Source organism: Miniopterus natalensis, chromosome 4 (assembly GCF_054644295.1).
Source record: "Miniopterus natalensis isolate mMinNat1 chromosome 4, mMinNat1.hap1, whole genome shotgun sequence".
Taxonomy (NCBI): domain Eukaryota; kingdom Metazoa; phylum Chordata; class Mammalia; order Chiroptera; family Miniopteridae; genus Miniopterus; species Miniopterus natalensis.
This window is the reverse complement of record NC_142084.1, coordinates 33471542-33543630: the sequence shown is the minus strand read 5'-3', so window position 1 is coordinate 33543630 and position 72089 is coordinate 33471542. Positions and strand designations below refer to the sequence as shown.

The 72089-nt window shown below is 34.4% G+C and overlaps 1 pseudogene; it reads right to left on the bottom strand.

The window, feature by feature from the left end:
- Window positions 1-53923: 53923 nt before the first annotated feature.
- On the bottom strand, window positions 53924-55803 carry LOC107529749 (exportin-4-like; annotated as a pseudogene).
- Between the last annotated feature and the right edge of the window lie 16286 nt (window positions 55804-72089).

Here is a 72089-nt window from a genome sequence, read left to right as displayed (position 1 = left end):
TTAATAAGCATTACTTTCACTGGTAGCTTAATAAAACTTACACCAAAGGTAGAAATATTTCCCTGGAAACATTTTAGTCATTTTATACAAAGTTATAACTTAATTAATCCATAGGGTTGGAGAAATAAATCCTGCCTATTAAAATTTTTAGGATTTTTTAAACTTTATTGGTATAAGCATCCTAAAGAACTCAATGGATATATTTAAATTATACTCTGTTAAATTTTCTACGTGATCTCAATTAGGGTTTTTATACTTCTAAAACATAAAATGATATAATAATAACAAAGAGTGCCAGTAAACAAAAGAAAAATTTTCAAGTCACTTACTAATTTTGTATTTGTGCGTTATGTTCCCAAATTGTTAATTAGAGTATAATCAGGGTTTATGGATGTTTAGAAATAGGCCAAGATGAGATGCACAAAATCCTTACAGGAATTATGAACACTAAGACAGTGTTTACGTATGGGATCTGGTTTAATGATTGTAGGCAAATAATTTTGCTAAGTAAAGGAAAAAACAAACATGTTTCATAGATATGGAAGCATTAGGATAATAACCATAATAAGTAGTTTAATGATAGATTCATCAAAAAATTCAAAGTAACTGTAATTTAAGAATGACTCCTACTTAAGTTAACTTTTAGTAGTTACAAAAATATAAGCCTTTCTCTTTTATTTGTTCCTACTGTGGGATATTTAAAACTACTCATTTTTAAATCATTCAAAAATGAATACAAAATTGTTGCATGGTTATGAAGTATAAATGATCTTATTCTGTTAGTTTGTCTCATTTAGAAAACTTATGTAAATCAGTTGTGTAGTAATCACCCTGAATTTGCATGTTTAAAAAGTAAATATTCTCAATACATTAAATAATTTAAAGATTAAAAATAAGCAAACATTTTCTAAGTAAGAAAGAAATAATCAGTGTTACTGATGTTCTCTATATAGATTGTAAGAATCAAATGTATGTAGTCAATTATGTGATTAAGGTTATAAAATAATTTCTTTAAAAGATTAATAGCTATTGATAGCTTTGTTCTGACCGATATAGAGCATCTTTACTATCAACAATCAGATAAATCATAAACATTGTAGCCATTGACATTATTATCTATTTTTATCATTGTTAATTAAAGAACAGCAATCAATGGCCATTGTGTTAGGAAGTAATCCTTATTTTCTTGTTAAAGAAGAATGTTAATTTAATTCATCAAATGAATTTTTTTGTTTGTTCATTTCCATATATAAATTTTAACTTAACTTTCATTTGAAGCTATGATTTAATATATGGAAATGCTTACAATAAAAAGAAATACAATTTCAAAATCTGAATAAAAAGAGTTAGCAGTTACATAAAATCTCTAAGAACCACATCATATATGAATATGTACATATTTAATAATATAACTAATTCTATCTGAATTTTAATCAGAAGTTCTGATTATCATAGAAACATATTTTTTAAATGTATATGTCAATAACTCAAAGATGAGATATTTATTACACTCTTCTATATTTTGTAAAAAAGATGAGCCCAGAATCCTGTACTTTCTCCCTCTGGTGTGGCTCATCAGTGAAAAACTTCAATGGTCTTGTTTTGTTTGGTCTTTTATAAGAACCTGGATGAAATGGCCAACAGATACATGAAAAGATGCTCAACTTCTTTAGCTATTAGGGAAATGCAAATCAAAGCTACAATGAGATACCACCCATACCTGTTAGGATGGCTGTTATCAGCAAGACAAGTAATAACAAGTGTTGGAGAGGTTGTGGAGAAAAAGAAACCTCATTCACTGGTGATGGGAACATAAACTGGTACAGCCACTGTGGAAAGTAGTATGGAGGGTCCTCAAAAAATTAAGAATAGAACCACCATATGACCCAGCAATCCCTCTTCTGGGTATCTGCCCTAAAAATTTGAAAACATTTATTCACAAAGATATATGCCCCTCGTGTTCATTGCAGCATTATTCACAGTAGCCAAGACATGGAAACAATCAAAGTGTCCTCAGTAGAGGACTGGATAAAGAAGATGTGGTTCATATATACAATGGAATGCTGCTCAGCCAAGAAAAGATAAAATACTGCCATTTGTGACAGCATGGATGGGCCTTCAGAATATTATGCTAAGCGAAATAAGTCAGTCAGAAAAAGCTAAGAACCATATGATTTTACTCATGTGGGATGTAAAATTGAAACTCAGAGACAGACAGCAGCATGGCGGATCCCAGAGGGGAGAGGTGGTAGGAGGGCGACGTCGTAAAGAGTGAAGGAGGCCAGTATGTGGTGATGGAAGGTGACTGGACTTTGGGTGGGGGGCACACAATGCAATATACAGATCATGCATCATAGAAGTTTACACTTGAAGCCTATATAATCTTATTAACCAAAGTCATCCCAATAAGTTTAGTTAAAAATAAAAGAAAAATAAAAGAACTCGGCATTTGAAGAGAAAAAAACAGAAATAAGAGCACACTTTAATAAAGTTTTAAATAAAATATTTTGTTAATAAATTTAATGCTAAAATATTAAATTTTATTACATATTCTCTAAACTTTCTGCATTTTAATCATTTTACTTACGTTATTTTATTTTATTTTAGTGCACTGATATTCAGTCTCTTAGATTTTACAGTTTTGTTTTATTCTAAATAAAGTTTATTAAAGTATAATTGGCATGCAATAAATGCCTACATTTTATGTCTTATTCAAAGATTTTTAACATATACCCACTTAACTACCACACAAAATAAAATAGAGAACATTCTTATCAAGCCAGGAAGCTCTCATGCAGCCCTGTCATTATTCACCCACCTCCAGGCAAACACCAAGCTGAGTTAAATCCCTGGATCTTCATTTTGCTTATTCTAGCAACTTCACATATATTATGTGTTCATACATATTCATATGATGTATTATGTATAATATTCTGAATATTATATATTATTTGTGCCATTGTGTTTTCCCAACATAATTGTTTGAAATGTGCCCATTTATTAGTATTTGTGTTTCTTATACTGAGTAAGTTTAATGTACTTTTTCTGAACATTAAATAAGGGCCATAATTTAAAATATTTAGATATTTATTTTGTATTTATAAGAATCAACTGTACACTTAGGAGTAAAAATTGGCTATCATAAATTTCCTAACACATTTTTATTTTAATGTATTTAGGATAGGGTGGATTTAATAGTGCATATGCAAGTGCACTCTTGCAGTATATTAAGCTTTTAACTGTTAAGGGAGGCTAAATAAGGAATAAGCTGCCAGTTTTAAATGGGTATAAAATTCTATGTAGATATTAAGTTTAAATATGAATCTTTGATGTGTGTCTTCTTTTGATTTTTGTAATTAATTTTAGCTTTTGAAGTTATTTGGCATTTAATTTAAGCCCACAGAGTATAAAATTATGCATTAAGTTAAAGATAGACCCGTATGTAGCACAAACAAGGCCAGAAGATCAACAGGATTAGAGACAAATGTTAATTTCAAATGTATGAACTCAACTTTATTGGGGCTTTTAAACCAACTAGCACATTTGTTCCTAATCAAAGACTTTAATTTAATCATCAGAGACTGTAAGATGCTTTTCAGTTCTGCCTCTCATATGGGACAGAGTAGCATTTATTGTCAGAGTTTGAGCAAAAATCCACAGATGAATCTAAAATAGAAATCCAGAGACACTAAGGAGTGTCAATGAAAACTTTACCTCTTTAAAGTGAATAACATTAGGAACTGAGAAAAAGAAGCTAAAGCAATAGTTTTGAATCTGCCCTTTTTCTGCAATAAGAGAAAGAGGGGGGTTCCAATGTGAAAGGTCTTTCTGTTCATTCAGTGGTAGCATGATATCTGGATGCGTATTCAAAGTGAGCAGCACGCTGCGTAAAGAGGGGCAGAGTGAGCCAGAACCAAAGGCCCAGCCCCCGGTGAGTTTCTTACGGGGATCTTTCTGGTAACATTTTCACATACGCTTTCATACAATGAGAAGGAGCAAAAAGACATTTCTCCATTATCAATCCATTTGACTAACTTCATTATTGAATTTGATCATCAGACTTTTCATTTATCTAATTATCAGACAATTAGTTAAATTGGTAGTTGAAACACTGGAACCAGTTTTACTCTCATCATATTGATTAGGTCAAAGTCTTTAGGTGTTCTATGCAGACATATCAAAATATTGAGGAGTAAAAATGCAAGTCAGAAACTATTTTATGTGCATGAGCTTATTTAGCCATCTAAGTAGCCATATAAAATATGTTAAGTTTCTTGCTATCAGAAAGGATATTTGTTCAAGATAAGACAACTTCAGAGAGTCACCAACTGATGCTCTTGATTATCAATGCACTGAATTTCTGGAAGTGCAATCATTAATGCTCCCATCTACTCTTTCTGGTTCCTTCACCTTCTGACTTTGCTGGCATCTCATTTCCTTTCCTATAAATTTCATAATTTTTCAAAAATACTTTCAGACACACCTTGAATCAAGTAGTGTTCTCAATTGAGCCAATGATTTTATCATTAAACTTCATTTCAAATTTCTCTTTTTAGGAACAAAGATAATTAACACTGCCAAAAAAAATAATGTTTTGCATGAAGAATGATATATAATAGATTTCATCAGGGCTGGTCTCTTGACTGAGATTGAAATACTTCGGAATGGCATTACAAAGACAGCCTCCAGAAACATGCTTCACTTAGCAGCTACATTTCCAATTTCCTCCTCAAGTATTTACATTTATGAATTTTGCAGAAAACAATAACCCTGCTCACATTTGCAGTTGCTCTTTTATTCATTAGTTACAATCAGTGAACAATGTTGTATGGTTTCAACAGCCACTTGCATCTCCTGAATAAATGGAAAACAGTGCAAATGAGCAAACAGATAAATATAAATGGCACCAAAGGAAGTCATATATTAAAGAATAATCATGGATAAATAACACAAGAAATGCTCAAGGCTGTCCAGTGAGTTTAGCTGAATTATTAGTAAATAGTGAACATATAATCATGTTTCTGTACTTAATAAAAGAAACACATTCAGGAAAGTAAGATTATGCTTTGACTTTTCTGCTATTAGCTTTGTAGAAGAGTTATGTTTGGGGGCAAACTTTCTTGTTTTTGAAGCCAAGAAATGTATATCATCTTAATCTTAAAATTTGATTGTTTTAGAATTTTTCTTACTTGGTATATACGAAATATTTCCTTGAATTAAAAATTGTTGTGCTCCATAAGATTGTCTTTTTCCTGAGACAATATTCTTTCTACATGAGAAATATTTATTTATTGTTAAATTGTTTAGAATAAATTTATTCACTCTAAAATACAAATATTGAGCAATATTTTTTCTTTTTTCTTTTTAAAATCCTCACTGGAGGATATTTTTTCCACTGATTTTTAGGGAAGAGGTGAAGAGACAGAGAAGAAGAGAGAGAGAGAGAGAGAGGGAAGGAGAGAGAGAAATATCGATATGAGAAAGACAAATCAATTGGTTGCCTCCCAAACACTCCGTCCAGGGCTGGGGATTGAACCTGCACCTGAGGTATGTGCCTTTGACTGGGGATCGAACCCACGATCCTTTTGTCTGCAGGCTAACGCCCTAACCACTGAGCAAAACCAGCCAGGGCTTGAGCAATATTTTTAACATTTTTTTTTCAGAAAGTAAATATGTACTACATTTAAGTGTAGGCCTCCAAAACTAGTTATATGTATCCATGATGAAACTGTAACCTCTAGAATTTAATTTTTAAAGCTAAAATTATTCATTAAAAACATATCTTTGTCTCGCTGATATAAGCAATAAGGCCTAGACTGTAAAGGACAAATATGAGAAATTCAATACAAGTAATATTAAGAATGTGCCACATTAAATACAAAATGAAAGAGGAGGTAATCTACCACTATTATTTTATGCATTATGAGATAAACACGTTTCCCTATGTACATGAATAAATATATGTAATATTTCCATTCTCTGTTTTTTAAGATCAAAATTTAAAAGGCCTGAAAATATACTTATTAAGTTAAATATTAACTATTTTAGTACTATTTTCATTTACTAAATAAGATAATTTTCTACAATTTACTCCACTTGCCTTGTGTATCACAAACCCCTATTTAAGTGCATTCCTCCCACAAAGCAGGAGAAATCCACTATTAAAAGAAAGTGATAATGTTTAGCATCTACTGTATACCACAGTTGGGCTAAAGTGAAGCAGTTTTATTTCAGTTTTTGTATTATAAGTGTTTTGTCTTTTTTCCTCAACTTAATTTGTTGACACCGAGCTGCCAAAGACCACTGGGAACTTACCTATGGTCAAAACGTTGTCAAGGTTCATTGAACTTGGCTGTAGTCAAGGAGGGTACACAGCAGAGGAAGACTAGAGGAGAGTCTTGGTAAAAAGCAGAGAGATGATTTTGATATAATTTCAGCTTATGGAGGGCAATTCTAAGGAGGGTTTAAGGAAGTAGGGTCCAGTTTTGGACTGGATGCTGCCAGAAAATCAGAACAATTTGGCAGGTGAGGATCATGACATTTTGAGACGAGGGAAGATCGAAGTTCACGACATGTTTGCCACTGGTAAAAAAGCAGTTATCTCATGTTGCAAAAGAATATAATTGTTATTGTGGTTGAAGAGTGCCCTTGTCTTTGTTTTCTTTAACCACAGTCATAGAGTGGCCTGCCTGATCATTTTTTATTGCCTCTGAACACTGTTTATGTTCAGTTGGGAATATCAAGGCCTTAGTTGCCAGCTGCTAGAGCCATTGCTTCACTTTCTTAGTACTTAATTCGCATCTCTCTGATGATTAGCAACATTGATATATTCCCAGAAGTGGGATCACTGGGTCAAATGGCCGGTCAATTTTTAATCTTTTGAGGAAAATCCATCCTTATAATTTTCTTATAAAATGATAAGAAAAATACTCTGAGCCTTTTCTGAGATTTCTTATTTTAGACATGTTCTTAATTATTCTAATCAGCAGTTGAAACGAGTCAAACCATGAAAAATTTTTTGGCTTATGGAAGTACAAAGAGTCCTCACTTTGCATGGTAATTCAAGTCTATAAAAATATCCATACCATCTGAAACAGTACAAAGTGATCTTAATAATAAATGGGGAAGTTAAAATTGCTCTGTCACTTTTAAAAATTAATTAAAATGTTAAAAACTCTTTTAGTGTTGGTTATAAATATGTACAGAAGTGAAAAAATAGTGAAGCTAATATTTGTTTAGTAAGCTGTAATTTAAAACATTAGAAACATTAAGAATTAAAATTTAACTTATTAAAATTAATTTTATATTTTTGTAAAAACTTATCAAGAGTAGTTTGAATAGTGCATTTGTATTTTTCTTCTCATTGTGTAACTTATAGAGTGGGAACCTTTTCTATACCACTGTGAGTTGTCATACTTCTATGATTGTATCAGTTTCCAGCATTTTATCCTTTGTGTTTTTGATGTCGGGAAGGAGCTCCAAGAGGTCATAGTCATTATTTTCATCACAATCACTTTCCTCATCGATGTCAACAAGGTTGCGTTCGCTAAGCTCCTGAGGCTGCACATCTAGAGCATCTCCAGCCACAGCCATATCACATTCTCAGGGCTAGTGATTTCTTCTATAATTCTGTTCACGTTCCATTTGAATTTCATCTCCAGTGTTGCCAGTTTTTGTTCCTTTACTGCATGTTTGTCTTTAGTGACCCATTACCTTTTGTCATTTTCCATATCTGTAAATGACATGTGGTTTAATCACTAGAAGGCAAAAAGGCAACATGACTATACATTTCACTATCTGTGTATACACTAACCGTTGTGTGATGACAAATCACCAATAGACTGGAATAGGTGGTGTGATCGGTCTCTAATGACTATGCACACCTGTCAGTACATAGTGGTTTTGTGGACTGAAGAGCTTGCAGCAAAGTTTGTACTTAATGTAAGTAATTATGTTAGTTTATATAGCATGGTAACTAAAATTTGAACTATGTAGTTGGGCTGTTTTGTTTTGTGGGGTTTTTAAAAATTTTTTTTAAAGTTTCTTTATCTTTATTGTTGAAAATATTACAGATGTCCCGGTTTCACCCCCATTGATCCCCTCCACCCCACATCCATCCCACCCCTTGGCCTTCCCCAGACCAGTGTCTGTGTCCATGAGTTATGCTTATAAACATATAAGTTATTTGATTAATTTCTCCCCACTTCCTCCCCCCACCCCACCTTCCCTCTGAGATCCCTCAGTTTGTTCCATGCTTCTATGTCTCTGGATCCATTTTGTTCATCAGTTTATTTTATTATATTCCTCATATAAGTGTGATCATGCGGTACTTGTCTTTCTCTGACTGGCACATTTCACTTAGCATCATACTTCCTAGTTCCCTCCATGCTGTCCCAAAGCATAAAAGATCCTTCTTTTTTACAGCTACAAAGTATTCTATGGTGTGAATGTCCCACAGCTTTTTTATCCACTCATCTACTGATGGGCACTTGGGCTGTTTCCAGATCTTAGCTATTGTAAACTGTGCTGCTATGAATATAGGGGTGCATAAGTTCTTTGTGATTGGTGTTTTGAGTTTCTTAGGATATATTCCCAGAAGTGGGATCACTGGGTCAAATGGCAGGTCAATTTTTAATCTTTTGAGGAACCTCCATACTGCTTTCTATAGTGGTTGCACCAGTCTGCATTCCCACCAGCAGTGTACTAGGGTCCCCCTTTCTCCACACCCTCGCCAACACTTGTAGTTCGTTGATTTGTTGATGGTAACCATTCTGACAGGTGTGAAGTGATACTTCATTGTGGTTTTAATTTGCATCTCTCTGATGATTATCAACATTGAGCATTTTTTCATATGTCTCTTGGCCATCTGTATGTCCTCTTTGGAGAAGTGTCTATTTAAGTCCTTTGCCCATTTTTTAATTGGATTGTCTTCCTTTTGTTAAGTTGTCTGATTTCATTAAATGTTTTGGATATTAACCCTTTATCAGGTGTGTCATTGGCAAATACGTTCTCCCATACAGTGGGCTCCCTTTTCATTTTGTTGATGGTTTATTTTGCTGTGCAGAAGCTTTTTATTTTGATGTAGTCCCATTTATTTATTTTCTCCTTAGTTTCTCTTGCCCTAGGAGGTGTATCAGCAAACATATTGCTACAAGATATGTCTGAGATTTTGCTGTCTATGTTTTCCTCTAGGATTTTTATGGTTTCATGTCTTACACTTAAGTGTTTTATCCATTTGAATTTACTTTTGTATATGGTGTAATTTGGTGGTCTAGTTTCATTTTTTTGCATGTAGTTGTCCAATTTTTCCAACACCACTTATTGAAAAGACTGTCTTTACTCCATTGTATGTTCTTGCCTCCTTTGTGAAATATTAATTGACCATAATGGCATGGGTCAATTTCTAGGTTCTCTGTTCTGTTCCACTGATCTATATGTCTGTTCTTGTGCCAGTACCAGACTATTTTGATTACTAAACAGTGGCTTTGTTTAACTAAACCATGGTAACTGAAATGCATGCACAGCAGAATCATGAAAAATGAAGATTCTCTGTATTAGATATTTCTAATCATCTAGCATTTGGTGCATTTTTAAATTATTTTTAAAAAGTTATCTATGCTTAATGACTTTATATATTATAATTATGATTATTTTATCAAGATGGGAAGAAAACCATTTAAAAATGCCTTCTTCTGCACTACTATGAAAGATTGTATTTATTAGAAATTATATAAAATTAATTAAAATAAGTATTCAAAGCTATATTTCCCCACATAATAAGACCTTATGGTGTTTCTGGGGTCACTTTGTTGAATGGCCCTGATGTCAGTATAAATAAACCCATATTTCTTCTATTTTTCCATTCTACCATTATAGCTACCTACTTTGTCTTCTTTCAGTTTCCCAAAGCTGACATAACAAATTATCACCAAGTGGGTGGTTCAAAACAACATAAATTTATTCTCTCAAGTTCCAGAGGCTAAAAGTCCAAAATCAAGGTGTCAGCAGGGCTCTTCTCCCTTTGAGACCCTGATTAGAACGTACCTTGTCTCTTCCTAGCTTCTGGTGATGACTGTCAATCCTTGGTAATCCTTGGCAATCCTTGGCTTGCAGCTTAATCTTCCCCAGTCTCTACCTCTGTCATTACATTACATGGCATCCATCCTGTGTGTGTCTACCTCTTCTCCTCTTCTTATAAGACACAAGTCATATTGGATTAAGGCCCACCTAATTCAGTATGACCTCATCTTAACGTGATTGTATCAGCAAAGGCCCTGTATTCAAATACGGTCACATTCACAGGTACTGGGAGTTAGGCTTTCAACATATTCTTTTGGAGGCCACAGTTCAACCCATCACACCCCACATGATCACAAAGTCCCTGCTAGCAATTCTGTTTATCCCATCCACACACAACAGCTACCAGAATAAGACCAATGCTTCCTGTGTAAGTTTCTCAAACAAAAGAAACACTTCCTCAAAATCCCACAAAATAATTTTTCTTTACCTCTTCTGCGAGAATGTTTTGTATACTTTTGTCTGTTTATGACTCTTAAGGGAAATGGAACTCGATGGCTGTGTGTGTATCCAGTCTCCTTTAAAACTCATGCTTATGCATGCTCAAAAGCATTGAATCCAAGGAGGAGAATGTCATGTGAACCTCTGATTTGTAGCCAAATTGGACAGAAGTTTTGGGTAACCTGGGAACCTACTACTTTCTACTAGTATCTGAAGTGGGCAACATTCTTGTGGACTGAGCCCTTAACCTGTGGAATCTGATGCCATGTCCAGGTAGATAGTGTGAGAATTGAGTGAAATTGTAGGACATCAGCTGGTGTTGCAAAGATGGCTTGGTGAGGAAAACGCCTCTGCGTGTGTGGTGACCAGAATATCGTACGTGAAGAGTGGAGGAGAAACACAGGAAAGAAAGATATTGTAGAAAGAACTGGGTTTTTCCCTATACAGGAGGTGGAAAGCTGAGATTTTTTCTAACATACCCACATCTTTTGTCAGTTTATGAAAGACTTCATCTTATCACCACCCAAGTTAATTTGCAATAGGATTAGAGGCAAGTTCAAGTGACTTTTCTGTAAAGAACACACTCCTCAGCATTAACTTGAAGGCCTATCCAAATATTTCCTTCCTTCAGCCTTCACAGATTATTTCAGTCAGCACTGATCTCTCAGGAGAACATCTGACTTGCTTTATTTACTATGCATTTTGGTTCTTGATAATATTAGAAGGTTCTGTTTACAGAGAATGGTCTGATAAATGACAAACTCGTGCATAATTTATTGTATGACAATACGATTAGGTACACCTCATCTTGAATGAGGGAATAAGGAATCTGTTGCAGACACAGGTCTTAGAAGACACTTGCGTCACAACAGGTAGAGAAACTGCAAAGGGGAAACTGCTGAAAAAGGGACATAGGTTTGGGAATTCAGAAGCACTGCTACGGGGTGCTGAATGTACACACTTTGGTTAAGACTCTTTTAGAAGAGAAACTATAAATCTGTTGCCAACATCACACGTGCCTTTAGAATTTTTAGTTTCCAGTTGAGCAGCCCGGTTTTATTTATCTAGCCATTTCCCATCTCATCTTCAACCACCTTTTCAGCATTCTGTTTGTTTTAAGTTATTAGATGTTTCATTTTTCTCAGTCCACAGACTTCCATTTAACAGGTGCTGCAATGACAGCTGACTAAATAGCTTGAAAGAGTTACTGTTGTTTGGAAAGTGTTTCAAAGACTTTCTTAGTGCATTTATATCCTCTGAGAATTAACATAATTTAGCCTCAAACTTTCAATATAAACAGCTAAAAATGAAATAGGAAGCTACAAAGACTAATACTATGAGTTCTAGAGTATAGTCTTACTTTGATTTACTATTAAACCCCATTCTTCCTACTGTTATTAATAGTGTATATATCCATTATATGTGTTTGACACAGAAAGAAACTTTATATTCATGAATTTCAAATTACAACTCATTGAAAACCCACAGAATTACAAAGGAAAGCACTATAAGCCAAGCCTTTCTAACTGGTCCACAAATAGCACCGCCTTCTTTAATGTTCACTCCATATAACTTATGGAAATGTAATTATTCCCCAGAGTTCACTATAGCACAGGAATCCAGATGACATGCTATAAAATGGACCATATTGGCTCTTTGCTGCAAATCTTTCTTCCTTGCCATAGAGTTGGTCAAGAGTGCTTTCACATATATTCTTTTTCAAATACAGATATTGTATAGAAATTATGAATACAAAAGTATATAGTATATCCTAACAGAATTTTGAAAGATTTAAAGAATCAGCTCCTCCTCGTACATATAGAAATAGGTAACATGCAAAAAGTGCTTTAAGTAGCTAATGATTTATTCTACATTTAGCATTATCGAGAGAATTTGCATAGGATATACAGAATGTTGTGGAAATTAAATCAATTTTATAGGCCATGTAGTATTATTAGCATGCTATAATAGAGAACATTCCAGTACTCAATTGATTCTGCTCATTTTTAGTTCTCACAGATACTCCAGCCATTTATGAAAGAAACGGAATGAATCAAGAAGGCTCTAGTCCTGGCTGGTGGGGCTCAGTTGGTTGGGCGTTGTCCTGTGCACCAAAAAGTTGCCGGTTCGACTCACAGTCGCAGCACATACCCGGGTTTCTGGCTCTATCCCTGGTGGGAGGCATGTAGAAGGCAGCCGATGGATGTTTCACTCACCCTCTCCTTCCTCTCTCTAAAAATCAATGAAAAATCTTAAAAAAAATAAAAAGGCTCTTGTCCTAATATGGAAAATATTTGCTATCCAATAACAGCCATTCAGAGAAGGGCTGGGAGGGTTTCTAAGGGGAAAGCTCTTTTCATTAGGTAACATTTACATTTACCATTAAGTAAGGGGATTCCTGACAAAGGCCGATGCCTTGGCCATCACGCTAAGTGTAACACAGAGCACCATCCCTGGGCAGAAGAAATGCTGGATGAATATTGTTGAAGCAAATTCAACTCTGGGGAAACCATACCCAAAACTGTAATTGTTATGTGGAACAATTTTTGTTCAAATATCTAGATGTAACAATACATAATGGGGGCTTCCACTTGAATAATTTATTTTAACCTACAGAATATTTTAGTTGAAGTTGAATTAAATTACAATGAAGAATATATTATATCAACCTAGTTAAATTTATGAATATTGCACCCAGAAAACTAACAATGATAATTCTGACATTAATGCCCAAATTTCCTTACCAAGATTCTGGACCAAATTTTGTCAAGCATCATTTCATAAACTGCTTCCTTTCTGGTCCTTTAGATTGTCACCCTTTCCTCATTCCCTCAATCCCAAATTATCTTCTGAATTTCTTTTAAAAACAATTAAATCAAACTAATAGAAATAATAATAAAAATCTACTAAATAAAATTTTTTTATTTTTCTGCAAACTAATTCATACTTATGTTTGTAAAACTGGGAAAAAATATTGTATAAAAGCAAAAAAAAAAAGAAAGTTAAAAAAATAAATGCATTAATATGTTCTATACAGAGATAAGCATTATAAGTAGATGTTAAATATCATAAGTTGTTTTAAAAGTTTCTTTGTGAGTCATTTCTTTAACCCTCATTAGTCCACACATTTCATTCATTGCACTTTCTGAGATATTTTTGTCTCTGCGATTCTCTAGCTCTAGCTCCTGCTGATTTTAGTAGATAATAGGCAAGTCTGGGCAATTAATTCTAGGACATCAGGCAGCAGCTGTTCCTCAGGTACACTCTAAAAAATCGCCACTGTGGTTGCTTTTTGCCTCAGCATTCTCAATCTGTGTGCTAAATCCTGTCTACTGCTTCTCTTCTCAGTTTAAGTGGCACCGTTTAATGAGTTCATATTCAGCTTCACCTTTTGGCAGGGAAAGAATAAATCGAGGCTGAGTATAGCCTGGAAAAAACCCCACAACAACTCCTAGCCACACAGAAGTCATTGATTTTTGTGTTACTTCGTATGTCACATAACACAGTATCAAACATCCCTGCTGGCTGCAGCAGCCCATGACTCTGACATTCAACGATTTCGTATCTGCTCTGTGAAAAATTCATGAACCCTTTGCAATACATTTACATATCAATGCTTTTACCATTGCTTTCCTCAAACTATAATATTGTGTCAATACAGAAACCTCTGTGTAGGCCTGTCATTTTTGTGTCAGGAAAATAAATGTGATTTGTTTCTTTTTTTCATACTTTTAATCCAATCATTTAGGTCATATTTAGCTAATTTAACTGAGGTCTTGGAGAGTATTAGAGTAAGCTACACATTGGTGGCCCTTAGACAACCATGTTGTGGGTAGAAAATCAGCAGTGTTAAACCTTTGAGTTTGGGAAGAGGAATCTGTTTTTTTAACTTTTAGTGTGACATAAGTTGCAAGGCTGGACAATAATTGAGTGATGCCATCTTTTCCTGATATAAATTCTACAGCATCATTTTTTTAAAAAAAATATCTTTATTGATTTCAGAGAGAGGAAGGGAGAGAGAGAAGCATCAATGATGTGAGTCATTGATTAGCTGCCTCCTGCATGTCTTCTGCTGGGAGTCGAGCCCGCAACCTGGGCATGTGCCCTGACTGGGTATTGAACTGCAATCTCCTGGATCCTAGATCAACGCTCAACAGCTGAGCTACGCTGGCTGGGCTGTGTCATTTTTATTATTAATTTTGGAGCATAACTGAAGTCTTCAGCTTCAAAAAATAGTATAGCAAGCCATAGGATTCTGGGTCATTAGAGAAAATACAGAGGGTGTATTAGGTGAATTAAAAAGAGAAGAATCATTCATACTCTGTGGAACTCTACCGACAGGTTTGTGTATAGACCCAGTGTACTCAAGGCAAATAAAGAAATCTGCATATATTAAATTATAATGCAGAATTTAAATCCAAGATATCTAACTGAATAAATAAGATTTCATCCATTCCAACATCTAATGGAAGTTCTAGATGAAGTAAGAGAAAAAAATGAAAGTAAGCATTGAAAACCAAAGAGACAGCCAGCACATGAGGATGATAAAACGCCCTTGGCAGTTATGGAGGGGAGGGCATGAAAACAGAGCCCAAGGAGAGTGGGGACAGGAACTCCACACGAGGGGGGGGGGGGCAGCTCCGACATCAGAACCGGTGGTGAGCGGGGGAGAGCCGGCCCTGGCAGAGGACCTGGGCAATTAAACAGCGGGGAGATGTCTGGCCAATGTGCACGTTACAGCAAACGGAATAATGTCTTCACCTCTGGAGGATTTTTTTTTAATTTAAAATTCTTACCCAGTTGTATAATTGAAGTTAAAGGAACAAGATATGGCATTTTCAAACGTAAACGTTTACCATTAAGAAGACCTGGTAGAATTATACAATGTTCTGAAACAAAATGAAAGATAATTCCAAATGCGAGGGAGAAGCCCAGGAGGCACCGCTGAGGGAAGAAACATACAACATCTACAGTTAACTGAATTAACCCTGAAAAGAATGTTAATGTAGCTTTAACATGTTAAAAGTGGAATTAATATTTAGATGACTGCAAAAAAATATAGGGGCTAATTTTAAGAGATTTAAAGTGAAAGCATAAAAAAGAGATTATATTTTAAGTAAAAAAATTGAAGCTTTAGGTAAGCACTTTATAAGAAATCAGAAGATAAAGAAAAATATGGTGTATGTCTTGCTAAGCAATAGTTATAAAAAAATATGTACACAAATGTATGAACATATATGTATAAATCTGTATTACTGTTAAAATAGAAAGATCTAATTAGACAGGTAATTCAGAAAATGTTATATGTGTAAACTCATCTCTCTTCAGTATCTCATACACATATAGTATGAAGCAGAGAAAATAAGTAAAAACTCAAGGGAATCGGGAAAAGTAAAATTCAATAAAGGTAAAGGATACAATCTAAACATCAAAAGCAGTGGTGAGTGGTGGTTTTTTTTCCTTCTATCTGTCTGTCCATCAACCTATCATCTTTCTATCATTTACACATGTTTAGATTGCATACAATGTACTTTAATCAAAACTACTTATGCGAGAGAGAAATGGAAAGTTTGTGGGGTGGGGGCTATGGTAGGTACTTATTTTCTTTGTATATATATCCAACTGTTTGAGTTTTGTTTTTAAATATTGGTATTATTTTACATATTATTTTATAATACAAAGTAATGTGTAATGGGTATAAATGTTACCCATAAATTAACCTTTAGCTCTATATTGTTAATAATTGTTATAGCTCTTTTCTAGTTTGTATGATTTCAAGGATCAATATTTTTTTAGGCTTAGATCTTCTTGAAATTCTAGCAGTATATCATAGCAGAAACGATAGTGGATTTTAGAGTTAGAATAATCTGGACTTAAATGACAATTCTTCACTTTCTTGTTGTTTAATCTTAGGATCATTACTTAACCTCTAAATCTATTTCCTCAATAGAATTTTTGTAAAGATAAAAACTAGTATGTAGAGCTTTCAGTTTACCTACATTAAATGCATATCACAGTGTTATACGTGGTATATGTTTTTAAAAAATAAGGAAGAATTAAGAAAATGTAACCAGGATATATGTCTAACACCAGGAATGGACTTGAGTTGAGTGGCACGACCTCTGGAAACCCCCAAAAATTAGTTTTGCAAGATCATCCTGTCATTTCATTAGCCTCGTACTAGTGCTATTATGTATTTTATGAGAAATTTTCATTCTTGCTTTTTGTATTTGGGAAACATTTTGCCATATTTCTACTTTATGCATGCTTTTATAGAAGTTGTCTAGGATCCCAGAGAGTCAGAATATAGCTCCAGTTGTGTCCAATTTGAAAGTAAATTTTCTTGAAAAGCAACATCCTTCTTTTTACTACTGTTAAACAGGTACATAATGACCTATGCTTTATAAAATGTGGACTGAGTAATGGCATTTAAAAAACTTTGCATGCTCAAAATAATTTGACCCTAAAACTCAATTTAGAATTATAGATTCACAGAGCAAAAAGGGGTTTTCCAAATTGTCCTATAAATGTGCAAATCCTAGTCTCAGATCTTCCAGCTATTGTTGTTGCGTTGGAGATGTTTCATAGAATTTTATTTTATTTAGCATGTTTAGGGTCCCTTTGTGATCCTGGGTCACCTTCTGTAAATATCCCTCTTAGATTGCCTGAAAGAGGATTAAAGAGAAGTTCTATCAGCCACCTTAGAAATAATAGTTTAAAGTGATTAGCTATTTTTGCTGCTGAAACAAACTACTGACTTATATCACCTTACTAATGATTAGACTACATATAATTTGTCTGCATGTACAAAAATGTGCTATACTTGCAACATATCTTATACTTGTCTAGTTAAATTATTTCATTTGTATTGAACAATTTATGTATCTATTATCTCACAGCTACCTGATCTTGGTCTGTGTGCTGGTCATTAATACTAGGCAGAGCTAGGAAGCTGCAAATTGCATTTCTGAGGCTACTTTGCCAAGTGGCTTTTATTTGAAAGGAACACACTATTGAAAAGGAACAAACTATTTATAGAAACAAAAATGATGGATAATCTCAAAGCATTAAGCTAAATGAAATATGTCAGACTCAAAGGTTGCATACTGCAAGATTTCATTTATGACATTCTGGAAAATGTAAAACAATGAGTACTGAGAACAGATTTGTGATTGCTGGGGTCTTGGATCAGGGGTAGAGTTGAATTTAAAAGGAGCGGCACAAGGGGATGTTAGATGGGAGGGAACCTTCCTCTAGGGAGTATGTGGATTTTGTTAATGAAATTGGTTCTAGAGGAACAGAATTTTAAAGATGAGTTCTCTGAATTGATTCTGGGGTGTCTGGAATTATTAGCTCTCTAATCTGATTAGATTTAAAGATGTTAATGAATCTATTTCACTGATATGATAGTCCATAGTATCCAAAGAGATACTGAAAATTAGAAACTCTTAATATACCACTTAAAAGAAGCAAGAAGCTAAGTGACTCTACATGACAGGAATATTTTTAGAAACTAAGAATATAATGGGTGGTCTGTTACTTCTATCGTCACTGGACAAAGTGGCGAAAGAAAAGGATGAGCTCAGGGATCCAAATTCCCACCTTCAGCACCACATAAATGACCTAATAGCTTCCAGGTGCGCCCTAGAGGAGAGCCTATCTTCCATACCCACAGGACTGAAATTGCCAAAAAATCAAATGCAGAATCTCATCTCGTGATTGACTGAATTACAATGCATGTTGAATTCTCAGGCTCACAGGGTATCAGCTGTTAAAGTAAGAGCACTGTTTAGGAAAGAACAGGATCTTGGAGTTGTGATGGGGATATTTGGAAAGATTCTGATAAAGTTTGATACACTGAGCTCCTTTGATGAGTTTTACTTACCAACAGAAAAGGCCTCCCCACTCCCAGCACACCTCCTCAACCCCAAAGCTATCAGCCTCTCTACCTTCAGTGGTATAGTCCTTTCCACCTCCATCGCATGGGAATTACCGCTGCATTGACTGAGAAAACTGAGGAAATGTCCTCCATTGTGGCAGCTTCCATGCAGGACAATGCTGATTCTTCTCAGGACCTATCTCCACCAACCCTTCTTTGATTTCTAGACCTGTAACTAGACTGAAGCCCTAACAGACCCTTAAAAGGAAGGTACAGACTGTGGACTATCCCGGGGTGCACACCAAACAACTACCTGAGTTTTCTACTTTATACCAACAGAAATCAAGAGAACATTTATGTAAATAAACATTAAGGGTGGGAGGTAAGGGTAGAAGGAACATGAAGTTGGTAAAGTCCAAATTTATTGATGCGGGCTCATTAAGCAGAGATTTAACATTTAATGCTGCAACTCAGGGAGTTCAAAAAGGGTCCAATAGTTTGGTTGGTTGGTTGAAACATGAATCAACAGGTGGCCCACCTTGAGTAAACTAGAATGCTGGATCTTCCTTGGATTAAGGAGGAGAAAAAAATCCAAAGCCTTAGGGAGGCTGACATGTTAGAGTTGATGAGTTGTTTAAGACCCACTCACTCACACTGGGAGAATCCAAAAGACATACCTTTCACCAAGTTTTTGAGACATAAGTTTGTGAGAGGAACTCCCACAACGTTGAAAAGATTCTAGATTGTTTTTGCCTGCAGACCCAGTGCTACAGAATGAACCACATTCACTCAGTTGGAAAACCTAATACCATGGAAGTCACTAAATCCCAGGGTGGCATGAGCCTCATTAAGGTTGAGTGGTAGGGTTGGTTTGGTTGCTCTATTTTGACAGCATAGTCAAAGCAGCAATCAAAATAGTCTGACTTGTATAGATACCATGGCACTGGGGAGTTAATTATGGTGTTCCTAGAGTGAAACAGATAGGAAGCTAAAGTTCTTACTTAGCAGAAAAATTATAGGTCAAGTGAATAAAAGATTAAATCATAAAACAGAGTCATAGCATACCAGTCAATTCCCAGACTTGAGAGAGTTTACAAACCCAGTACCCCTGGAAGTGCACTACCAAAAATTTAGACTATTAATCTTTCCCCGACCTTTTCCAAAAGGACTTATGGCCTTTTACTAGGGTAACTGTGCATTGAAGAAAAAAAAATTTTCAGAGACTACTGGACACTGGCTCTGAACTGACATTAATTCCAGCAGACCCACAATGTCTCTGTGGCCCTCCGGGAAGAGTAGGGACTTATGGATGTCAGGTGATCAATGGAGTTTCAGCTCAGGTCCATCTCAAAGTGTGCCCACTGAACTCATCCTTTGTTTATTTCTCCAGTTCTGGAATGACTACTTGGAACAGAAATACCTAGCAGCTTTCAGAATCCCCATAATGCTACCATGACCTGTGGAGTGAGAGGCTATTATCACAGGAAAGGCCAAGTGGAAACCAATAGAACTGCCTCTACCTAGGAGAATAGTAAACCAAGAGTAGCACCTTATCCCTGGAGGAACTGTAGAGATTAGTGGGACCATCAAGGACTTGAAAGATCCCCACCACATACCCATTCAGTTCTCCTATTTGGCCTGTGCAGAAGACAGATTATTATCAGTGTATAAAATATTGGAATGGAAAAAATAACCCAAACTCCAAATGTATGATTTAGCTTACATTAGCATTTAATTTTTCTGCTAAGTTTGTAAAATAATTCCCCTTAAGACCGGCCTGTGTGGTTCAGTGATTGATCCTCAACACGTATAGAAGGAAGTATCTGGTTCAATTCCCAGTTAGGGCATATGCCTCAGCAGGGGGAGTACAGGAGGCAGCTGATCGATGTTTCTCTCATTGATGCTTCTCTCTCTCTTTCTCTCTCTCCCCCTCTCCCTTCCTCCCTCTCTGAAATCAATAAAAACATATTTTTTAAAGAAAAATTCTCCAAATATTTGGAGATTGGCTTATTGTAACATGTGTATTTGTATGTAAAGATTATTATCTTAAAAATGTACTGTCTGCATAATTAAGATAGAATAAAATGTCTAATCTTTCTGAGTATTCATAGTAAAACAAAATAAAAGAAGGTTTACATAAAATGTTAATAGATTGGATTATAAATTGAGGTGGGGCAGAGAAATAAGGAAGGAAACAAGTAAATTACTTGGGTAGAGAAGAAACAAATTCATAGAGAGAGGTGGAAACACATTGTCAAGGCATTGCTTGAGGCAAAATAGGTGAAAATCACAAAGCAGAGACACGAAGCACAGAAAAGGAAGCAAAATCGCAGAGGAGTAGCAAAAGCAAAGGCTTAATAGTTATTTGGAGTGGGACATGTTGACAGCATGCCAAAAGAATTAGGATCTAATCAGTCTGGAGGCCCAAACACTGTGTGGAAGGGGCAGAATCAGATAAATGGAGTCTATAAAAAAAGTCAAGGGAACAAACCGATTTTGAAGGGAATATTATGTTCCTGCCAAAATCCCTTGACTCAAAAACGGAAAGACAGATGATCCCTCCTGGTACATGACAGTTGGGTCATAATCTCCGTTTTATGCGCAGATAAGAATGACACCATTTTTCAGTCAACCCACAGAAGAGCTAGGACACCATCTATCCATCAAGGAAAAGGTTGACCCTTTACTAAAGAAAACGTCTTGAACAGTACTCATGAACTATTTCTTTAGAAATATATACATTATCTAAAAATAAATATATATACATTTGTTTTATATCTAAGATATGAAAACATTTTTAGTAAGATAATCCTACTACAGAACATAATTTATATGTGTGAATTTAGCAACATTTCTAAGCATTTGAATTAATGATGTGACTTCTTAAATTTTCAAATACACTAAAAGCTTAGCTAACTTCCATTGAACTGACTCATCTGGTGAACTGACCCTTATTCACTCAAAACAGCTGACTGATGCCCACGGTTCACCTTTTCTCAAATAAATCAGTGCATCTCTGCTCCTACCAATTTATTTTATGCTTACCTTTGTAAGGTGTGCTTGTTCGCCACAGTAGCACCTAATATTGTAATTACACAGTATTGTATAATTGTATTATAATAAAGTTTCATTAAGTGATGGATGAAAGGAGGCTGTAAGGAAAAGTTGTTTGATATCTAACTATACGTGGTCAGTACTGCAGCACCCTATGAAATTCATTTCCACTAGGATTCATGTAAATAGTATTATTATTACTGTCAATAGTAATGTGGGAAATCACATAAAAATTTTAAAGAAGTCATCTATATCGATATGAAACATATTTAGTTCTGCCACTTGCTAAACTTTGTGATCTTGGGCAGGTTACTTTATGTCTGTGATTCTCTGTGCCCTCAATCTTTAAAAATAATTAATTTTCCACATATGCTTATAACATTTTCTTCTTTCTTACATGCTTTAAAAAAAAATTATTGACTTGAGAGAGAGAAAGAGAGAGATCAATCGGCTGCCTCCCATGTACCCTGACCAGGGATTTAACCCTAAACCTAAGTGTGTGACCTCACTGGATAGAACCTCAGGCTTTTGGTGTACAGGATGACACTCCACCCAACCGACTCACATTGGCCAGGGCTATTTTTAAAATATACTTGGAAGTTTATTGGGATGGTGGTAGTTTGTTGAAATGTAGACCTAGTTTGAAGGCTGAGAGAGTTTGCTTAGATGATGGTGATGGGAAAGAAAGGTGGAATTCTTTTCTAGATGCATAAAACAAGATCATACTCACAGTAACAAAATGAGCATGAGGATTATGGGGAAAGTAAGAAAATGTGACTTGCTATCATGGGAGGTTTATATTTCAGGGCTTATTATATTCAATTTATTGGGGCGACACTGGTTAATAACATTACATTAAGTTTCAAGTCTACAGTTCTAGAATACATCATCTGTAGATTGCATTGTGTGCTCACCACCCAAAGTCTAGTCTCCCTGTGGCACCATATGTTTGACCCCCTTTACTCTCTTCATTCTCTTTCACTCGCCTTCCCGTCTGGTAACCACCCTTCTGTTGTCTGTGTCTATGATTTCTTTCTTTGTGGGTTTTGTTGTTTGTTTGTTTGTTGTGTTCTGTTTTATAGCCCACGTATGAATGAAATCACGCGGGTCTTGTCCTTTTCCGTTGGACTTATTTCATTTTGCATGGTACTCCCAAGATCCACTTGTTGCAAATGACTGTATTTCACTCTTCCTTATAGCTGAGTAGTATTCTATTGTATATATGTACCCCATATTTTATATCCAAACATCCATTGAAGGGCATTTAATTTGTTCCTGTGTCTTGGCTACCATATATAATGTTACAATAAATGTAGGAGTACCTGTATCTTTACAAATAAATGTTCTCAATTTTAGGGGGATAGAGATTCAGAAGAGGGATTGATGTAACTTTATTCTTAAGTTTTTGAGGAACTTCCATACTTTTTTCAGTAATAACTCTACCAATGTTTATTCCCACAGCAGTGCATGAGGGCTCCTATCTGCCCACAGCCTCTTCAGCACTCCTTATTTCTTGTCTTATTGATCATAGACATTCTAACAGGTGTGAGGTGGTATCTCATTGTGGTTTTGTTCAATAATCAAGCTATGAATCTTGGAAAATTTTTAAAACTTACAAATTTTTAAATTAAATGAAATTTACTTAACGTGATATAATATTGCATCATTAAATCTGTTGTCACCCTCTGGATATCTGCAGTGTCCTAGTTTTTTGTTTGTTTGTTATCCTCACCTGAGGATATTTTTTCCATTCTTTCAGAGAGTGGAAGGGAGAGAGGGAAAGAGAGAGATATCGATGTGAGACAGACACATTGGTTGCCTCCCCCATGCCCCAGAACCTGGGCTGGGGATGGAGCCTGCAACCGAGGTACACGGCCTTGACTGGAATTGAACTTGAGACCCATCAGTCCAAGCACCGACTCTCTAACCACGGAGCAAAACCAGCCAGGGCTGCAATGTCCTGTTTTAAAATTTTACACAAGCATAAAAAAATATATATTATTTGGCAAATCATTTCAGTACTACAATAGGGCCAATTAGAAGTACCGCACATTCAAATTAGCTCTGTACCAGTCAGGGACTATGCAGAATATTTTCCCTTACTGAGTAACAAAATTCTTCTCTGTCTAGCTTACATCATTCTTCTGTATAAGTGTACTTTAAAATATACACTATTTAGCAGCTTTATCAAAAAGTAATTAAAAGTGTTGATGAGCATAATCCTCCACAAAATTGAGTTATAAAAATTTCTTAATCAAGAACTGATTTTTTAATAAGATTGTACTGTGGAAAATGATTTAAAATGCATTTAATCTTTATATTCGACTCTAAAATATTTCATTAAATTCCTGTTTTCAAAACTTAAATATTGAGAGAATTTAATATTTTCTTTTGAAAATTTAACAATATGTATTTTAGGATTAAACAATTATGAAAAATATCTGACACAGGATGTATGAATGTCATCGCCATGGAAAATATAACATCTTTAGAATTCATTTATGAGAAATTTATTGTCTTGAACATGATATACATTCCCTTTGAGGTAAAAATATCTTTTAACAAGTGAAATACTTAAAGCAAAGAAACTAAAATACCTCATTTTAAATAGCCTTTAGTGTCATTGGAGTTTAAATGAGGTAGATTGAAATAGAATAAATAAGAGCTAATATTATGTTTCTTTACAATGTTTCATTCTGTGAGGAACACACAATTGTAAAGAATAAAAATGTTGGTGAAAGTTGTATATCTTTTACATAAAGGCGTGTGTCGTTCATATAAAATCACCAGTAGTATCACAGTATGTACAATATTCTATAAATTTATTTCTCACTTAATAATAGATGATGGTTCAAATTCTCAATTCATAACACCTGAATATGTTACCAAATGACTCATAAAAGGAAAGTTGAGATATATTTAAAGATTCCTAACTATGCTTCTATTCTAACTTTGTATTTAAATCCCTTTGTTTATTTGTTCATTAATTCAATTAAAAATATTTATCCTTTACAGATATTAAGAATAAGGTGCTGAAAATATGTGGATTTTATGTAATTTCTTAGGGAAACCTACTTATGAGCTAGTCTGCCTGCATTGATACCCCAGCTCTTAATACTATGTAGTGTTGAAAAGACTATTGAATTCTGCAAGCCATATTATTTTCTCATACATAAAATGACAAAAGTATTAGTGTAGTCCGTTCTTATGGTGCAACCTACACATTTCTAAAAATCACAACAATATACAAAATTATACGGTAAAAACCATGGAGCTTTTGAAAAAAGTGGGGTTAAGACACAATATTCAAAAACTTTTCCAGTGACACATAAAAAATAAAAATACAAGAAGCTAATAAAAACAGCAGCAGAGTTTTCAACTTGTTGATCATTAAAAACCTATAATAAATGTAGAACAGAAAAGAAACTGACATTTGCCATGGAAGTAAAAGTTGGAAGGCTTTAAGCTTTCAAGTTGCATTCATGAGCAATTGTGAATTGGCAGAAGGAGGGCTTCTTGAAGGAGGGTTATTGATGTATTTGAAAACCTGTAGACATCAACAAAGTAAGGTCAAAGTTAGAGCTGTAGCTAAAGAAAACTGGAAGCCACTAAATAGTGGAATCACAGGACTTTAACTTTAGAAAGATTACTTGGTATGCAGTGAGAAAAATAGATTGTTGTTGAGAAGCTCTATTATGGGAATTCCTATAAGAGGATTAGGCTAGGACATAAAATATGTGATCTTAGTTAATATGGAAACTGAGATAATGCATATAAGTGGAGGATTTGAACCATGTTTAAAATATATAATAGAAGAGTTTTGATGGATTATTTAACATGGGTTGGAGAAGTAAGTTGGGGTCAATGATGAGACATGTCATGAGTAATTGTGTAGACAGTAAACTAAAAATGCACACCAAGGAGCTGATGGATTGGGAGTGGGGAAAATTCAGGGTGACATTTTTTAAGTTCCCTGAGAACTGTACAAGTGGACACTTCTAATGTACATTTGAATATATAACTATGAATAAGGAGTGTGCTGTGATGGAGCCAAGGTATCAGAGCATAAAGCACTAGTCAAGAGAATCTCAAATGCTGCTAATGGGAAAATTGAGAAGGTGACTGAAAGGTTTATACTTGACTGGTAATACTGAAGTCATTTTTGCATTATTCTTACAAAAATAATTTAAGTTAAATTGGGGCACATCTCGGAATACATTGAGTTGTGTAGTAAGACAGTAGACAAAGTGTGTAAACAACCCTCTCAATAATTATGATTGTGAATGTGAAGAAATATTTAGTGGGAAAGGATTTGGTTTGTTGTTTAACAGATTGATCTACATCTCTTTGTTAAAGGGTGGGAATCCCTAAAGAGAAAGAGTTGATTATATACGAGAGAGTTTTGTCTGTGATATGCCAGAGATGGAAAAAAAATGTGTCCCAAAATACAAATAGAGAAATTACTTCTGACATTCAAAGTAATACTTATTTTATTATGACTGGAAAAAGAATGGAAGGGACAGATTGACAGACATGTATTTCACTATTATAGTAACAGAAAATTGAATTAGGTCTCTAGTGATTGCCTCATTTAATCAGGAAAACACATTGTCAGTACGGAAGAGGGGTGTGAGGATTTTCTGTTGATTTTAAACATTTTAGAAGATTCATATATGACCTTTATAATATCCTATACATTTTTGTGTAAGTTAAGTCTTGCCCTGTATATTTTCCAAGAGAGTGCAGAAAATTTTTATTTCCATCTCTTTATATTAGATAGAGTTTAGAAAAAATGTACTCCCTTAAACAGCCCATGTCTTCATGCATGTTAAGGAGTATTAGACATATTATGAAAAACAGTACATTAATTAAAACCTTACAGTAATAGGGATACATGAATCATAAATCAATATTGCAGATAAGTATGTAACAAGTATCAGTTGCTTTTAAAATGTTGTTTTGTCTTCTAATTAATGTTAATATTTTTTCACTTCTCTAATTTTATCTGTAAATATTTTTATTTATGAAACTATGCCAGAAATTGTTATCGTAATGTCTATGAGGATCTTTAAAAACTCAGAAGAACACAACTCATGGTAGTGCAACAAACAATGATTAAGATGGAGTCCAAAGCTTGCTGTTGGACAGCAGTTTGTAAAACTGTCAAAAATACCTGACAGAGGCAAGAAAAAATCCTCTAATTTGTCACCTGTGTCCTGTTATACCAGGTACATATATTTAGGTACTTTCAATGAGTTATCATGGGATTATATCCCAAAGTCATGTGTTGTTTGGGAGTTCAAGCAGGGTGACCTGATGTACTAAGTGTTCTGGTTCGGCTAATGAGAAAAACCTCGAGAAGAAAACCTGGCCTGTCAGCTCCTTGATTTTAAGCAGTGTGACCTACACTCACGCATGCCAAGGTCTTGGCAGTGCCAGGAGGCAGTTTGGGGGATTTGATGCCATAGATACAGTTATAATTAATTTGATTTACTCTCATTAATTCTTCTAAGTGCTCTTTGCCATGTTTACCTATGTTAGAATAAACTAGTTCAGATATTTTGTGTGAATGTGAGTGAATGTAAACAGACATTTAGAATTTTATACATACATATGTAATTTGTTTTATATATACATATATATTCACATAATATATATATATTCTTTAAAAAAGTTTTAGTGTTAATCTCTGCTAAAGTGATAAGCTTAAATAAACCAAGATAATTTTATAGCAAGAAAAACAACAGTAGAATTGTTCTGTATAATTGGTTCATTTTAGAGATTTGATATTCAATTTCTAGTTTTCCAAAAGTCTTTAGCTACGTTACAGATAATAAATAAATGATGCTTTAGTCAATTCTACTGAGTACTACCTAAAGGCATTATCAATGTTGTTTATATTTTTATAGTATCAGTTTATATTTTTATAGTATACTAATGTTCCTACTACTGTTTTTAAATACCTGGCTATAAAACTTTTATATAGATATAGATATATTAATATATATAAAATACGAATATACAATATATAATATAAATATAAAGGGAAGAATATGTATTATATTTTTATGAAGAATATTGAACATAATTTAGTACTTTAAAGTTTGATCTTTACCCCCAAGTAAATAATAAGATTCACCTATGTAAAAAACAGCTTTTATTATTTTGTTAAAATATGTGCTTTTATTGATTTCAGAGAGATGAAGGGAGAGGGAGAGAGAGAGAGAAACATCACTGATGAGAGAGAGTCATTGAGCGGCTGCCACCTGCACACCCCCTACTAGGGATCATGCCCACAACCTGGGCATGTGCCCTGACAGGGAATTGAACCAGACCTCCTAGTTCATGGGTCAATGCTCAACCACTGAGCCACAACAGAGGGCTAAAAATTAGCTTTTAAATAGAGGGTGAGGCAAAAGAAGGTTTACAGTTGTGAGTACGTGAAACACAGAAATTATTCTTGTATTATTATTTATTAATTATTGCATTATTTTCTATACAAACAACTGTCAACCTACTTTTGCCCCACCCTTTATTAGAAATATTTTAGCATTACAATAGAAACATTTTTAAGTTTGCTGGAAAAGTTATAATTATGCAAACCGTATGAAAACTCACATTCTCTTCACCTCCAAAGAATAAACTTTACCTGTACTGTCTCATCCCTTAAATTTAATAAAATAAAATAAAAAGTTAAACAAGAGAAGGTAGAAAAAGGAGAAAACAGAAACCTACAGCTAAAATCATACTCAGTGGTGAGATACTAGATGCTTTTCCTATAAGACTGAGAACAAGGCAAATTTATTTTTTCTCCTCTCTCCTATTTAACATCATACTGGAAATCTTAGCTAATGCAATGAAATAAGAAAATGAATTAAAAGAAATAAAGATTGAGAAAGAAGATATACAAAAGTCTTTGTTCACAGATGACAGATTGTCTAACTAGAAGAGTTGACAAAAAAGAGCTCTTAGATCTAATAAGAGATTTATAGCAAGGTTGTAAGAAATAGGATTAATATATTTGGAAATTAAAACAAAGTACCATTTACATCAGCACCAAATGGACAGTGACTCTTTTTTATTAAAAAATTATAATGTTGCCCAGCTGGCGTGACTCAGCTGTTGAGCATCAACCTATGATCCAGGAGATCAAGGTTCAATTCCTGGTCAGGGCACATGCCCAGGTTTCGGGCCCAATCCCCAGCGGGGGGGGGTGCAGGAGGCAGCCAACCAATGACTCATCACTGATGTTCTGTCTCTCCCTTTTCCTTCCTCTCTCTGAAATAAATAAAAAATATATTTAAAAAAAAACATTATAATGTTGTTTCCTTTAATACTTAATTGCAAGCTCTACTTGGGCAGGAGCCATAAGGTTGTGGGGGTTTTTGTTTGTTTTTCTGGTGAATGCCCAGCACCAAACACAATCCTCGGTGTATAGTTGGGATGTGAACCATTCTGGAGTGAATTATCAAGTTAATTAAACATTACTCAAAAGCAAGAAATTATCTCCATCCCCACCCAAGCACATGTGATTAATCTGGATAGTTAATACAGGAACCCATCTGAAAAATCATCATGTTAAAAAATTATTATTGCCCACAGTTCAGGGCACTTGTTGGAATCAGCCAGTTGATGTGTCCCTGAGAGAGAAACACACATCGATGTTTCTCTCTCTCTCTCTCCCTCTCTCCCTCTCTCTCTCTCTTTCCCTTCCACTCTCTCTAAAAACAATGGAAAAATATTCTCAGTTGAGGATTAACAACAACAAATTATTATTACCAGTGTTGGCACATGACAGTAATTTTTCACTGAGGGTGGAGATCTACTATAAATAGTCATTAATTTAGTAAAGAACAGTAGATCTTAGCTCTAGTTTAAGAAGGGAAATAGGCAGAAGTGATAAACTGCTCTCTATGGTTCATAAAGAAATGGAGGGCCAGAGTCTCGCCCACCGGGAGAGGTCATAAAGAGATAGTGAATGAAAGCTAAGAATATCTCCTTGGGAAGAATGCCAGAACTTAAGGAGAGATGTCCTGTGAGAAAATTCCCCTGACAAGGGATAGCCAATTGGAAGAATGAGAGTTCTAAGTTATATTCTGTACAGTTATTCCATTATGTTAGCCAAAATCCTGTTACACAGGTCAGCCTTCTGTTAGCTGCATTTTAGGCAAATGAAGGAGCTATCAAGTACACCAAACCTATATCTCTATTACATTATACATTTTCTACATCATATGTATAATTTAAATAATCATAAACCATATAAAAATTATATATATTGTACTTTAAAATATTTTTAAATTAAATAGTTTTATGTTTTGTTGATTAATTTATAGCCCATGAATTTTATTAAATCAGAAAAAGGAAACCATGAACATAGAAATTGCATATTTATTAAAAATTAAAATTCATTAAAACTTTATTAAGAATCAAATTTATTAACATTTTAAAAAATTTTAGGCAAAACACTTATTTTACTTAAATATGGTCTGTGCAAACTGTTCATGTTAAATGTACATAATTCTGTATCAATTCCTAAATAAAGACCAATTGATACCAACAATGTAATTTCAGATTTCAAACTATTTTAATACAGCTCAGAAAAATTACAAAATATTTTTTACTACTAGTTTATTATGAATTTTATTATAGTTATGTAAATTTTGATTAAATATTATTCTTTTCATGAATATATTTATCAAGAATTCAGGTGATGCCTGGTAAATACTACAACAATTTTATAGACATCCCCAACAAGTTCAGTTTGCATTTTACATTTGCTATTTAAATTTAAGTATTCTTTTAGAAAACATTCACACATATGAGCCTTGCATAATAAATACTGTACAAATTATGATTTAGAAAATGATTTATTAACCACATAAATTGTATCTACTAATCCCCACAAAGTGTTTTAAAACGAATTATGGCATTAGCCTCTCTCTCATTACCAGGACTTTGTGCTCTCTTCTTAAAAATAGAGAATAAATATAAGGTATATCAAGTAATGTATCAGGAAAAAGTGGAAGAAAGACAGAAACCCTAAAACTGAAGGGACTAATTAAAAGTTGTGAGAACAAAATGAAGCGGAAAAAAAGCACATAGGGCTATATATAGCTTTACAATCGGCCACTTAAAGCCTCTGCGGCACGTGTAATGATTAATTCTGATTGAAGAACAAAGACTGCTGGTTTGATGTGCTTAACTAGCTGAATTCCTGTGAGAAAAAAGAACTGCCAACTGAAAAGAGACTGATGATTTTAATTTTGAGTAATTTGAAGTATAACTAAATTTTAGTACTGACAAAATTATTTAAAAAGGATACGTTTCTTTTTTTGTTTTCATATCAGCTTGGGAAGACACAGTATTTTGTTGTCATTAGCACTTGGTAGTTATGGGATTTACTGATTTCTCAAATTAATCTTGCCACAGGAAGCCTACACCCACTGATTGGTCTGGAGTATAAGCACGTTCCTTGGACGCTCTAAAGGACCAGCACATACTCACAAGCCGACAGAGGGCTCTGGGGTGGGGTGGTGTTGTCTGCTTGCTTTTTTTCAGGTTTTGATGTTTGGGCCAAGGTTGTTTCTGCTCGACATGACTGTGATGGGCCACCCAATGACTATTACTTTTTCTTTATTAGACTGAAACCTCTTGGTCCCAGAATCTTTGGATAAACCATTCTTTAATATTGTCCAATTATAATGTTCACTGCAGAACCAGCATCACCTTTGTTGGCATATCCCAGTAGAAATATAATGTGAACCACATGAATCATTTAAAGTTTCCCAGTAGCCATATTAAAAACAGTAAAAAGAACTAGCTAAATTAATATTAATAATGTACAATTGACCCTTAAACAATTCAGGGGTTAGGAGCTATCGAGCACACCAAACCTATATCTCTATTACATTATACATTTTCTACATCATATATATATATAATTTAAATTATATAAAATTTATATTAAACAAAAGTTAAATCATAGTGTCTGTCTTTTTAATAAGGCTTGATACCTAATTATGAAGAATAAGCAATAACTTTATTTAAATTAAAAATTCACTAATAGGTATGTAAAATGCAATTATTTTTCATTAGATTGAGTGCAAATCTGATCAGAAATTCACTTTCAACTTTTTTACAAATGAAAGTAAATGATGACTTCTACTAATATGTTTAAATTAAAAAACATTATATGGTTTTAGTATGCAATAGAATCAAAGTTATATAGGTAAATAAGAAACATAATAGCAATATTGGGTAACAAAGTTGCTTTTACAAAGAAATATGGATTATGTTTATTATCTTGCAGATGACATATTCTATAATTTTAGCTGCTGTCAGTTGCTGTGAGTGGTCAAAAGCAGTCCTATAGACTTGTCTAGTCAGAACAGGCCCCAACTGCCCCTTGTAATTCTACCATGAATTACTGTCTCAGCCTCCTTGAACTGCTCCGTTTTCTCTCTGAGCTGCATTCTTTCAGAGAATGTAGTTAGATACTATATCTGGCTCCTTGCCCTGAATGCTGACCAGTTTGCCTCTGTGACGTTAACCTGGTGCCTGAGAGTCTGAGTGTCAAGAAGGTTGACTCATTTACAGTTTTCCATTATGTAGCTCTAACATTTTATGTTGTTTCCTAAATAATAGATGCAGTAGAGCTGGCCTGGCTAGTCTACTTTGTGGCAGTGTAACAATGTTCTTCGACATGACAACCCAGATATATAATATATGTTTTCTTTATTTCCTTATTTTTTATTTAACCATGTGCCTTAAAAGGAGGCTGAAACCTCCACAATTAGAAAAAGGCCCTCTTTCCCCCTCATTCTATCAGGATTTGAACATGTGATCTGGAAGTTATTCTACTTTGATATATTATCATATATGGCCACTTATATGTTAAATCCAGTATATAATAGTATTGCATATAAAATAGAAAGCTATAAAAGATCAATTGTTCTTTAAACATAACTGATGCTCTCCCCCCCCCCCCGCCCCCTACAGTGTATTAGGAAAGAAATGGTTATAGGATGTGACAGCAGTTTTAGCTAAATGGGTTTATACCAGAAATTTGGATCCAGAATCTTGTATATTTATGCATGTTTGTTTATGTAGCAAACAACTTTTAATTAGTAAAACACACACAGAGAATAAACAGAACAACACAACAGACAATACATTGTGGCAGCAAATAGTGGTTTTGTTTGTTTTCATTTTAACTATGATAATAACCACATTTGGACAGCTGAGCTTAGGATGTCTATATGTATATTCTCTAATATGAGCTTTGTTTACTTGAATTTTCCTTGAAATAAGGCATATGCATGTTAAGTAAAGACTGATTTGATGACAGAATATATATAATTGTTGTTATGTTAGAAAAGAGGATTAAGAATTCAAGCAATACCATATTTTAAGGCCAACTTTAATTTTTTTATTTTTTTAAAATACATCTTTATTGATTTCAGAGAGAGGAGAGAGAGAGTTGAAACATCACTGATGAGAGAGTCATTGATCGGCTGCCTCCTGCACGCCCCTGACTGGGGATCGAACCCACAACCCGGGCATGTGCCCTGACCGGGAATCAACCCCCATCACCTGGATCCTAGGTCGATGCTCAACCGCTGAGCCACGCCCCTGGCCAGGCAAGGCCAACTTTTAAAAATGCCAGTACATGTTCTGTTGTCTAATCAGGTTGGATATGTATATATGGGAAATATAACTGTATTCCTTTAGCAGAAACATTTCAGTGCTGTGATGATCATTTCAAAATCTCTATAAATAATGTGACACAGGTGGACAGCATGTTAAAGTATTTCTTCTTCAGTAATTTAACTAGATGTTGACATATCTCTAAGGATGCTTCCCTTTAGTCATTACTTCTTGCCGCTGTTCAAAAATGTCCCTGAATACAAGAAGCCATTTCTCAATAAGACATTCAGCTATCAATACTTATTCTATTGTAATTCAAGTTCCTTTGTCTTTTAAAGAAATTGCTATTGAATTATAGTGCTAGACCATCTCTAATAGCACAGTTACTAAACTGATTTTTCATACATATTCATAACTAAAACGATAAAGACCATTGCAGATTTCAAAATGATGCATCAGTCAATGCCATAGATTCCTGCTTAGCAGCTCAGAAAAGAGAAGCATAGCTGAATATTTTATTTGTAAAACACTTACTGTGCACTTTTATGCAAAACATTATCCAAAAACAATTTGCCTTATGCATGTACATATATATATGTATATATATATAATTTTTTTCTATCACAAATGTACACAAGGTTGAGAAATAAGCAAAATGATAGAAGGAACTCTTTTTGCAGCTCTCTGCCCTGCAAAGTCAATACTCTTTGAGGCAAGTAACAGAGTTCTGAAGGGAAAAAACGATATAGCCCTAAGGCTAGGATATTGTTGAACTTGATTTGGCCCAAAAATATAGGTAGCAATGTAATTTTGTGGTGTTCTATATCTTCTCATGATCCCTCGATAACACATTTTCTCACCTATCAACACTAAAACCTGAACCTAATATAGAAAATTGTAGGTTAAAAAGTCTTGTGTTGAAACCCTATGAATTAAATTGTTTTATACAAAATTATTTATTTTTCTTTTCCAAGTAAGGAATGAACAAACTAAAAATCCAGCATAATAGCAATGATAAAGAAATATACAACACTATGAAAAGGACAAGGGTATGTGTTTAACCATTAAACCTTAACCTTATAAAAAACAGTATTAATGAAATAGCTGTTGAAGTAACCTCATCATCTCATTAAATAATGCTTTGAAAGTTCTTAATTTAGATTATATATATAGATATAATTATATATATAAGCATGGAAGAAATTCAAAATTACTTTAATAATTTAAAACCACATGAATGCTAAAAATAATTATAAACCTTTATGAGCTATTTCCAATAACTTTCTTCTCTCATAAACTATGTATATTTCTTCGTTGTTACAAATCTAAAGAAAGGATAAGAATTCAAGAAATACATCATTTTAGAGCTAACTGAATAATTTCAAAAAGGTTTAATAATTCCTACTCATTATAGCAGGGCATGTATGGTGCTAGACTCTAGATTCCTTTAACTTTGCTTCATCCAAACATCCCCAGCTTATTTACCTTACCTTGAAGGTTATAGAATTTCTTCCTTGCTCATATAAAAAGCTCCTCCATGGCGAACTTTTCTAGCTAGTGTTTTTTATCACATTCCTTTTTAGTTGCTCTGTTAGCCTACAAAAGTGTGAATTCTCCCATAGTTTAAAACCCAAAATCAATTATTACTGTCATCACCAACACTACCATCAACAATAGAAACCTGCACCTTCATTCTGCCTTGTCATCTAAACGCAGTACTCTTCTTTTTTAGCATTTTATTTTATTTACTTACTTATTTATTATTTATTTTTTGTTCAAAATATTACAGATGTCCCTCCTTCTCCCCAATGACCCATTCCCCCCCTTCCCACCCCCTTCCCCAGTGCCTCTCCAAAAGCAGTACTCTTGACACCAGATCTTTATTTGGGTTTTCTTCGACTTACAATGCTTTTTATCCTGCCATTCTTCCAGGCTCCATCTAAATATAACCTTCTCTCTTATTTGGTCATACGTTCTTTCATAGAGGGTGTTTTAGCTAATCATAGAACTCTACAAATGCCTATCTAGCTCATTTTGGTATTGTTAATGTCTCAAGTATATTCACAATGCCTACTACATAGATCAGAAAGCACTGGAGTTGGAAAGGGTATTAGAAATTATTTATTTTACAGAGAAGAAAATTCAGAGCCTAAAAATATGACGTGAATTTTCCAGTCATACAGCTGATTACGTGGAGTTGAAATTAGAAGTCACATTCTCTGACAAGTGCAGAATTTTTTTCGTAACATCATTTTGCTTTTGTCCCTATGTTGAATGACATATCTTAGATCACAGCACAAACTGGCGCATGATTAACTTTTATTTTAATATCGTATAGACTTGGGTGGTAGTAAAAAACACACAACCATTTAATACAGGAAGTTCCATGGAGGCGAAGATGCCCTTTCCGTGACTTTGCAGACCCTCTACCTTAACTCAATTTTGATACTGTACTAACAAAATAGTCAATTATTTCTTAATTGCTATCATCAACATACTTCTGAATGTCAAGCATATATAAATTTCCTTTTATCAGAATGTATCTAAAGCTGAGTGTTAAATACCTCTAAAAATCTAAACTAGTGTAATTAGTAAAGCTATCTCATCAATTGGTCTAAAATTATTTTTGTCTTTTAAAAATCCTTTTGAACGAATTTTTCATATTAAAATGGCATTTGACTCACTGTTGGAAAAAACAAATGTCTATAACATAACTCTAATATAATGTTTTTCTTCCATGTTAGAGTTATTATCCTTCCAAGTACACTTGGACCATTGCAATGAAAACCTAGACACTAGTAGATATGAAGTTTGCTAATAATAAGTAATGTCATGTGCTTAGTTAAAAGAATAATTATAATATTTATGAAGTAAAATCCTATCTATTCAGCTGCTTAAAATGTAACAATGTATTTGCTGTGATGTGTAACCAAATTGTGTATAATTATGCACATATATGCATTTATACATTTCACATATACAAAAACATCAAATGCTGCAATGTTTGCCTTTTTTCCCTGAAAAATCTCAACAGACTTTGAGACAAATATCTTTGCTACATATGCCCTTTCCTCACGTACAGCATGTAGTAGGTTTAGGTGAAATGAGTGCTGAAAGTTAAAACACCCCCGAAGAATTAAACTCACACCTGAAGGAATCCCTGTGGAGCTGGGGAAAGGCCAAGATTTGAAAGGAATAATTCATTGAGACTAAAAGGCCATAGTGCCTGAATACAAAGCATAATTTACAAAAGTTTTCAGATTTGTACCAGGTTTTAAAGTTAATAGTGCAATTTTAGTGTGCAATGGCTAAACATCATTGTGAAGATGTTTGTATTAATTTATAAGCAAATAAAATGCCATTTTGCTCATTAAATTTATTGTATAAGGCATCATACTTCACAAAACATTATAGTTTTATGTTCTATTTGCTTATTTGCTTATTTGTAACTTGTTCAAGCTGTTTATTAAATTCTATATTTTCCATTACGTGGGCATTTGGAATATTCCAAATTCTTTTAACTGAGGGTTTAAAAGCAATCTGGTTTCTCTTTCTCTGCCTCCTCTCTCTCTCCTTCTCCCTAGAAAGACACATAATGCTATTTTTCTCTAGTTGTAAGTAGAAGAGAAAGTTTAAGTACAGGAGTACCAAGGTTATATTATGTAGTATTGCAAGAAGCTAGTATATTGCATTTCATGTCTCCACAATTCTTTAAAATAACTTGGGAAGAAGTGAGAAAAGAATGCTTCCCAAGAATAACAAAGACATGAGTTACTTCTCTATCTACTAATTCAACTACAGAAACAAGGAGAAAGAGTGTACTCTAATTTCTATGTGTCAGGAACTGTGCAGCGTCCGAGATCTCATCCTACTTACAAGCTAATAACCTAGTTTGTTACTATTCATGAAAATTGGGAGGAGATAGGAGACTCTGCGGTTAAAGTAAAAGGATTTCTTGAGTCACCAGAGCCATGGCTGGAGCTTCACCATGATTGGTGCCCCTTCTACCTTTGCCCCAAGTTCCACAGAGGTGATGCAAGAGGGTCCATTAAGGATGTTTGCAGATGCAATAGGTTATGGTAAAGGAGAAGGGTGGGCTTGCTTTTATAGTAAATGGGAGGAAGCCTGCTGTATGTCTGGTTGGGAGCTGGGAGGGGGGGACATACCTCATCTCTCAAGTTTTCTCTCTGTAAACACAACCGTGAGAAATGTTCTGGGTAAAGGTAGTCCGGCTTTTGCATTCTTTCTATGTCAGCAAGAATGCGAAGGCCTGCTCAGGGTTCATGTCAGTTGCCTCTCCCAACCCTTCCTTACTCATTTCTATTAGATTATAATGAAGTTTAAAATCCACAAATACTTATACTTCATAATCATGAAACTCAAGATACGCTCAGGTCTTTGAACCTGCGTGAAAGACATTAAGACATTTTAAGGATCACAGAACTCGAACTACTTTAGAGGTGATTCACCATTATTGAGGTACTAAGAATTAGGCATACTTTTTAGCCTAAGTTTAGCAGAGAAATATTCAGGAAGGCCTGAGAAGTCATTATCAGGAAGAGCTGTGTTGGTTATTCTGAACTCTGAGATGAATGTTTCCAGTATACCTAGCATATATTAACACACAATGCTGTAAGCCCCTGTCAGAAGAGCTTTAAAGCTATAACTTGTTAAGTAGTTATTTAAGTGATTATAAAATAAGTACTTTTTATGTTCTTGTTCTTTTAAAGGTGAGGAAATAAAGACATTTGTCTTTTTAATACTCTATTATTGCAGACTAATTTATTAGAAATATGTGTGTGCATATGTACTTTTTTCTAAAGTAATACTATTTTTATTCTCTTACTAAAGAGATTCAACAGCTTAACATTACCTTAAAGCAGAACTATTTTCTTATGCCAATTTCTACCAAGACACTAAAGCAGAGAAAATTAACTTTATTCAACACTTGTGTCTTTAAAAGGATAATGATTTCATCTAGTTAAAGCTCTCCTGGGCTACTTAGTTTATTTCAGGGAAGAAATTGCTTGCTCATCCATGATAAGATAATTTGTCAACTTGAAAATTAAATTACCCATCCCTGTTTACCATGAGGAGTTTTGCTATATAATACCTACCTGCCCTATTACTACCTTTATATCAGAATGTGCTCAATTCTACAAGAACATGTGTTGTATAATCAATGACTGTAAGGGAAACTTAAGCAGAACCCAAGTCCTGTTCTCTAATCTAAATTGAATTTTATAGATCTCTAGGGAGAGTTTAATGAATCTCAAAAGAATTATCCATTTGATGATAGGATCTCCTATGAGTAACATATATGTCTCTAAGAGAAAAAATAGTTCTACAACACATTGACTAATTCCTAGTTTAAAATATATAACATTTTTTACGTATTCATGTTTGGTATTTTTGTAACATTAAATAGAAATTAAATAGAAACCATAGAAATTGTTTTTATTGAATGGACATATCGAAGATCCACCTATAAGTACCTCCAATTTAAAAAAATGATTCTGGTCTGACCAGTGTAGTTCAGGGCTTCAGCATCGATCTATGATCCACGAGATCACTGTTGAATTCCCAGTCAGGGCACATACCCAGGTCGTGGGCTTGATTCCCAGTCTGGGGCATGTAAGAGGCAACTGATCAGTGACTCTCTCATCATTGATGTTTCTATCTCTCTCTCTCTCCCTCTCCCTTACTCTTTCTGAAATTAATAAAAACATATATTTTTTAAAAATGATTCTATTTCCTCTAAAGTTTTGAAAATGTTGAAAATCTTAATTATGCTCCATTCCCTTACAGTTTAGAAATTTAGGTATGAAAACACTTATAATTACTTTTACTTTTTTTTAAATTTCATATTGGAAGGCATGTTAAATATCCTTCTAGATTTCATGGAACCTCTTTTATAGATTGTATGGCACTCAATATTTGTTGCAGAAATAGATTTACAGAGAACAACCTTTCAACTAAAAAATTCTTAGTGGAAAGAATTGAAGATGTTTAATGGCCTAAATAAGCAAGAAATTTAGAAAACAAGTAAAGATTTAGGAGAGTTCTTTCATCGTTTTTCTGTGGGCAGTAACATTTTAAAGAGTATGAATAGAGCCCTGGCAGGTAGATCAGTTGGTTTGAGCATTGTCCCAGTATGCCAAGGTTGCAGGTTCCATCCCAGGTAAGGGCACATATAAGAATCAACCAATGAATGCATAAATATGTGGAACAAAAATTGATGTATTTTCCTCTCTCTCTCTCTCAAATCAATTATTTTTTAAAAAAAGACTATAGATAGAAAATCTTTGTGTAATTGCCAGGTGATGAGTCAGGAAGTTTGTTAAGACTAAAGGATTAAGAGTGAACTCAGTCCATTTTTGATATGATGATTTTCTGTGCTGAACTTGTGCCCTTCCAAAAAGTTATGTGCTACTATCTTAACCTCCAATACCTAAGAATGTATCTATATTTGGAAATAAGGTCATTGCAGGTGTAACTACTTAAGATGAAGTCATACTGGAGTAGGGTGGGCAGCTAATCCAATATGGCTATTGTCCTTCCTAAAAAGAGAAATTTGGTTACAGACATGCACACAGGAAGAATGCTATGTGATGTGCCTAACTAGCCAAGGTATGGCAAAGATTACCAACACACCACTGGGACAGATTCTCCCTCACAGTCCTCAGAAGGAACCAGTCCTGCCAACACTTTGATGTTGGACTTTGAGCTTCCAGAATGAGTCAAGACATGTATGTTGTTAAAGCAACCCAGTGTGTGGTACTTTCTTATGGAAGTCCTAGCTGACTAGTAAAAGTAGTTGCTGTTTCCTCTTTGAGGAACAAATATAATGTCATATTTGTATTTCATTTTCTATATATAGATTTCCCATAGGATGTTATACCTGATCCTCAGAGTGATCTTTTGAAGAATTCAGGTTAAGGATATTTATCTTCATTCCACAAATAATGAAATTGCTACCTTACATTTGGCAATGTAAGAGAACTGCCAAAGTAACAGAGCAAATAAAAAGCGCAGGAAGGACTTGAAACTAGGTTAATTCATATTCTGTGCTATTTTTTAAAATATGATTTTGTTGATTTTGGACAGAGAGGAAGGAGAGAGAGAGAGAAAGAAACATCCATGAGAGAAACATTGACCAGCTGTTCCCCACCCCCACGCACCCCAACCTGGGATGGGCCGTGTGCCCTGACTGGGAATCAAACTGGTGACCTTTCGGTGCATGGAACAATGCCCAACCAACTGAGCCACACTGGCCAGGGCTCTATGCTATTTCTTAAATCAAATAGGTATGTTTTTAGTATAACTGTTTATGATTTATCCCCCCTAGATCAGTGAGGAACTCCCACTCTATACCTAATGTTCCCTCTATTACTGATAGTATAGAATAAGATAATGATGTCTAATAGTACTGGCAACTATTTTTTCCACTTAGATTAAAACCTGGCCCTCTAATTAAAATTAATTTCCAATTATCCCACATTTTTGGAAAGGTAAAAGTAAAGAATAAGTGGGTCTGAGTGACTTTCCCCTTCATCTTTTATATTTCACTTCCTAATCAATGTAATAGAAAATGTGAGTTTTGTGCTAAGAGTAAACTGTTCTCTGCAGTCTACAAAATCAGCCTTCAGAGATACAGTGATGAGACAATGCCCTTGATTGTGGCAAATTTAGAAACAGGAAGACTCCCTATGAAGATCACACCCTAGGTTGATGGTTGAAATTTCCTCATGAACACTCTCTGCTTATTATATTCCGCTCCCCACCCCCATATGACCACATAGTATGCTGCATAAATAGTTCTACATAAATTTTAAATATTCTACATGCAGAAATTCAAAAAATTCATCCTGGCAGTTTCATGAATATGTTTGGAAAAAAAGGAGAAAGGAGGAGAATGTTTAGAAATAGAGAGTGTGGAGATGTTAAATAAGATGGTAACTGGGAAATGTCCATTGCGTTTAACAGCATGGTGATTACTGATAAACAAGAACAGTGTACATGACATGGGCAGGATGGAGGGAAGAAAGAGAAAAATAAATTATAGTTTGAAAGTTTGACTATAAAAAAAGAGTAATGTAATTGTAACTGAAAGAGGACTTTCAATTAACTTTACTGACATCTTTTTTTGAGTGAATGGAGTCAGAGTAGTTTCCTTGTCAACTGAATGTAACTATTCTTAGCCTCTTTGAAAGTATATATCATGTGCAAGTGATTCATATTTTTCATCTGAGTGGAAAAAGTATGGGAGAACTTCAATCTAGAAAAAAATCTGGTAACCTTTCCTCACCCTAATCCTCATTTCCACAATTAAATGTATTAAAAAAGAACAAAGAGCCTCTGAAAAGTTAAATACTCACTTCAAGGCCACACCACTCAGATTATTGTATATAGTAGAATGCTACACTTTTCATATTTAAAACTGCCAAATTTGTCTAAGTGTTTTCAGGCTTTTACTAGGTTAAAATAGACACTATAAATTTTTTATTTTTTTTTAAACTACCATCTCTAAGGCACTTTCTCAATAATGATTCTCAAGGTCTTTTCTGCAAGATTAGGTGATATATTCCTGGTCGAAATTATTTTTTAGGAGAAAAAAAAAAATCTCTTCAAGTCTTCGCAGATTAATTTTTAAAAAAATTAAAACTATCTTGAAGACTATCTTTATTTTATTTTCTCTTAACTTTCAGACGCTTTCAAACCTGTCCAGGTCAAGGCTTTTGTTTGGTTCTTTGCCTTTCATTCCATTCAGTTGCATTGACAGCATTTATTCTGCTTCCTCCAAGACAAATAATCTCATTGTTTGAATTTGCTTTTTAACTTCTTTATTTCCTATTTCCCAAAATATCATTTGTCGGCATCCATATATCTTTTTAGAAGCAGGTATAGTAATCATCTTAAATGAAATTTAGCAGCCACGTCTTTGCCTAATATTCAATATCTGCATTCCTCTGGAAGCTATTGGAATTTTAGAATATATGCCAAAAATAGTGTTATTCTTCCTACAGTGTACTCAAGAAAAAATTTATTTTTTTATTTTTTATTTTTTATTTTTTTAATGTTTATCTTTAATGTTGAGACCATTACAGATGTCCCCTTTTTAATCCCACTGATCCCCTCCACCCCACATCCATCCCACCCCCAGGCCCTCCCCACACCAATGTCCACGTCCATGGGCCATGCCCATAAACATACAAATTCCCTGATTAATCTCTCCCCACCCACAAACCCCTCCCCACCTTCCCTCTGTGATCCCTCAGTTTGTTCCAAGCTTCTATGTCTCTGGATCCCCCTTTCATCAGTTTATTTTGTTTATTATATTCCACATATAAGTGAGGTCATTTGGTACTTGTCTTTCTCTGACTGGCTTATTTCACTTAGCATAATACTCTCTAGTTCCCTCCATGCTGTGCCAAAGGCTAAAAGATCCTTCCTCTTTATAGCTATATAGTATCCCATGGTGTAAATGTCCCACAGCTTTTTTATCCACTCACTTACTGATGGGCACTTAGGCTGTTTCCAAATCTTAGCTATTGTGAATTGTGCTGTTATGAGCATAGGGGTGCATAAGTTCTTTGCAATTGGTGTTTGGGGTTTCTTAGGATATATTCCTAGAAGTGGGATCACTGGGTGAAATGGCAGGTCAATTTTTAATCTTTTGAGGAAACTCCATACTGCTTTCCATAGTGGCTGCCCCAGTCCGCATTCCCACCAGCAGTGTACTAGGGTGCCCTTTTCTCCACACCCTCCCCAGCACTTGTAGTTTGTTGACTTGTTGATGGCAGCCATTCTGACAACTGTGAGGTGATACCTCATTATGGTTTTAATTTGCATCTATCTGATGATTATCAACATTGAGCATTTTTTCATATGTCTCTTAGCCATCTGTATGTCCTCTTTGGAGAAGTGTCTATTTAGGTCCTTTGCCCATTTTTTAATTGGATTGTTTGTCTTCCTTTTGTTAGGTTGCATAAGTTCCTTATATATTTTAGATATTAACCCTTTATCTGGTGTGTCATTGGCAAATACGTTCTCCCATACAGTGGCCTCCCTTTTTGTTTTGTTGATGGTTTCTTTTGCTGTGCAGAAGCTTTTTATTTTGATGCAGTTCCATTTGTTTATTTTCTCCTTAAGTTTCTCTTGCCTTAGGAGGTGTATCAGCAAACATTTTGCTATGAGAGATGTCTGAGATTTTGCTGTCTATGTTTTCCTCTAGGATTTTTATGGTTTCATACTTTACATTTAAGTCTTTTATCCATTTTGAATTTACTTTGTGTATGGTGTAAGTTGGTGGTCCAGTTTCATTTTTTTGCATGTAGTTGTCTAATTTTTCCAACACCATTTATTGAAGAGACTGTCTTTACTCCATTGTATGTTCTTGCTTTCTTTATCAAATATTAATTGACCATAATGGCATGGGGTCAATTTCTGGGTTCTCTGTTCTGTTCCACTGATAAATATGTCTGTTCTTGTGCCATTACCAGGCTGTTTTGATTACAGTGGCTTTGTAGTATAACTTGATATCTGGTATTGTGATCCCTCCAACTTTGCTCTTCTTTCTCAGGATTGCCGTGGCTATTTGGGGTGTTTTTTGGTTCCAGATAAATTTTTGAAGAGTTTGTTCTATATTTATGAAGTATGCTGTTGGTATTTTAATAGAGATTGCATTGAATTTATAGATTGCTTTGGGTGATATGCATGTTTTAATGATGTTAATTCTTCCAGTCCATGAACATGGTATATTTTTCCATTTGTTTATATCTTCCTCTATTTCTTTCTTTAGTGTCCTGTAGTTTTCTGAATAAAGGTCTTTTACATCTTTGGTTAAGTTTATTCCCAGGTATCTTATTTTTTTAGTTGCATTGGTAAATGCAATTGTTTTTTTAGTTTCTGTTTCTGAGAGTTAATTATTGGTGTATAAAAATGCCATCAATTTCTGAAGTTAATTTTGTATCCTGCTACCTTGCTGAATTCATTTGTTAAATCTAGTAGTTTTTAGTGGAATCTTTAGGATTTTCTATGTACAATATCATGTCATCTGCAAATAATGAGTTTTATTTCCTCCTTTCCAATTTGGATGCCTTTTATGTTTTCTTCTTGTATAATCACTATGGCTAGGACTTCCAGTACTATGTTGAATAAGAGTGGTGAAAGTGGACAACCCTGTCTTGTTCCTGTTCTTAGGGGAAATGGTTTTAGTTTTTGAAACTAAATTTTTCATGAAAAATTTTAAAACAAACGTAGTTCCTTTTGCATCTACAAGTTTAATTATAATGTTTCATTTTTCCTCCTTTGGAATGAGAAACCTAACCTCTGCTATTTACTTGGCTTGATTTTGTTTCCTAATTTAATTCATTAATTTGAAGAATGCTTTTCTGAACTTCTTTGACAATATCAATATCTTGAAGGCTTTAAAATAAGCTTACTATTAATTGAAAAATTATGTTTTTCTTAGTTCAACAGTTAATTTTTACAAGTGTCTTATAAATAATTATTAACAGAATTATATACTTTCAAAGACTTTGCAGGAGTTCTAAATTACCTCAATTCATGAGTATTAATAGTAATAAACAGTTTTATATATTGTTACACTTCTGAATGTCTTTGTGTGTGGTTATGCCTAGTATCACACTGGGATACCTTATGATCAGGGTTTTTATGAAAATTCTTTCTTTAAAAGGATCCGAGCATGCTAAAAATTTGTCTAAAAATTAATTGCTTTCATATAAATCCTTAACAAATGTGAATATTTACCTCTGGAGAACTTTACAGACTATATTCACTATATTTTATTTTATTTCTAAAACATAACCCTAATCAAAAAGCTTCTTAAGGTACTATAAATGGTGTGCTACTTTTTGGAAGTGAACAAAGACCTGTTTTTTAGCTAGTTTACCTTAAGATATGTTCTAAAACTACACTTTATTTGAATGATTGATTACAGAACTTTAGTACATATATATGTAGTATGAATTTTAATATTATCTTTATTTTTTTTTCATACATTGGCATTATGTGTTGTTTGAAAGAAGCTGAGGTGTCTAACTATATGTATTGAAGCTAGGATTCCTTTTGGTAATGGAGTTTGATCACGTTCTATTAAAGTTTCATCTTTAATGTTATTTCAATAGGATTTTTTTAAAAGTCCTACCCTATCTCCCCAGAGAATAGCTTCTCCTGGAAAAAATCAAAATCAAAAAGCTACTGATATTAAAGCAAAAATGACATAAGGTTACAATTACATTCTATTATCATGATCTATTCTTTTATATCTGCTGATTAAATGTGCATTCTGATCACTTTAAAAAAATAGCAAGAAAACTATTTCATTATTTTTTCTGGATTTATAAATAATAAATGAACAAAATTCATTAATTATCTTATAGAATTTAAAGTAAGAATAAAAGCCCACATTTTCAGACATTTTCCAAACCTTTCCACAATTCTGTTCATTTTAATAACCATACTTTCTTCTATAAACCAACTCTCAGAAAGACATGATATCGATTCCATGTAAATTTTTTCCCCTTAGTGTCAAATCATTAATTCTTAATCATCTAAAAGGTTATATTCTATACTTTTTCTTTTTCTTTTTTATTTTAAGCCCTCAATACATTAATCCGTGTTTTCAAACCCACTAAGAAAAAATGCTCTTTTTAGTCTTCCTTCTGTCAAGGGATTAGTTTGTTTTTATGTGAATGGTCAATTCCTTCATCCTGCTAGTAAATGAAAATCCTGTTTAAATTCTGGCATACCATTAATCCTACTCTGGGCCATATTTATATCTTTATTTCTGGTACCTAAGTAAAGTTTAAAAAAATAAGTATACCACAGGAAGGGCTTCAAGCAAAATGCCATTTCAACTTAGAAGTTTAATTGATTTTTTGTTCTATGGTAAAATAATATTACTTATGTTTTAAGCTTTTTAAGCTATAATGAGTAGTAGCAATGTCACTTCAAACTTATGAAGCTTATGACAGGGACATTTTTAAAATAATTTATTTTCAATTGAGTTAAACTGCATTTTGTTTTTCATATTTTCACATCATTAGAAATCAAATATCTATAAAGAGCATCCTCATGCAACGTCATTCTATTTCTGGAAAATAGGTTATTTCATTTCTTAAAATCCCAAGATGAGATTTCACTCTCATGCCATCTGGCAAGATAATGAGAGAACATCTAAAATCAATACTTTAATATGATCCTGGCTAAAGACTAGTCTCAATAAGAATTAATGGCATATGGCTAAAGCTTAAGAAAATAAAAAAGGACTAATGTTACTTTTAAAAAATGTGCATAAAAAAAAAAAAAAAAAAAAAAGAAGTTGGGGGGTGGGTAAAGAAAGGAAAACAAAATATAGCCAGTTTGTGATTTTTTTTTTAACACATAGAAAAATTGCTGATTGCATACGATGAAAATATTTCTATAAAAACCTGTTCCAAATATATTTGATGTTTAGTTCACAAAGTTCCAATTTTTAAATCAAATAATAAAGTAACATTTTCATTGATAATAATTAAGTAAATGACAAAAAGCATGTGCAAAAAATCCATTCTTGGAACAAACAAAGTTATTAAAAAGAGTATTATAAAAAGAAAGAAAAAAACAAAGATCATAGAAATTACAATAAAAATTTTGTGCTTTATTTCTTTCCCACTTATTCATATATTTTAAAATGAAATTAGAGATTGAGCAAAAAAGAAAAGAAAGAGGGAAAAAACCCTCATGGACAGGAACAACAGTATGGTGACTGCAGAGGTGGAGGTGGAAGAGGGCATGGGGGGTAGATAGTGACCGGTGGAGATTTCACTTGCTGTTCATTCAAAGATTGCCATAGCAAGTGAATCAGCTATCAAACATTAGTTTGGCAAAGACTCAAAGGCAGGTAGAGAATGGGAAAACTCTATAGTGAGAAAAAGAGAAGACTTCAGGTATGTCCTGATTGGATGCTGCTGGCAGGGAGAAACTGCAGGCAAACTAAATAGAAGCAGGGCATTATCTGACCGATTAGGGGTGCTTAGTTGACTTTCTACAGATGATCCTATACTGGAAAAGGGAGCAAAAATTAGAGGAGCTGACAGTTATAAACCAAGACCCAGTTGTTTGGGGCCAAATTATATAGGGGTTATTGTTTAGCTTCTTGGATGGACAGGTTGCTAGGTCTGTCTTCCTGGGCTGGGTACTGCAGATTGTGGGTCAGAGATATAGAGATGACAGAAATAGAGAGAGAGAGAGAGAGAGATGATAGAGAGAGATATAGAGATCTAACTATGGTCCTTTTACATATTCAATCTTTCAGTATACTATAAAGATTAAATCTGAGTTGAGAGTGTTCTGATTTGTGCATCCAAAAATATTTCAAGGTACCTATATCTGATGTATCTTGCCCTGATCACATCTGGCATTTTGGGATGGTGTTTATGGTATTCATCAACTTTAAAAAATTTTTAACTTGTTGTGATGACTTTCTCACTGTAAACAAATACTATCTTTTACATCTAACTTTTATATTCATAATTTTGTATAATATTTCTGATAGAGCCCAACCCCCAAATATAATAGCCTCAGATCCAAGTTTTTGAGTTTATTTCTGTTCTGAGTCTGACTTGTATAACTGAACCATTAATACTATTTGTCTTTATGTAAATGACTGGGAGAGAAAGAAACTAGGACTCTGAATTCACAATTTTGATTTAAACACACTCACACTTATTGATACTTAATAAACACTAAAATGGAGATGCCTGGTAGTTTTGAACATTTGAGTCTGGATAGCTATTAAAACACATGGTCCTGAATTGGATCACATTAGGAAAGAGTACATAAAAGGACCAAGGTTTAAAGATAGTCAACATTTAGAAGTTTGGTTGATCACCCTGGCTAGGTGACTCAGTTGTGTGGAGCATCCTCCCATGCACCAAAACGTTGCAGGTTCGATTCCTGGTCAGGGCACATTCCTAGGTTGTGGGTTCATCCCCTGTTCAGGACTCTTACAGGAGGCAATTGATTTCTCTCTCACATCAATCTTTCTCATTCCTCCCTTGCTCTCTCTCTAAAATCAATAATAATAATAATAATAATAATAATAATAACAATAACATATCCTTGGGTGAGGATTTAAAAAGAAGTTTGGTTGAGGAAAATAATCGTTTAAAAAGAGAGGAAGGGTTGGTAAAAAAGCACTGTAACCTCTCTGTATTACTTGAATTCACCTTTGAAGTAAAGAGATCCCTTGTTTGAATCAAATATTTCAATGGGTCTTCTCTGTTCAAAGTTAAAATCAAGGTCCTATTCAAGAATGTTCAATAGGGTTCTAACTGCTCTGCATAATAATATAAAAAGATTTCTTTATTTTGTGCCTGGTAATAGGTAACATCTTTCAAATGTGATTGCCTTTAGGAGCTCTTTCCCCTTGATATAGATTTGTACTTCGCTGCCTGTGTAAATTGTTATTAGTAGCAATTGTATTCTCTCCAGGAGATTAGGAGCAGATCCACAGGAAATGGGGCTTATCTTGAACGCATATTATTGGGGCACACAGGAGTTGATCAGAATGGTAATGTCAAATCACTTTGGACCTTTTTTTACTGTATTCCGTATATGACATTACAGCTTGAATAACTCAGGCTTTGCAAAATGCACTATTGTTCTCATTCTCTTTCAGTGTGCAGTTCCCCCCACCCCACCCCAAGAGAAATGACCACTGCACCTGTTCAGTAAGACACAATTACAATTCGGCACCATGATGCTTTGATGGGAGAAGCATTGGCAATGAAGTGGTATATAAAAGGGAGTTGCAAACAGCTTGAGGAGTTGGAGGAAGGTTTCTCAGAGGAACTGACTTCAGACTAAGGGTTTAGTTTAACAGAAGAAAGAGTTGGGTAAACTGTACAGGCAGCATTCCTAGCCGGGGCAAAAATACATACAAAATTCCATGGGCAAGTGTGATTATAAGGCTGTGCAGATGAGGAAAGGGAAGAGCAGTAAATCCAGATCACAGAATCGGAAGAGATACTACCAAAAATGGCAGCTGTCAAGCCAAGCAGAGCTAATAGAATCTCTGTAGAGATGTGGCACACTAAGTTTGAGAATTTAAATTTCTCATAATTCTGTTTATTTTATTTTTGGTTATAATGTTTAAATTACCTTGATATATGAAATAACACTTCAGAGACTGATAATTGTGTTTGTCAAAATGTGTATTTGCTATGAAATAAAATTAAATTGGGACATAGTTAGGAAAGACTTTATTGGAAGAGATTATTGCAAGGGCAGGATGTGTGTGGGGGGCAGGGAGGGGTAATAAAATAGCAAGAATGCCCTCACCATGACATCTGCAAGAATTTCAAAGGTAGGGCAAAAAGGGTTTTGTTTTGTTTTTTAATAGGGAGGAGTGAATAAAGTTAGAGAGAAGTGTGGGGGAGTGGGATGAAAGGATGGCGCGATCAGACAGTTGATCAGGGGATGTTTTCCCCTGAGGTCAGTATACGTTCTGGAGGAGCTGTTAGGGAGGGGTTTGTTTGCTGGCTCCGGATGGGGGCAGGGGAGTCAAAGTTCAGGAACCTGGAGGAAGGAGAGAAAAGCTTAACTAAAGCTTTGTCAAGTCAGGGTAGCAGGTATTTTATGCAGATTAGTCAGCAGGTCCAAACAATTCAACTAATCATCTATAAGGCAAAGAATGGTAATTTGGAGGGTCTGTGGTTAGCCTATTTATAGGTAAACAAGAGAGTATTCTTGCATCTTGCCTAAGTCATATGGGCAAGAATGGTTCCTTGCTATAAACCATTTCTACAATACAAAGGGGGGGAGGGGATCTTTTTCATTATAATGTTTTCCAGGATCACAAGGCTTGGAGTAAAGTTCAACGTTGTCATTGTTATGTTGGAGAGGGCAGGGAAGAGACTAACGAATGTGAACAATGAAAATGAAGTCTTACAAGGGCCAAAAATGGAAACTCCGATGTTTAGTTGACAGACCAAGGCTATGAACTTCAGAGAAACAATAGACTAAATAGACTAAATAACTCAGCAGAACCAAAGAACAAATTTACTGGTGGCATGGGATGCTACAATACGAAAAGCATAATTCTACAAAATGAAAAGAAGTGTTTGGAAGTGTAACCCCTTCCAAACAATAAAGTTGTGTTTAACAGATGTAAACAAAGAGGAAGTTTAAGATTTTATAGGTAAAATATGGTTTATGAAAAAGAGCATGTAAGGCCATGAGAATGGTTTTCTGAATGAAGAGGAGTGTGTTGAATGAGTTATCTAATTAGGCATTGCATTTGTCAGGTGTGCCTGTCAGGATAGGCTAGGGATAAACTGGGGTAGCCCACAGCCCCAGTATCTCAGTGACTTAAAATAATAAAAGTTTATTTCCTGTTCCTTTTGTGTCTGTTGTGGTTTAGCAGGGAGGCTCAGTTCATATATCCACTTGGGTACACAGGCTAATGGAGCGGACATTAACCAAATTTTTGGTTAGTGGGTAAGAAAGGAATATTCCAGACAAATAGTGACAAGATTCACTTCACAGGTTTTCAAATCTCCCCACCCCATATAAGAGAACCAAAAAGACAATCCTACAAAGAAGAAAGAAAGATGGAGATATTTGGTGAAGAGATTTAATGTCTACTTGAGTGCACCTAATTTTCAGCTTACTTTCCTTCCTGCAGTCAGAAAATAAGCAGACACTTTCCAAGTAAGAAAAGATAGTTCTGTCTTAGTCAGGTCATCAAGCTCAAAGCCCAGTATCTCTATATAATATGATTGTGACAATTTCAGGAGGTGGTGTTCAGAAGTCTCTAACTTAAATTAGAGTGTGATTTCTTTTGATCCAAAGACATTTGCACCAAAATAACAAGTATTCTGCCACCATAAATATTAAGTCCTAGGAAAGAATTCAGAACTGGTAATCTCATATATAACTGGCCAATATATAAAATTATACAGTCATGATGAAAAAGAATGTGGTAGTTTCTTATAAAGTCAAACACACTTGCTATGCATCCCAGCCATCTCACACCTAGATATTTATCCAAGGTAAATTAAAGCTATGTTCACACAGATACCTGTATGAATATATATCCCTTCTGACAGTCTAGGTTTGAATTTATAATGAGAAAATCAGTTCAGCACTTTTTAGCAAAACTACACTGGTAAAAGTTAGGCAAGTCCTATCTAATTTACAGAAATATTATAAATGTAATGTATATTTTTTCAAAATAGAACACTTTCAAGCATGTTCTGATTTCAAGCCAATTATTCTTCAATTCATTGGATGCCTTTCAACAAAAAGTTTGACTAATTAGGAGTTTATTCAAATCACCAACAACTAGGAACAACCCAAAAGTCCCTCACCTGGAGAATGGATAAACAATTAGGGGGACATCCATAATGACATTCTGCTCAGCAATAGAAAGGAACAAGCTATTGATACACAAAATAAATTACCCATCATCATATATTGCAGGTGTTTTTCAGAAAAGGGAATAATCACCTTCGAATCTCATCATGGGGGTCAAGGATATTTTTAAGACAATAATCTGAAAATGGAATTGTGTAACTCCAATGAATAAACATAAAGCATCACGGTATACTTGACACTGTATAACTCTTTGGTGAAGTAATGATTCTTTTAATTTCGGATTTAAAAAAATAGATAATAAAATATTCTGAATTCTATAGAACAGAGAATGCCACTCTTTTACACAATGGACTACAGGTACTTAGAGGGAGCTAACTCAAACAGAAAATTCGTGTTAATTTAGAAAACTATATAAATCTAAGGTAAGGACATTTCTAAATTAAAGAATTAACTATTATTTCACTTTAAATCAGTCTCTTATTTATTTGGGTAGTGCAAGTGGGTTCCCCAGATATACTCTGTCTATAAAAGTATACATGCAAAGCAACCTACTCATGTTACACATCAGAAGTAACTGGTACTCCAATTATGACCCAGAATATAATCAGCAGCCGTAATAGTATACTATTCACCCCTAAAGGCCCTTAAATCTTTTCCCTCTTACACACTGACTTATTCACTTGTATCCTTATCAATAGAACAGGAGACAGAAATATCTAATGTTTTCCAGGTACCAGTATAAGAGAGATTGACACCATCTAATGAAATCTATAGCATTTTTATCATCAAATATACTCTCCATTTTAAAATGTAGAAGCTGAGGTTTATAGAGTTTTTCTTATCCAAAGTCACATAGCTAATACATGTTGGCGCTTAAAATCTATGTAGTATTTTTGTGCATATCTCAAAGACCATCTACTTCCAACTTGCAGACTCTGAAGAATATCTGCACAATGTCTCAGCCAATCGATTTTGTTAATTTCATGTAACACAGTGGGGGAAGAGAGCACAGTGGGATGATAGAACTTCTGACAGCCTAGGTATGAATTTATAATGAGAAAACCTGTTTAGCCCGTTTTAGCTAAAATGTACTTTTTTGGTAAAATTTCGCCACACCCTAACTAATCTACAAATATATATGTATCCTGACTTGTGTAGCTCAGTTGGTTGAGTGACATCTTGTGCACCTAAAGGTCAAAAGTTCGATTCCCGGTCAGTGCATATGCCCGGGTTGTGGGCACAAGATCCCCGGTAAAGGAGAGTGTGGGAGACAGCTGGTCGATGTTCCTCTCACATTGATGTTTCTCTCTCTCCCTCTCTCCCCCTTCCACTCTCTCTCAAACCAATAAACACATATTTTAAAAATTTATAAAATATATATGTGATATATATATTTTCAAAATAGTACACTTTCAAACACTTCCTAATTTCAAGCCAACTATTCTTCAATTCATTGGATGCATTTCAAAAAAAGTTTGAGTAATTAGGAGTAATTAACACTAAAACTAACTTACTTAATTTAGTGAGTATTCTATTTTTTAAATCTTCTCTCACCACATATTGCTGAGGTCTGTCTCTTTCACAGTGAAAGACTGAAATGGCTGCCAAGACAAAAAAGAAGAGATATTACAGAAAGGAAAAGAGTCTTTATAGTCTTATAAACAGCATTTATAAGCCTGAATTTAAACATTACAATGGAGTAATTACCTTTTGGGAATGGAATGGAGTAATAAAATATGTCAAGTGATAACTCTAAGCTATTAATTCTCCTTTTAAGAGTTTATATAGTCTGGTTTAGCTAGTTAAATTTTTTTATGTAACTGTTCACAATTGAGGGCTAAATCAGCCTCTACTTGCAGACTCAAGGCCATTTAAGAAGGCTGCTTGGAACTGAGGCACAGTAAGACATCTGCTGTCTCTAGGTTCACCACATAGTTGGGATATTTTCATTTACCATGCTTACATGTACCTCTTTTTTTTTTTTTTAACTAACAAAAGTGACAGATGAGATTTCAGCATAGATATGAATGATCCCCTTCCCATAAGGGTCACAACTTTTATATTAAAACAATATTTTTCGAGAATTATATACCAGGAACTGTAACAATTGTGCTAAATACATTATTTAATATTTACATAAACTTTATAGGTATATGTTTTTAAATAGGGATTGTGACTTATTGTTTATGACTTCAAACATTAAAACATTACAAAAAAATCAAGTTTTACAACAGGCATTTGAAAACTGGTTATTCCAAGTTTTTACTGATATGGTTGATATAATTTCTCATACCATATTTCTCATAATTTCTGTGATTTTTGCTGTAGGACCTGGGCTCCAAACATACAAACCAAGGAATGCAATCATGTGTATGTTTTTGTGCCTTTGTCCCAGTGTGCTAGGAAACAGGGTGGGGGTGTTTAAAATATTTCAGCAGTTTAAGTACTCTCCAGCAAATTGTGAACAGATAATATTTGCTTTATGGGGTTTCTTTGGACTATAAGAGGTAAATAGTGTTCTGTAGTAGTTCCTCCTAGCATTACTACACAGACTAGTTGATCTGAAAACTGGTCTTGATCATTCTCTTGATGTTCACTTATTTCTTCTTCCTCATGAGAGGTCATACCATTGGCAGTCAAATTCTTAGCGCCATCTGGGGTAGCTAGGTGGCACTGAATATATAGGATTTGAAAACTTGAACTGCGTGCTGGAAGGAAAAATACTTTATGAAAAATGTATGTCTTCTTGTATCTAAGTTAGACAGGACCCCAGCAATTTGTCTTATACTTCCATGTATTCGATATCATCTTTATCAAGACTTTTTCCAATGCAGCACTTCAACCAAAAGAACAAGTGGTGTGTGCAAGGCAGTTAATCAAGGAGGAGAAAAGTTAATTTGGAATGGCAGTTAAAATATTTTGAAGGAGCCTTGGCTGTGTGGCTCAGTTGGTTGGAGGGTTGTCTTGTACACCAAAAAGTTGTGGGTTTGATTTCTGGTCAGGGCACATAGCTAGGCTGTGGGTTCGATTCTTGGTCGGGGCAAGTATGGGAGGCAACCAGTTGATGTTTCTCTCTCACATCAATGTTTCTCTCCCTCCCTTCCTCTCTCTTTAAAAATCAATGAAAATACATCCTTCAGTGAGGATTACATATATATATATAGAGAGAGGGAATACAGTTATCAGGTTGCTGATAATGCTGGACATGCCCACAATGTCAGAATCTTCTATTTTAATTCCATTGATTATCTTCAGTAATCCCACAATGAAGTTTGCTAGGTGATCAAATTGTAGTCTTTCATGGGGAAAGACAAATACATTGAAGAGAAGCTAACTGGGCAAGGCAGTGAAGAGAATCTTGTGCCATATCTGAATCTTCCCTGATTTTTCCATGTACTGTAAGGAAGAGCTTCATAACTCTGCTGTTCAGAAGTGTCTCCCACCAGGTCCCTGTTGGCTTTAATGGCACATTTTGTGAAGATTCAAACACAGATATATAATGTCTGCCTAGATTTGGAGGAAGTTCCAGCCAAAGAGTTGATTGGCAAGTACAAAGAAATGCTGAAATACCAAAGACATCTGAGCATTGAGGTTTTCCCTCCTGGTGAACTCCTGCAGAACTTCAAAAATTAACATAAAAGATTTAATGAAGGCCTTCCTTCTGAAATATAATACTCTTTTGCAGTTACAAATGGAATTCCATGCTCACTCCAATGTTTCTAGTTTCTTTTGGACTTGAGTATGCACTCAGTGCAGCTACAAGAGAATAGGCCACAATTTCACAGTAGGATGGTCGATATGCACTTATCAACTGGCTGACTTTATGAAGAGCTTTCTTGCTAACGATCCTTGTTTTTAAATAACTACTACTAGGTACTGCTCATAGAACCTGTTCCTGAACATACTTTTGGAGGTTAGGCCTTTGTAAAACATGAGAGGTTAAAAGGAATGTTTGCAGTGATTTGATGCTACTTTTTTGCAAGAGAATCCCCTCTCGGAAAACTGCTTCCATTGTGGCCGTGGCAATTTGAAAGAGGCCATAGCGCACCTTACTTATTACTGTTTTTTGCTTGTTTGTTCGTTTTAGTTCAATGACCTTGTTCTTGCACTAACAGGGGTTAGCTCCTCTCAGAAGACACCTCAGGCAGGCGGCAGGTCATCACCGATGACAATTTTCTCAAACCTTCCTCACCTGTCTTCAACTGTTACTTCCAAAGCATGAAGTAAATGTAATGGCAAGCTGCAAAGGATTCTTATCTCCCCAATGACAAGAATACGTGTCGGCGTTGTTCGTTGCTGTCCACGGACGGCGGTCCCATATGCACTTGGCCCAGGCTCCCAGCTGAGCGATCACTTCCGGCCCGGCCTGCAGTCCTCAGGGTCTCCCTCCAATCACGTGTTGTGTCGTGCGCTGCATTATGGGAGCGGCGCCTCAGCCCACCAATCGGCTGCACCTGAAGGGGCCGCACGCGCTCGCGGGGCCGAGGCCGTCGCCTTACGTGCTGCGTGGGGGCCTCTGGGAGACTGTTCCCGCGCTGGGTTCCGGGCGCCCGCGAGGAGACCAGCGCCCGCGGCAGCCTCGCTGGGAGGCCGGAGGCTTTCAGGGCAGCGCCGGAGAGGCCGGGCGGTGGCCGAGATCACGGCCGGTAGGTACTAATTTAATCCTATATGGTTCCCAGGGGATTGAAACTGGGAAGATGGAGTCACACGCTTTGGGGCAGTTACAGGTTAGGACTTGAGTTCAAGCCCGGCGCGTGCTCGACTGCAGCGTCTGGGCTCCTTGACTCTGGTTTCTCAAATACAACCCACCTCACCTACGGACACTTTTTTTTTTCTTTCTCATTTTATTTATTTATTGTTTATTTATTTAAAGTGTATCTTTATTGTTGAAAGTGTTACAGATGCCCCCTTTTCCTTCCCCCCGCATTGACCCCCTCCACCCCGCATCCACCCCACCCCAGGCCTTCCCCATACCAGTGTCTGACCTACGGACACTTTTTAACGTAAGAGTTTGACAATTTCTGTCAAAGGTCTGTCTTCCGTTTAGCCGTGTTTTCCAAATGTGTAAGCCTCTCATTTCACGGACGCAGGGTGTTCTCAAGATTGGCGAACACTCAGCACATAATCCTGAAGTGGCTGAGTGAATCACTTGCAGTTCCATTATTTTACTGATGAGGCAACTCATAGCTATAGAGACGTTAAAATTATATTCCACGTTCACATAGTACATTATGGAAGCTAAATTCAGAACCTGTTTCTTTCCTCAACTGGCTCTATTCCAGTTAACTTCACTGAGGAACAACAACAACAAAAACATACCGGAAATAGAGTGAAATCATATGGTATTTGTCTTTCTCTTGACTGGCTTATTTCACTTAACATAATACTCCCCAGGTCCATCCATGCCGTTGAAAAAAAGTAAGATTTCCTTCTTTTTTATGGCCAAGTAATATTCCATAGTGTAAATCTACCACAGCTTTTTTATCCACTCATGTACTGATGGGCACTTGGGCTGCTTCCAGTTCTTGGTAATTGTAAATGACACTGCAGTGAGCATAGAGGTGCGTGTATTCTTTCCAATTAGTTTTTCAGGTTTCTTCAGATATACTCCTAGAAGTACAATCACTGATTTTTCAGCATTTAAAGTTTCTCTCAATGAGAGGATAATATTACAGGTATCCTCTGAAAAATTTAGCTGCTGGTATTTTTATAGAACATTTCAGAAGACACTTCATGATCTTTAAAAGCTTAGGTTTCTCAGAATATGAGCTTGATATAGTTAGCAAAGTATTTCATTCTTCTTTAAATAAAATTTTATGCTAAATAAAAAAGAACAGAAAATTATGCATGTTATATTAAATATGGATGGTTCTTAATAATGTTAGGGGTAAAACTAGCAATATTATGTCCAATGGGGAAAATGTTAACTTGATCAAGTTTTACATTGTTACATTATGCCACCTATTTCTATAAATACAAATATAAAATGTAATGCAAGTTATTCTAAATTTTTTTAGTATGTTTGGGGGAAAAGAGGCTGATGTTCCTGAATTGTCTCTTTATTTGAAATTATGTTTTGGTAACATATATCATTAAAAAAAGGACATTAAGTTTTTGTTACAAAGATGTTTTGGTTTTAAATGTCAGATGGTCAAAAAATATCTGTAGTCTCGTAATAAAGTATGATAAACATTTGGCATTTTCAGGGTATGGGCTGATAAAATTGCTTATTTGAATGAAAAAGTGATTTAAATTGGAAAAATTTGTCTTTAATTTAAAAATTAAAAATTATAAACAAGACAAAAAGCAGAAATAAGCAGAAATGGGGACATAAACTGTGCAGATGAGAAAATATTTAATTTGTAGATAATTGATTAAAGGAAATTCAATGATAGAAAACCATAAAAGGGATATTTTAAATAATTCTTAAATGGACTTAAGGGAAGTAAAGTTTAATGCAGTCATAAAATCTAGATTTGATTTGGGTTAAATAAAACCAAAATTGGAATTTTAAGTTTCAGCATTCTGGAAGCTAAGACAAAATATCAACTGAAATGTTTTGAAACATATTTCTAAGAGAAATGCTTAGTTAATGAACAGGAATTAAAGGTTCTAATTACTCTTTTGTAACAATTTATACAAATAAAGAAGCAATAGCCTTCCCTAAATATATTCCTTATATTCTTAATATATTTTAGAGCTTTATTAATATTAGGTATTATTCTAAAAAAGTGTGTGTAGTTCTGTATACTTGAATGTTATATTTTTTAGCATGCATACTTAACCAAAATTCTATATTTTACTTAGGTTTTTATTTGTAATAAATTATTTGGAAAATAAATTTAACGATAAAAGACAATTTAAAAACTAACGAGTCCTGACTGGCATGGCTCAGTTAAGAGGTCCCAGGTCTGATTCCAGGTCAGGGCGCATGCCCCGATTGCAGGCTCCATCCCCAGTAGGGGGTTGCAGGAGGCAGCCATCAAAATTTCTCAAGGATTTTCTCTCTCATCCATGCTTCTCTGTCTCCCTCTATCTTCCTCTCTCTCTCAAATCAATAAAAACATATTGGGGGGGAAAAAACCTAACTAGAGTGAAATATGTCAGTTACCTCACATATATTTTTTCAACATTTTAAAGACTATGTGCTGCTAAAATAACATTTAGGAAATTTGTATATTCAAATAAGAGAATATCATATAATAAGGAACATCACCTAAACTCTAATAGCATGCAAATGTTTTACTTATTTTCTTCCAATTAGTAGTCTATGTGTGTCTTTTGTGGAAATTTTGTTTGTTTATATCCAGTTGTGATCATCTTACATATACAGTTATGTGTCTTGTTTCTTTTAACGAGCACATCTCTTTACTAATTTATATTTCTTCCAAATATCATTGTAAAATTCTGCATACTAATATTGACATGTTAGAAATTTTTATGGGTTAGCAAACAAAACCCACATTTGATAAAGCCAATATGAAGAAAATTGTTACCTTATGACTTTCGTACATAAGTACAAGCAATATTTTCATTGTCCTATATGATGCCAGCCTCATTCACAGGTTCTCCGATTGACCCACCAACTTTTCACAGATGGCCTGTGACTAAAATGGATGCCTGAGTACCTAATATTAAAAAAATAACTCTAAACGATCATGGACTTAAATGTAAAACTAGAAAACATTTAGGAAAAAATATGAGAAACACTTAGGAACTTAAGGGTAGGTAAAAAATTTTTAGCCTTAATATTGAAAACATGACTTACAGAAGAAATAATTGGGATCATTGTACCTTATCAAAATTAAAACACTTATACTCTATGGAAATACCTGTTCAGAGCATAAAAACACAGGCTACACACTAAAGGAAAGTATTTGCAAACCACTTATTCAACAAAGGGCTAATATCAAGAATATATAGAACTCTCACCTCAAAAGTGGGTTGAGATTTTCCTTTTCCACTCTTGGTCAGGGCCACTCCTAAGAGAAAGTCAAAATTGTCTGTTTCTGAGTAGTGCTGACTTACGAAACGTATGTTATGTACCATGTTTGCAACATTTAATTCTTGGTTATATGGTTATTAGTAATCCCATATAGTTTGAGGTTGAGGTAGGGAAGCCCTCTAACAGTAGGTATGATAAACCTATTCCTATAACTCACTTGTACCTTCAGGGCCTTCTAGGGACTGTTTCATATGTACTATTGACACACAATGGTGTAGTACTTCTTGTCTCCCAAATTTATGGTTAGGCACATTAAAAAGCACTTGAGGACATGATACAAGCTTATATCCTTTGGTTACTTGATGTTCTAAGTGTACATATGCAATATTCTTTGAAAGGCAAGTGCACTTTTTACTTTTTTAAAAATAGAACATTCATTGTTAAAGAGATGCTTGTGTGTTTTTTTAAATCCAAGCCTCAGGAGTACCTGCTATGATACTCTTATCTGTGTGTTCCACATGATATTGATCTGCCTTCAACACTTGCAGCAGCATTAGATCTGTTAGATCATGAAAAGTGATAGTGCTGCTGACTTTTCAGTTTTGACCAGCTCGGTTGCTTTCTCTTTCTCAACTACAGTAAATGGTGAAAGATTTTCAAATAGCAGAGTATTAAGAGTAGGATAACTTTTTTTGATGGCAAGGTTTAAGGAATAACACATCCCTCACTTTAGAGGGAAAATCCAGACATGCTGTGATCAGCAGAATTCCCGCAAGTTGTGTTCTTGTCCTATATAATCCCTTTTATTGTTGATGGGAATTGTGAAAATGATAACTCATTACTATGCTATAGAAAAAGGCTGGGCCTGACCTAATGAGGAGAGCCACTTAAAAGTGGAGACTTTTTCCCAGCTAAATGCAGAGAAAGAAGTCTGAGGCATGCTCGCTGGTGACTTCTATGATCTAATAACAGTGACTGACATCTAGCAAGAAAACAGGGATATCAATCATTCAACTGCAAGGAGATGACATCTTTTGAAAACCATTGAGCTCCGAAGAGGACCCTGAGTCTCTAAGGAGAATCATGGCATTGTTCAGACACCTTATTTTCAGCCTGGTGAGATCTCTGAAGTTCTAGAAAAGCCATTCCCAGATTCCTGACCCATGGAAACTGTTAGATAATAAATTTGTGTTGTTTTAAGCTTCTAGGTTTGTAGTTATTTCTCACACAGCAACAGAAAACTAGCACATGCTTTTTGAACCACTGGGAGTACTTATATTTTCAAGAAAAATATTTTCCTTTTTCTCTATGTGAGTTTTTATTATGGCATGAAGGGAATTTGCTAATCCTTCCTGCACTATTAGTTATGCACAGTGAATAAGTATGCAGCTTGGCATCAACTGCCTGGAGCTAAAATCCCTCTCAGCTCCTTCTTAGCTGTTGCTGGGGGAAAGTTACTTAACAGTCCTGTGACTCTCCTCAATTATAAAATAAAGAATATAATATTAATTCTTTCATAAGATTTTTGCTGAGAACTAAATGAATATATTAACATATATAAACAATAAATATTGGCGTTGCTGATACTGTTATAGCTTTAGATTCTATCAACATGATATCAATAATATGTTGGACAAGTATGGCATCCTATAGGATTATGAATTAGATAAGATTCCTGAAAACTGCTTCATGGCACAAACCTAGAGGTATGATATATCCTAGAGGCAGAATATTCCAGAGGCAGTGAAAGCAAGCTACTCTTTTAATTTGTATTCCAATGAAACTCCTTGATCAATAAAAACATACTAATTGCCAAGGCATGTATTTGTGGGCTCTAATAAGCAGAGAACATCTGGGTAACAGGCACAGTTGGACTTACTAAATGATAAGTTTGAAGTAATTGAGTTTTTTCAAATGTTCTTAGAAGTTTTTTCTTTTTTTTTTGTTTTTGTTTTTTAATCCTCACTTGAGGATATTTTTTCCATTGCTTTTCAGAAAGAGTGGAAGAGGGAGAGAGAGAGAGAAATGTCGATGTGAGAGAGAGACACCGATTGGTTGCCCCCTCAGGGATCAAGCCTGAAACCAAGGTAGGAGCCCTTGGCCGGAATTGAGCCTGGGTCCCTTCAGTTGGAAGGCCGATGCTCTAACCACTGAGTGAACCGGCTAGGAACCAAGTGTTCTTAGAAGTTTTATTTGTAATAACAAAACACTGGAAACAGCCCAAATGTTTTCAATGGATTAGTAGTTGAACAAACTCTGATACATTTGTACAATGGAATACTTTTCAGCAATAAAAAGGAATGAACTACTGTTACATACAACAACCCGAATGGGCTTTAAGAATATTATGCTTAGTAAAAAAGTCAATTGCAAAAGGTAACATCCAAAGGTTATATGATTCCACTTATATAACATCAAAATGACAAAACTAGAAATGGAGAGCAGATTGGCAGTTGCCAGGTGATAGGGAGAAGGGTGAGGTTAGGTGGAAGGTGAGTGTGAATACAAAGAAGTAGCATAGAGGAGTTCCTTAGTAGTGATTAACGAATTATCTTGATTTCAGTCACTTTCAGCTTTGATTATTAAAGATTTAATAGTCTTTTACAGTAATCAGAGTAGTCAAGAGAGTAGAGATATGCTATGAATTTAGGGCTGGCATCTTTTGAAGTTTACAAAAATTTTCAACTCTCTCAGGGATGGAGAATGGCAAAAAATTTTGTTTTTATTATTATGAGTATTAACATGTCTATTCTATCATAAATTAACTAGACTCCAAATGTGAAGCAGCCACAGTTGGAGTGCTGCTATATGCCAAATGTCCCGTTCCATTTACACACTGAGGAATTGATAAAAATGTAACATTGGATTCAGAAACTCACTGCAATGAAATGTGAGGCATATTTTCTTAGTATTAAAATTATCACTGAAGGGAAGAGAAATGGGGGGATCTGTAATGCTGTCAACAATAAAATTATATATATATATATATATATTAGTACCAATCTCATAGGGTGGTTCTAATGACCAACTTACCAAAGTAAAGAACTTGAAACTGTGCCTCTAGCATATTAAATGCTCAATAAATGTTAACTTTTATCATAAAAAAACATATGGGATGGCATCCTTTTCCAAATGGTCGTTAATACTTACCTCAAATTTGCAGTGTAGATTGTATAACCAAATTTAAGAAGTGTTGTCCTATTACAAATTTGTGTTATTTAAAAATATATTTGTATGGTAGCCAAAAAAATAAAGTATTAAAAATATGAAAATCTCTTAAGAAGGAAGCACATGCATAAAGATGTAAACTAGACATTAAAGTAGAATTTAGTTATTATATTCTGATATAATAACTAAATTCTACTTTAGTAGAATTCTACTTTAGTAGAATTTAGTTATTATATTCTTTGTAAGAATTTAAAGAGAACCACTTAAGTGATTAAAACATATCTCCACATACAATCTGTAAGCATATGATATAGGGCAAGATTAGTATATGTACATTAAGAGAACTAATTGGGTTTAATTCTTTAATTACAATTGTAACTATGAATTAAAGTTAAAATTATTTAACTATTTTAATGTTTACTACCAAATATGTTATTCAAAACTATCACAATTGTTAGTCTTTTAAGGGACCCTGTACTAATTATCTATTGCCGAGAAGTAAATTATTCTAAAATTTAACAGCTTAACACAACAGGCATTTATTATCTTGCACTGTGTGTGGACAACAAATCTGGGTGCAGTTTAGCTGCGTTAGTCTAGATCAGGATCTGCCATGATGTTTCAGTCAAGCCGTTGGGCATGGCTTCAGCCATTGGAAAATTGACAATAGCTGAAGAATTTGCTTCCAAAGTCACTCACATGGTTGTTGGCTTGTGTCTGTTCCTTGCAGGCTTTTGGAATGTGGACCTTAGTTCTTGTTTATGCCACCTGGGTCTCTAGTTGGAAATGTACTTACAAAATGACAGCTTATTTCCCCTCGCATGCAAGATCCAAGAGATTTAGCAAATTCCCAGTACAGCAGCCACAGTCTTCCTTAGCCTATTCTTATTTATGATATAACATCATATCTGCCACTTTCTTTCACTAGAAGTGTGTCAGTTAGTTCTGTGGACACGCGATAGGAGGCAATTGCAGCAGAGCATGAATACCGGGGGCAACAATCATGGGGCCTTTTCAGAGAATGCCTATTGTAGACTATCATTTGTCTCCGTCTGTAGGATTTTCACCTGTTTTTTTTACAGGTTAAAAAAACTGCATATTTCCACCTTAAATATCTGAATATATAATTTAGTGGTCTTTAAACAATAAGAGAAATTTAGCTATAACATTTGGGTGACATCTGTTTCCTAATAAAAATCTTAAGATTATGTCTTTAATATTTCTCTGCACTCTGGGAGAGATTCTAAAATTTGTATTTTTTATCACTTTGTAAATTCTAATTATTATTGTCTCAGTATAGTTTTGATTTTTGCCACTCCCCCATTTCTTATAATCCTATGGCCTTTTGGCCTACTTTCACTATATTTTATGTGAAATAAAATTTGAAATGACAAAACCTCTTCTTATCCCTTTCTAGATTTAAAGTCATAGCCAGTTCTATAGAGCGAGAAATGGATAAATTCTTTATTTTAACTATAATTTTTGGCCTGCCAGTCTTATATTTAGTGAAAATACTTTCCAGATTCTGACATTAAATGCACTATCCAGGATAGTTTGTACTAATGTACTTTAATATGTTTTTTCCTGTTGTTTATAGGTAATTATTTTGGACTGCTATTTCAGACAATATTTTTAACAATAACTTTATTCTTTGTAAAAATTATCTTCTCCATGATAAAAGGAACGAAAGGTCAGTATTTTGTGTATATATGTACTTGTGTGCTGCAAAAATCAGGAAATTCTGAATCCATTCTCACCCCTTAAATTTCTCTGTTAATGTGATTTAACTATTCATATTTAATTTGTAAAAGTGTCAATATTATATGTTTAACCCCTAGTAAGTTATTAGCCTCTTAGTATTTTAATTAATAATAACACTAGTTCTGCTTTAATAAGTGCACAAAACCTACTTCATTTTACATAAAAAAGCACATATATTTTCTGATGAAATAAAACAAAAAGATACTACTGAAAAGAAAGCTGTATATATCTCTATACTTCATCTTAATTCATGGTGGTGTTTCTCTCTTCACCACTAGTGTCCAAACATTAAAGTGACATAACCATTGTTCCCTGACGTAACTGTGCAAGAGGCTGATCTCACATCAGGAGAGGCTAAAGCAGAAAGGTTTCAGATACATATCTAAGAATAATGTAATTTATTTTTGTACTAAGGGAAGATTTTAAAAAATGTTTATAAACATATGCATCTTAACATTATTTTTGCATTATGCTTTCTCATTATTTTTAGTTTGTTTCATTAAACCTGATACTAACATGTTAACCGTGAGGGTTCAGAATGCTCTTCCATTTTGAATAATTTTAAAAAAGAGACTTAATGACATTCTGGCTTGTTACCTGGCCTGAGAAGCACCAGCAATAAGTATATTGTGAGGAGAAACATCTGAAGTAGGGACACCACTGAGGTGCACACTCACTCCCATTAACCTCTCAGAGGGGAAGTAAACCTAACTCTGAAAAAATGATAGAATTGCCAAGATAATGCTGTATTAGCATAAATTTATGGAACTTATGCTACACTTATCTTTGTTGGGTAACTGGAAATATACAGAGGGATCGTACAAAAACCTAACCAACCATGTCAGAGTATTTTTATGTCACTCCAAAAATTTTACTCATGATATATTAAGATCCATGGGTAAAAAAAACTTCCCCACAATTTTATTATAGCAAATAAATAGAAAATTATATTTAAAGTGCTTTTTGTAAAAAAGTGTTTATAATATAAAAATGTTGAATATAAGTGTTAAATGTAATTTAAAAGTATTTTATAATATAATAAAATTATATTAAAATAAACTTTGTAAAAAAGTAATAAAAATATTTTAATAGTACACTTTTGCACCAAATACCATTCTTTTTCAATTCATGCCAGCACTTTATAATTGCTTAATGAATAAAATGGAGGAAAAAGAAATGATATTTTGTGACTTATCTACTTTGTGCCAGACACTAGGGGCAGGTGCCATTTCCTGATGACATCTGCATGAAAACTTTATTTCATTGCTATTTTACCTGCTTTCCAAAGAAGGAAATTGAGGCTCAAAAGAATATGCAAGCTGACAAGGAAGAAATATATAATCAGTGACTGGGCTAAAATTTTAATCTCCATTGTGATTGAATGAATATTATGGGGGTAATGGACTACTTTTATAAATGGAAGTTATGACCTGTTCTGTAGAGGTGGGCAAATAGTGGTATATAAACTTCCTATCAAATTGTTTATACATATCACAGGATTTTAAACACTGCCTTGAAATATCTGTTGTATATTATTCTGTGTTCTATAAGTGTCAATAAAAGTTCCCATTGCCCAACATATCATAATTGTTTAGTATATAGTAACTTCATTACTAGTACAAAGGATGAATATTGCAGTAAGTCACAGAAGCCAAGGTAGTTATAGGAAGTCACCCAAACATATACAGTGTTAAGCAATATCAGCAGCTACCCTCAAGGGTTATGTGAATTTGGAATAACAACAGACTAAAAGTATAGTAAATGCATGATATCTTTTACATTCTCAATGCTAACCCTATGTATAAATTGGTTCATAGTTACCATCATTTTCTTTTCTAGATATTTGTTCTAAAAGATCAAAATTACCTAAGTTTTAAATATAAGTGACATATCCATTCATAATAATGCTCAACATGTCACAAACCATGCCATATATTATTCTTTTTATATTTGGACCATAACATGTAGTATGACCTTTTTTCCTCCAGAAGATTCCAGTTGACTTTCTTTTTCTTTTTTTGAGTAAAGAAACATATGTATTCTTTGCCACATTATGAAGTTCTTCCAGAATGTGACTTCACAATATCTAGTCAATGGCAATTTATTTTATGTACGTTTAAAAAAATATAATTCTTTGTCCATTATATTACTATTCTAATTTAGATTAATTATTAAAAATTTTTTTTCCAAAACCTTCATCCTGGGATTTCTTTTCTTTGTATTCCTTGTTCAGGTCCTTTGTTTTTTGTATGCCACATATTCTGCTTTCCAGTTTTCTCTCTTTGTAAAAGTTGTCCTTTAGATGTGAGTTACTTGAACCTTACATGTCTAAAGGTACCTTGATTTGTTCTCACCTATTTGATGGCTATTTTGGCTGATTATTGACTTTTAAGTTCAATATAGTTTTCTTTGAGATCTTTAATTCATTGTTTTTCTAATATTCAGTTTATCTCACAACAGATCTGATGCCAGTCTGATGTATATGTGTATTTTCCCATATCTGAGAGATGTGTGTGAGAATTTTCTTAGTTGAGCATTTTCTGGAACTTCAGAACGATGTAGAAAATATTCATCTTATTTAATTCATCCTTCTTGATGCTAGTCTTTCCAAAGATTTAAGTATTTCTATAACTTAGAAAATATTCTTTTATTATTTGATGATTTTTTTTAACCTACACTTTTTAAGTTTTCTCTTCTGGAAATCCTTTTAAGAATATATCACATGATCTCACTTATATGTGGAATCTAAAGAACATAATAAACCAATGAACAAAGTAGATTCAGTGACATAGAAACATGGATCAAACTGAGGAATCTCAGAGGGAAGGTGAGGGTGGGTGGGTGGGTGGAAAGAGATTAACCAAAGAATCTATATGCATATTTGCGTAACCCATGGACACAGACAATAGTGTGGTGAAGGCCTGGGGTGGGGAGTGGGTGTAGGGTGGAGGGGTCAATGGGGAAAAAAGGGGACATATGTAATATTTTCAACAGTAAAGATACTTTTTTAAAAAGAGACTAAAGTAGGTACAGCTTTGTTTTTATTCCTTTTCTATTTTTTCTGTTGTGTATTTTCTTTGCTCAACCTTCTTGGAGACACAACCTCTCAGGCTTTGTCCTGTTATTTTTATTACTATATATACTTTTTAAGTTGTTAAATTTTTATGAAATCCTTTATGACTTATTTAACTGATAGAGAAGAGTCAAAATTATTGAAATAGCTTATTGAAAACAATAAAAAAGTTTTTTGAATCTAACTATAAAGGTGTTATGCAAATTTTAGACTAGATTTTACAGATGATCAGTGGTATAATCTATTCTTAAATGTTGAATATTTCAGAAATAACATATAGTAACATTTTCATAGCACACTACAAAGAATACTTATATGTAAGATTTGCCAATGAAAAAAGGATCTTGGACACAAGTTTTTCAGAAATACTACTGTATTTCCATTATAGATATTCACAATTGATATAAAAATATGAGATTTGGAAAGTATTTCAATAAAGAATCCATTTGTTGTGGTTAAATATTTTACAAAACTCGTTTGATACTGCATCATTTTTCAGTGCTTGTTAATATTCCTGATCTACTAGATAGAACAGTTTCAATAATGATTCCCCCCAAATAATAGTTGTAGAAAGTGAATACAAATTAAGTAAAATTGTGTAAATGTCATATTGTAAAAGGACATAATAAAAGAGAAGTATTCTAGAATTAAAGAATTCATTTTTTTTACTTAAGTTTTTTTATTATTAAAGGATTTTATTTTATATTTTCTTTTTTGACAATGGAATATATTTAACATACTTCAGAATAAACATGACCTTATTTGGCAGACAGATTAAATATTAAGTTTGTGTCACTTCATGTCACTGAAGACTTAATTGAAGAGAGAGCTCAGGTTAGTAGTCCTCAGACAGACCAGCATAGGCTTAATTTATGAGAGAGTTAAGGATGAAAGGAAGCCACCTCTTTTGAAAGAGTTGATTTTGTAAGTTAAAAAATATATTTAAGCAAGTAATCAGCAAGTATAGTGTGTCATATTTACTCTTCTTCATGAAAAAGAGCTCTGCAATCATTTACTATCAATAGGCAATAATCTGTTTAGAATCAAAGATAGGATCAAGCTTAGTCATGTGTGAGTTTTGAATAATGTAAACAAGTTACCTAATTGCCCCATAAATTCTTTCAGTGAACATGCTACAGAGTAATCAGAGCAATGCACATTTGCGTATTTGAAGACCATGTTTGCCTTTCAGAAAAATGTATGTTAGTATGTTGGATTGTACATTTTTACCTAATTTTTCTTGATGAGATTTGAATTTTATGCAAGTGCTTGCACCTGAACATTTTCTGAGCTAAATGGAGACAGTTTAGAAAGCTAAAGGGATGCAATTGTTTACTATTACTGTTAAATTTATAAATATTTGTTTATAAATCTGTGATTATATAACTGATATTAACTCAACAATTCAAATGATACTTATTCTACATATATGGTGAAGAAAAACAAAAATGAAATATTTTAATTATTTTTATCTTTTTTATTCACATTTTAATTAAAAGCATTAGTGTACAGAAGAAAAAAAGCGTCATAAGATATGAATATAACACTTGTGCCTGAGTTTTATATCCAGCTACCTACTTAATATAGTGTTTAATTTTTTTCAAACCACACTTCTCTCTCTTCCTCTCTCATAGCTCAGATTTTTAAAATTTGGGACGTGTACAGTTGATGAAATTTAGCAATTGCTCTTTTTCTGAGCAGTCATTATGAAATGGTTGACATGGCCTGTAAATATATGAAATTAATCATAATATTTTCATACTTTTTTGTTCAATTAATTTACATGCAGTTTTATAACAATTTTGAATTTAATTGCATTTCAACTGTCTTATAGAAGATGACACTGTGACTGGGCATTTAAACAAATGACTACAGGGTATACTTCAAAGGTATGGAAAAATCAGGATGTAATTTGGTAATTAGTAAAGAAAATGCATGCCAGTGGATAATAACTACAATTCCATATTTACTTGAAAAGCAACAATGTGGTTACAGAACTTAGGAAGGAAGATAACAAAAAGTAATTTAAATCATAGTAGCTTTTGTTACGGACGCACCTCTAGGAAGATTGGATAGAACATGCCAGGCAATAAAGCTGAAGGCAAGAATATTAATAAACTTAATAAATTTCCTGAAAATTTTGAAAAAATTTCTAAGCAACATCAGGCTGGTGTTAAACATTTTGAGAGAGAATAATTAAGACATTGTGTCATTGCTTAAGTGGCTGTGTGTGTGTGTGTGTGTGTGTGTGTGTGTGTGTGGTTCTACATGGGAGAGTTATGCATCTTCTAATTGAGGGTGTCTTAGATTTAATCAAGTATGGTAATCATTATACATTGCATTTCTAGGAGCATTTATTGCTTCCATCTTGTGAATATTTTTGGCATAATAAATTTGTAAATCCAACATTGAATCAACATTACCTCTTTAATTTCTATTTGACTTTGCCTATCCCCAAGTCATAAATTACTTTAAGTCAAATACTATGCCTAGTCATACTTTGTAAAGATAATAATTTTAACCACATGCATTGGCAGAAAATAAATTAGGGTATATATAAGAGAAATTTAAAATCTATTATTTTGACTTTAGTAAATTAACATATGTTAAGTAGAGCCTACGATGTCAGGTAGAGCCATATTAAACAAAAGGCCACAAAGGGATTGAAATAGATAATTTTATTACTCACAGGTCCTGGAATAAGTACACATCATGCCTCAAGGGGCCACCCATGGGGAAGTCGAGGCAGGGTACAGGTAGAACAACAGGACCTGGGAACATGCCTTTATTAGGGTCTGAGAGGGCAGTGCTTTGGGGTTCCTGGGCTAAGGTCAGATTCATCAATTCAAACCCCAAAGACCTGGGTTTTGGTAAGCTTTGGGGTTCTCTAGTATTATGCTAAGAGCTTGTTATAGTGAATAAAAGGAATACATACACAACCTTTGCCTTCACAGTACCTACCCTTTTAGATGATGGTAGTGGTTAAATGGGGGAGGGAGATGATATTAAAAGGCATCATGACAGGTTAACCTTAAAACATCAGGCCTGAAGCATGGCCAGAAGGGGAAGTGTGTGTGGGATGCTCTGAAATGAGAGCCAGTGTAGCTAGAGGAGAAGGAGGGAGAATGAGAGGCAGGTGGCTTCAGATATACTTAAAGGCTACCTTACGTAATTGAAATTTTTATCCATGGGACAGTGGAAAGCTAAGGAAGGATTTTAAGCAGAAGATTCCTATTGGGTAATTTGCTTTAAAAAAATTTCATGTGCTTTACTGATTTGAATGGGTTGCTACCAGTCTGGACTGGGTTTTTCCAATACAAAACAGAAGTTGAAAAAAGCTTTGGAGTCAGTAAGGGGCCACTGACTAGAACAACCATGTCAAATGAACATTAGCTTAATTTTAAGTGACAATGAGTATGTTCAATGGTCAAGAACAAGAAAAACAGTTGGAACTCCTTTCTTCCTCATTTTTATGTTGTGTATACAGTGTTACCTCGGTTTTCGAACATCTCTATTGACAAACATTTCGGGTTACGAACACAGTAAACCCGAGAGTAAACGCTTCGGTTCCCGAATCCGCCTCGGAAGTCGAACATGCCCCACGGTTTCCACTGAGGGCAAGATCCTGAGGCCCAGCTGTCGGCTGTGGATCCCTCGGTTTTCTAATGATTCAGAACTCAAACAGTCTTCCAGAACAGATTACATTCGGAAACCAAGGTACAACTGTATTTCTTCTTTTTCTCATTTTGTTAAATGTATTGGGGTGATATAGGTTAATAAGATTAAATAGGTTTCAAGTGTACAATTCTATGAAACCAACTGTATATTGCATTATGTGCCAACCACCCAACATTAAATCTGTCCCCGTGTATTTGGCCCACTTTAGCCTTTGGTACCCCTGTAGCACCTTCTCTCTGGTAACTACCGTAGACACCTTTGTCTGTGTCTATGAATTTTTGTTTGTTTGTTTTTCTTCTATCTTCATTTGTTGCTTTCGGTTTTATATCCCACATATTACTGAAATTATATGGTTCTTAACTTTTTCTGTAGACTTATTTCGCTTACCATGATATTCTCAAAGTCCATCTATGTTGTCACAAAAGGCAGTATTTCATCCTTTCTTATGGCTGAGTAGTTTCCATTATATCACAGAAATAAGTTTAAATTTTACTGCTTTTTAAGATGATTAAGTTAAAGGGTCATGTTAAAATATCTTAAAAATGTTTCAGACTGTGTGTTATGGGGTGATTTATAAAAGGCTCAGGGTTATCAGGCATTTGGGAGTATCCTGAAATGTTTATTTTTTTATTTTTTAAATATATCTTTATTGATTTCAGAGAGAGGAAGGGAGAGGGAGAGAGATAATAGAAACATCAATGATGAGAATCATTGATCGGCTGCCTCCTGCACGCCCCCCACTGGGGATCGAGCCCGCAACCCGGGTATGTGCCCTGACTGGGAATTGAACCTGATCTCCTGGATACTAGGTCGATGCTCATCTGCTGAGCCACACCAACCAGCCTGAAATGTTTATTGATAGCCTCATAAACTATGCTCATCCTGTTTTGCTTAAATACTTGGTGGCTGGAAAAAAAGACACTCAGTTTATTACCAGATGAGATCACAAAATATTTCATAAGCATATACCTTACTAATTT